The following is a 72,089-nucleotide window of genomic DNA, read 5'->3' as shown; positions in this document are numbered from 1 at the left end:
GGCAGGGTAAGTCAGGCACCCCAGAATGGCCTGGCAGGGTAGGTCGGGCACCCCAGAATTTCCCGACAATATGTTTGTTATATGGTATGAGGTATGATGGGGGAACTCACTAAGCTTTGTGCTTACGGTTTATAGTTTTTGTTTCAGGTCCTTCTTCTTCAAAGGGAAAGAAGTCGGCACGGTAGCAGCACATCACACCACTATCGTCCGCACTATGATGTTCTTGGGATTGTACTGTGACATTGTTATTTGATTATGAAATGCTTTTGAGAATTATGATCTATGGATTTGATGAAATGAAATAACCAGATGATGTTTTCTCTAAAATGTTTTATGAATCGTTATATTAAAAATGAAATTTTTGGTCATGATTTTTGGGATGTTACAAGTTGGTATCGGAGCCTTGGTTTGAGGGATTCGGAAACACCTTCGGGAGTGTCTGGACTCAAATAGAGAGTTTGAAAGATTTTTACAAGAAAATAGTTTTTCTAAAATTTAAAATAAGGAGTTTTGAGAAAGAACAAGGTGTGTGATGCGTGCAACCGGTCGAGCTCAAGTAAGTTTTCCCCAAGATACACATACATGTTATGTTATGATATGATATGATTATGAGAACTGCATGCTAGATTAGGGCTAAGGATCTAGGAAGGATGCCTTATATGCCTGTTGTATGTGTATGAGAACTGCATGCTAGATTAGGACTAAGGATCTAGGAAGATGCCTTATGTGCCTGCTATATGTGCTTATTGAGTTACATGCTAGAGCTGATAAGTCAGTAATATGATGGCCTGAATATGATATGCTTGGTTTGGCTACTTAAAGCCTGAATGCTGCTTGCGTTGTGCTTTTAGGAGTTCTAGTTATCTTTAATTAATTAGTAAACGAATACTTTAAGTTACATATTACAAGGACTAAATAATTTCAGAAGGTTAGGTTTAGCCCTATTTCGCAGCTCTCGTTTGAGTCTAACCGTTGTAAGGTAGGACCTCTCACTCAAAGAATTATCTGGTCTTAGCGATATGTAATGGTATTCGCAAGCGAGTTAAGTAAAGGTGGCAGGGATTCCTTATGCAGCTGATGGCGGAGAGTAGGTCGGAGAGTTACCCTAGGGTGAGCCTAGGATGAGATTAGTGCAGCGAGCAGTAGTAGTAGAAGGGACTTGATGAAGTCGAGGCAATCCTTGAGGAAAGTACGGATAGATGTGGAAGGTAGTTTGGGCCCGTACTACTGAAAGCAGAGGATCCGTACTCGATTCAGGGAGGGCCGAGATAGAACCAGGGAACTTGTGGAATGTGTGAGACCTCTCAAGGTTATGTATGACCCTGACGATTATGTGTTTTGTTTCAGAATGGTGGTGATTGCGCGTCACGGAGCAGGAGGTTCATTGTCTGGGTCAGGATCAGGTTCAAGTTCGAGTGCAGGTTCCGAGCCAGTTGATGGGGGACTACGTGAGTTCATTGCTTTTGAGATCACGAGAGGCATCCTTGAGTCGACCCCGGTGATTTTCGGTTCGATCAAGGAAGGGATTATCGAGCTGATGGAGGATCGCCTCAGGGCATTTCGGAGTGACATGGCATCCACTCACTCAGGGACATGCACACTCTCCTTCAAGGACTTCAGGGTATGTGGTGCGCCAGACTTCCACGGGGTGAAGGACCCCATTGTTTCCAGGAGGTGGATTACAGACATGGAGTCTGCTCAGTTGACGAGCTTCTGTCATGAGGGGTCGAAGGACCGGTATGTTGCAGGTTGTTTGAGAGACCGAGCTCGAGATTGGTGGGAGGCGGTCAGTGATTCTTTAGGAGCCCCAGCCATTGAGGCTATGACCTGGTCTGACTTTGTGACCAGGTTTAGGGATGAGTTTGCATCGGATGTGGAGCTTCAGCAGCTGGCCAGGGAGTTTATGGATATGAGGCAGACGACTGAGTCGGTGGCGGAGATTACCGCCAAGTTCAGGGAGAGGGCCTTATAGGTGCCTCAGTATGCACGGGATGAGGAGATGCGAAAGACGTGCTACCATCATGTTGAGATCTGACATTCGGAAACATGTCATTTACTCGGCATGTCCGACATTGGATGACATGATTGCGAGGGCGAGGGAGAGGGAGATTGACATAGAGCACATCAGGAAGAGGAAGGCGGAGACTGAGCAGGGTACTGGGGTTTCGGGGAAGAAACCCAAGGGAGTCGACTCGAAGTCGAAGGGCCAGCCGGACCGGAGCCGTTGTAGGAAATGCGGCAGACCTCATGAGGGAGTTTGTAGACTAGGGTCATCAGGCTGCTACAAGTGCGGCAAGACTGGGCACTTGGGCAGGGATTGTACTGCCCCTACCCCCACCTTCCAGACATCAGACCTGATTTACTTTCATTGCAATCAGAAGGGCCATAAAAAGGCCAACTACCCTAGATTGATAGCAGCGGCGCCAGCTCCAGCGACCTTGCGGATCACGGATGGCCGACAGGGCAAGACAGATGCTCCAGTGGTGAGAAGTCGAGCCTTCCAGTTGACCGCCGAGGAGGCGCGTGCCACACCAGATGTGGTGACGGGTATGTTTTCTTCTCCCTGACTCTTATTTCATGTCGGTTATTATATTTATGTACTGTGTTTATGTGTTATATTTAGGATCGTTCCATGTAAACGGAATCCCAGTTCAGGTGTTATTCGACTCGGGGACTACCCGATCGTTTGTCTCTCTTGCTCTCAGCAAGAGGTTTTCTGAGTCTTCAGGCATGTTAGAATATCCTTTAGAGGTTGAGATCGCTGACGACCGATCTGTCCGAGCATCAGAGGTTTTCAGAGACTGCGTGTTGAGGTTATATGACAAGCGTTACCTCGTGGATTTGGTTCCCATCCCATTACGTAGGAACAATGTTATCATAGGCATGGACTGGTTGAGCCCTAATGGGGCGGTGATCGACTGTGCGCAGCAGCTGGTGCGTATCAAGACCCCAAGTGGAGGAGAGTTGGTGATTCAGAGCGAGAGGCCACAGCAAGGACCAACTTTGTGCTCAGCAGCGAGGGCTAGGCGCTACCTTCAGCAGCCGGTTCCTGGTACGTATTTAAATAAGAATTATTCATATTTGCTAAGGGACTCGCCGAGTTGGAGGCCCCAAACTCGTCGAGTAGGAATTAGATATGTTAGACGCGGACTTGAAGTCTACTCGACGAGTCAAGGAGCCTCGACTCCACGAGTAGGTCTGCCAGAGTAAAACCCTATTTTTCAGGGTTTGTACCCTATTTAAACACCTTAACACCCTCATTGTGGCCTCCCTCATCGCCTCCTTTAATTCAGAAAACCCTAATTCGAAACCCTAACCCATTTTGTGTGTTCTTGAGCCATTTTGTGTGTTTTTGGTGGTTTTGAAGCTTGAAAGGAAGAGGAAGCTTGGGAGCTCAAGAGGAAGCAAGTAGATCCAGAGGTTGTGTTCCATTACCAGCCCATTTGAGGTATAAATTGTATACCTTGTCCATTCATCTATTAGATCTCTCCTTGGAGTAGTTTAGGGCTTTAAGGAGCCATTTTTGGAACCATTCATCGATGCAAACATGTTTTGGGGTATTGACTTTAGATCTTAAGCCTTTGAGGGACTCCATGGCATAAAGGTGCCAACTTTATGGCCATGGGAGTCCCATGCATCCTAGGAACCACTTTTAAGGGCTTTTTGAGCTAAATGGCCCATGCATGAACGTAAAGTTTGTAACTTTACGTGTTATATCGACCCTAGAAGGCCAGATCTATGTTTTGGATGCATTAAGCCCAACTAAAATCGACTGTATAGTTTTGGATCATGAGGGACTCGACGAGTCGTTCTTAGGACTCGGCGAGTCGGGTCGTGGTTCCCCCAACCTTATCTGTTACTTAGCAAACTTGTTGAGTCTAGTAGATGACTCAGCCAGTTAGACGTGTTTTGGACTTAAACGCCAAGAACTCGACGAGTCCAATGATGAACTCAACGAGTCAGTGAGCAAATGTCCCGACTGTATAAAGGAGAACTCGACGAGTCCAAGGAAGAACTCGACTAGTTCAAACGAAAAGTCTCGTTTACGTTATAAGGAGAAACTCGACGAGTTAGAAGGTAACCCGACGAGTCAGATCGCGAATTCGAGGTTCTCTGAATTATGGAACTCGACGAGTTGATGGACCAACTCGGCGAGTTGAGTCAACCAGGATGTTGATTTTGACCAGGGCGTTGACTTTGACTTTGGCTTTGACCGTTATCCAAGATTGACCCTTAAAGGGGATATGAATGTGAAGGAGTGACTAAAGGAGACTGTTATGTGTAGGAGTTTGAGAAGAGTTGATCGTAGCACCGATGACAGTTTAGTTACTGCACGACATTGAGGTGAGTTACCTTCCAGTAGAAGTGGGTCTACGGCTACAATGTGGGCCCACTAGTAGGAGTTGTTTGTTAGATGATTGTCTTTGTGATAATTATCTAGGTTTGCTACTACCTGATCAGTTTTATGTGCTCGCATGATATGATGTTATGTGATAGTGGTAGTAGGGGGAATAGTCAGCGTGTCTCGGTCGTAAGGACCGAAGGGTAGGTCGGGCACCCCAGAATTGCCTGGCAGTATGTTTATGCTATGTTATTATATGGTAGTAGTAGGGGGTGAAATAGTACCGTAGCAGGTTGAGATAAACCGGAGGGTAGTGTGACATCCCCATTTTCACGGCCAGAAAAGACCGATTTTGTTTATGCTTTATAAAAATCAGAGTACTTCTTTTGATAAAAATCTTGTGGAATTTGTTCCCAGAAAAACATGATAAATATGTTATCAAAGAATTTCCGAAGAAATGTATTTTTGTTCATTTTAAAACATTTGGGATGTCATCGTTAATACAGAAACATAAGCATAAACAGAACTTACATTCATTTACACTAGTGATCTACATCTCTTTTAAATCTCTCAGTGTAATGTAACTTCATATCGACACCTGTGATACAAATAAACTAAGTGGGTCAGGTTGGGAAACCTGGTGAGTACATAGGGTTTTCAACCATAATAATATAATTATTATGTTTAAACATCAAACAATCAACCCAATTACCCATCCCCATTATCTTCTTTACTCTTAAGGATCTACCCTAAGAATCAATTATTCCTCGTTCATTCATTCCTAAGGATCATCCTAAGGAATCGGCACGAAGTCCATCGTTGTCAATGACACAGCTGTCAAGCACAGCTACTAGTTCTATCACTTAGGCGCAGCTGCCAGAATTGTGACATTCTATGTGAGGCGCAACTACCAGTATTGTCCTTCGAGCACAGCTGCTAGGGTTATCTCGTTTATTGACAGTATCGTTTTTGAGAGTCCACTCGCAATACATGTCAATGGGTTTTTAGAGTACACCGGTGAACACATCGTTCACAACACCTACATGTTGCGAGCCTGCCAGTGTTCCACTGGATTGTCTAGAATAGTCCGTGGTTGTCATCCATACTCTTCTAGATGACGGGGCCATCATTTGGGAAAGGCTTCTCACATCGTCCACCTCTCACACTTACCTCGTGGTCTATGACACCTCTTAACTCATCATCCAACTCATATTCCATCTATTACATCTACCCATGTTTTACCCAACATATTCTCGTAGATATATATATATATATATATATACAGTTTAAATCATTTAAAACATGTATAAAATCGTTCATCCAGCATAGATAGCAAGTATAAAGATAATATGCACACATAGCACGTAATTTATTTAAAATACTTCATATCTATGTGTAAGATGAAAGTAACTATGCACTCACTTGAAAAGGTGGTGAATCCGAACTCAGACAGCGCTTCGCTTCTTAAAAATAATTTCCTTCGACGAAACCTAGTATTATTACCACTAGAGTTTAGTCTATTATTTGCCGAGACTAATTAATAGTCTAGCTATTATTACTATTATATAAGCGTTAAACAATACTTATATAACCCATAATAATAGCCCAAGTACTTATTATAAGTTCCTAATAACGCTACTATAATTAAATAAACGATATATTAAAAATAGCGTAGGCGTAACTCACTTACAGCGGGTTTTATAGAAAATCGGGATTTGCTTGTAGCAGCGTTCCCGAGCCGAAAAGCTCTTCTTCTCGGAGCCGTCGAGCACTCCGGGGCTTCCGCCTCGTGCTAGGGAGGTTCCCTAGGCTTTTTGGGGGGTTTTGGGGCTAGAGAGAGGTTCTAGAGAGAGAGTAAAGAGAAGAAAGAATGGGAAAGGTGTGAAGAAAATGAGGGTGGGAGAGGTTTTATTTATAAGGTGAAAAATGGCTGAACTTGGTGCCACATGTCACCATCTAGTGGCAAGACTTGGGGAGAAAACAATGGCCAAGATTGTGCCACATCACCCATTTTCGCACAACACACTTCCGACTTCTAAAATCTGTAACTTTCACATACGACCTCCGTTTTTGACGTTCTTTATATCCACGCGTAGGTAAAAATAAGATCTACAACTTTCATTTTGACTCCGTCAGCTAATTCTCGACCGATCTTAAATTTAACAGTACGAGGAGATTATATTGTTAAATGTCCGCGTAAAATTCATAACTTCTACATACGGACTCCGTTTTCGTCTGTCTTTTTACCGTTGAGTTCCTATTAATGATATCTTCAATTCTCCTTTAGGTCGCGTAGGCCAAAAACCGCTCGATCTAAAATTCGAGTTTCGGGTCGTGCACTGTTATGCCAAATCTTAGAAAATTCATAACTTCCTTATACGAAGTCAGATTTGGGCGTACTTTTTTTGTATGTTCTCGGTTTAACGTTTTCTACGACTTTCGTTTAGATCGCTAAGGCTAAAATTCTCTCTATCGTAAATTCACTATTTACGTCTCCCGGTGTCGTGCCGGTTCTGCCGTAAAACTTCGACGGGTCATAACTTCTTCGTTATAACTCGGATTTCGGCGTTCTTTATATGTACGGAAACCTTGAGACGTATTATACAATTTGGTTAAGATTATTTATTCTAAATAACCTTTTGTCGAAAAGTCGTTTTCGACCCCTATTATCTCTAAATTGACTATCCCGGATCTACGGACGTTACAATTATCTCCCCCTTAGGATGATTACGTCCCGGAATCATCAACGAAACAGGGCTCACATGATGACTCCATTCGTTATCTCTTCATCCTAAGTCATAACTTTGATGTTTCTTCGAACGAGTATCTAACTCTTAAACTCCTTGACTATAGGCGGTGCTCGATCTTGCATCCGCTCTCTATCTTATGTTAGACTTCCAATCATGATCTTCATGTCACGATCTCGATCTTTATTGGAGACTCCTTATTTAACAAACTTGAGATAAGTTTCTTCCTTCGATTATCATAATAGACCGATAGGTCATGTTCTAATGACCTCTCATCGTATGTTGCAATGCTTAGACTCAGGTCTTTTAGAGTCAAATTCCGTAACAGACTATACCTTCCTTCATGTTCTTATCACATCTTAAAAGGTAGCATTTCTAGCTACAAGCAACTGTTGTGATACCTGTACTGATCGCTTTGATTATCTTTCATTTCAATCTTCCGGCTTAAGTCAGATGCTACATCGAACTTGGTTCTCTGAACCTCGTAACATACTCATCATAGTCGGACTCGATTTGATATGAACACTAGGGTCGGAATAACAATCATCTTCTTAGTCATTACCGAAACAATGGTAATGACATACCTGAACAAAACGGAATCAACTACTAGCTTCTCGGTAACCTTGTGACTTTCTCTGATCCAAGCGTGAGTCCTGTGCTTCTGGTAGTATATGCATCTACTACCTTTCACACCTACTCATACTCGTCCCAAGTATTGTCTCGCAGTCCCCAAGTCACCATACAAGAAAATCGCATAACAGTTTAACACACCAGATAACAAAACGAAGGCTTTATTATTTCTTGAAACTATTACATAGGTGTTCGAGTTCACCCTATACTATGCCTCTAACAGGTTACATTATACGATACTATCCCTGGTTACTTCATAACTCGATCTTTGGATATTGAGCCTTCACTCCTGAATCCTTGCATTGCAATCTGCTTCGTCAAGGATCATTTGAAATGCTCTCGCCTTTGGCTTTGGCGGCACATTTGGCTTTGTAGCCCCTTCTCTCTTTGGGCAGTCTTGCTTGAAGTGACCTTGCTCGTTACATGCGTAACATACCCTTTTGTTGAATGTACACTCGTTGGCGTAATGCCCATGCTTTCCACACTTGAAACAAGTCACCTTTTCACCGCATGTTCCAGAGTGTTTCTTTTTGCACTTCTCGCACCATCTTGCTTCACTTCCTCTTCCTCCTCCAGACTTCAGGAATTTGGTCTCCTTGTTGGACCTTGAAGATCCTTCAAACTTCCTCTTCTCGCCAACTTCAGCTTTCTCCAGACCCTTTTCCCTAATCTGAGTCTCAACATTCCTGGCTGCCCAGATGGCGGCTTTCAAAGTGGTTGCTTGCTTGACCATTGGACCAAAGTCCGTTGGTAATCCATGGGCAAACTTGTTGACCTTGGAGAGCTCAGTTGGAACTAGGTAAGGAACAAGCTTCATCTTCTCCGTAAAACTTGCAGCATACTCAGTGACACTCATCCTTCCCTTCTTCAGATTTTGAAACTCATTGTTGATCTCTAGGAGATCCTGCTCAGAGCAGTACTGCATTTTTAGTTGCACCACGAAATCTTCCGAAGACATCTTGCTTCTCCTTTGGGCATCGTGTTAGCTAGTAGCTTCCACCAGCTCAGTACTCCAGACTTTAACAGAGGGATCGCGAGAGCGGTCTTCTGTTTGTTGCTACACTCGCAACTCTCAAACATTGTCTCCATCTCGGAGATCCAGTCCATAACTTCCACCGGTGTTGGGCTTCCAGAAAGACTTGGGGGTTTTGATGCCATGAAATCCTTGTACTTGCATCTACGTCCGTCATTTCCTCCATCCTGATTGTTTCGTCTAACTATCGGTGGGTCGGCTCGACCAACCGTCCCACTGTAGTTCCCTCCTTCTGACTGCCCATCACTGAGCTCGGGCTGTTCAATAGGCACCGTAAGTTCCTCTCGATTTTGTTGAAGTAAACGCCTTGTTTCCTCCATCTGACGATCCAATATCATTTGGATCATCGCTTGTACTCCGGCCATGGTTATTGGCTCAGCAGCGGCTACCACAACCGGTATTCGCTCAATCACTGGGGGTTGGTTTTTGTTCCCGTTAGCATTCCCGGCTCCACTGCGGGTTCTTGCTATTTTGATCTATACACCGAATAAGGTGAATCTAGATCTTTATTTAGGATAGTCGTTTAAATCGTCCTTATCACTCCGAAACGTTTACATGTTAGTTCTAATATCGTAGTCGTACGTTTAGAATCCTAAACACATAAGGTTTCCAGATCCGGTCGGCAACAGATCATAGATCCGAACAAATAACAACATATGAGGCATAAATCATTTAGCACATAAAGCATATTAGGCATACTTTCCTAAATAAGCTAGTGCTCACATCTCACAATCATCGCTTAACATTCTAAGTTTAAGTCTAGAAATAAATCCATATTTCTAGTTCACTTAAACTAATGCTCTGATACCAACTGTGACATCCCCATTTTCTCGGCCAGAAAAGACCGATTTTGTTTATGCTTTATAAAAATCAGAGTACTTCTTTTAATAAAAATCTTGCGGAATTTGTTCCCAGAAAAACATGATAAATATGTTATCAAAGAATTTCCGAAGAAATGTATTTTTATTCATTTTAAAACATTTGGGATGTCATCGTTAATACAGAAACATAAGCATAAACAGAACTTACATTCATTTACACTAGTGATCTACATCTCTTTTAAATCTCTCAGTGTAATGTAACTTCATATCGACACCTGTGATACAAATAAACTGAGTGGGTCAGGTTGGGAAACCTGGTGAGTACATAGGGTTTTCAACCCACAATAATATAATTATTATGTTTAAACATCAAACAATCAACCCAATTACCCATCCCCATTATCTTCTTTACTCTTAAGGATCTACCCTAAGAATCAATTAGTCCTCGTTCATTCATTCCTAAGGATCATCCAAAGGAATCGGCACGAAGTCCATCGTTGTCAATGACACAGCTGTCAAGCACAGCTGCTAGTTCAATCACTTAGGCGCAGCTGCCAGAATTGTGACATTCTATGTGAGGCGCAGCTACCAGTATTGTCCTTCGAGCACAGCTACTAGGGTTATCTCGTTTATTGACAGTATCATTTTCGAGAGTCCACTCGCAATACATGTCAATGGGTTTTTAGAGTACACCGGTGAACACATCGTTCACAACACCTACAGGTTGCGAGCCTGCCAGTGTTCCACTGGATTGTCTAGAATAGTCTGTGGTTGTCATCCATACTCTTCTAGATGACGGGGCCATCATTTGGGAAAGGCTTCTCACATCGTCCACCTCTCACACTTACCTCGTGGTCTATATGTAACGCCCGTAGATCAGGGCTAGTCAATTTAGAGACGTTAAGCGTCAAAAATGACTTTTTGATAAAAGATTATTTAGAATAAATAATCTTAACTAAGTTGTAGTATATGTTACAAGGATTCCGTACATATAAAGAACGTCGAAATCCGAGTTATAACGAAGAAGTTATGACCTGTCGAAGTTTCGCGACAGAACCGGCACGACACAGCGCGACGTAAATAGTGAATTTACGTTAGAACGACATTTGGCCTTAGCAATCTAAATGGAATTCGTAGAATACGTTAAACCGAGAGCGTACATAAAAAGAACGTCCGAATCTGACTTCGTATGAGGAAGTTATGATTTTTCTAAGTTTCGACTTAGCGGTATGCAGCCCGAATACTCGATTTGAGATCGAGCGGTTTTTAGCCGAAACAATCTAAACGAGAATCGAAGATCTCATTGATAGTAGTCCAACGGTAAAAAGACAGATGAAAACGAACGTCGGATGAAAAAGTTATGAATTTATAACGGAGTTTTCCTGTCCCGGCCTACTAAAATAATATAATAAAAATAAAGTATGGATCAAATCAAGAGGTTAGTTTTAGATCCGAGAGTATGGATCAAATCAAGAGGTTAAGTTTTAGATCCGGGAATATGGATTAGGTAAAGAGGTAAATTTTAGATCCGGGAGTACGGATTAAGTATTTTTGAATTGTGTGTTCATTCGATAAGGTATCATGTGTATAGTCCCTTTTAGGAACGTGATTTTAATAAGAGTATTGATTAAAGTATGAAATATACATATGTATGTGAAGTAATTGTTATTGTCCGAAATACGTGTTAGATATATTTGATGATATACAACGTGCAAATCGGTTATGGTTCAATATGTGTTAAGATGTTTATATATGATATTATTACTTGAAACCTTGTGTTAAGTATACACTAGTTGACATTGCCTAAACGGAGATAGTATCAAAAATTGATTATAAGCATTGTAGGTTTGCCTAGTGATGGGTTAAGACTTAAATGGGATGTTTAGTTCAATTAAGTTTGGACATTGGGTAGTCTCTTATTAAGAGTACGTGTGTGGTAAGATTGATGATCGGTGGAGTACGTCCTACGTACAGAAGTACATTTTATGTACGAAGTCCTTTTTAAAGCTCTGTGTCTTGGGTGCTGCTTGTGCCAGGGTACTATTATGTTATAGGGTACGAGTCTTTCGCATACCAGAGTACTATAATGTGCCAGAAGTACTATCATGTACAAAGTCTTTTTGACAATTTTGTGTGTCGGTTACGGGAGCGTACGGGAGTACTCTAGTAGTATTTCCCCATACTTTTATGTTGAGAGAGCTTTGGAGTCAGCGTTTCTTTTATGAAGTGATCGACCGAGATTCATATGTCAGCGTTTTCTTTCACGAAGTAATTAAGGGAACTTCGTAGACTGCCTAATAAAGTGTGTCCGTAATAGACCACTGCTAGGTATGTCTGGTGTTATATTGCTGGATAGGGTGCGTCTGGGGGTGAAGTACCTCATGTATTCAGGCCACTACTAGGCAAAGTTCGATGCTGGGATAGGTAGAGTCTGGAGGTATAATACCTCATGATAGTCGGACCACGCCTAGGCATTGTTATCTAGATAACTACCCCTGACTTAACTGTCTTGTGGTTCTTTCTTTTACGAACGAAGGTTCATGGTGAAACTTATTCCATTCCCATCATTTGATGTCTTTATTGATCCTCGTTTGCTGCCAGGGAATTTCCGAAGCAGCTTCGTCAGTTGTTGTTCATATCGATTCCTTAGGCTAGATCTCGTAAGATCATTGTATAGGGTCAGTATGTGGGGATCGACGGGAGGGGATATATTGTTTTAGAAATATGATTTATATGTGTTAATAATATTAGTGGTTTTGCAGGATTGAGATATACATTATTATTACGTGGTTTGAACTAAGAGCTTTCGTACTCTGTGTTCCTTAGGTGATTGAGTTCACCAGGGATATTTGAACCAAGTGTTCACTAGATGTTTGAACTAAGTGTTCATTGGGTGTTTATGAACTAAGTGTTCATTAGGTGTTTTTGAACTAGGTGTTCATTAGGTATTATTGAACGGAGTGTGTTCAATGGGTGTTCTTGAACTAGGTGTTCATTAATTATTTTGAACTGCGTGTTCACCTGAGGTAATCTAAGAACCATGGCAGCACTAGACTTGGTGCTAATTCCTTAGGGCAATTCTTAGGAATGAATGGGAGAAGGGTAATCGGTTCTTAGTGTAAATCTTTATGAAATAAAGGAAGATAATGGGGGTGGGTAATTAGATTGATTGTTTGATAATTAAGTATAATAATTATATTATTGTGGGTTGAAAACCCTATATGCTCACCAGGCTCCCAAGCCTGACCCACTCAGTTTTCTTTGCATTACAGGTAATGGCACAAGAGTATAAGTTGGTGGACTTGACAAGAGATTTTGGATTATAGGCCAGTAGTTATGAATAACTATTGTAAGGTCTATTATGTTCTGTTTATGCTTTTGGTCTGTATTGAACATGACACCCCAAGATTTTGTTATATAATGAAAATACATTTCTTTAAAGAAATGCTTTGATAATTTTTATCATATTTTGTTTTGGGAACAAATTCCGCAACTGTTTTCTTTAAAAGATTACTCTGATTTTAAAAACAAAGCATAAACAAATCGGTCTTTTCTGGCCGTGAAATTGGGGATGTCACAGTTGGTATCAAAGCATTAGTTTAAGCGAACTAGGAATTTGTAGGAAATTTCTAGACTTAAACTTAGAATGCTAAGTAATGATTGTGAGGAGTGTGTCTAAAAATATGTTAGGTAGTACACCTAAATTGACACAAGCACTAGTTTATTTTAGGAATGATGCCTAAAAAGCTTTTATGTGCTAAATGTTTTGTCTGATAGCTATTTTGATGCTATTATTTGTTCGGATCTATGGTCTGTTGCCGACCGGATCTGGAAACCTTATATGTGTAGGATTCTAAGCGTATGACTACGATATTAGAACTAGCATGTAAACGTTTCGGAGTGATAAGGAGATTTATACGTTTATCGTAATTAAAGCTTTCCTATCTTAAAATTCTCGCTTGGTACACCGAATGTCTGCTTGGGTGCACAAAGGGTCCTGGTGAAGACTCGTAGAGAAATTGAGTAAATAGAGGAAATGAAAAAGGCTTATGATAGTGAGTGACACCTATCGGAAGATATCGTAAGAGTGGTATCTTGCCTTTAGAATACGCCTTATAAAATAACAATACGTTTAGAGGAGTACGGTACGTCTGAAGTACACATTCGATTGGCAGGATGATGGAACGATTGGTGTAATTCTTGAAGTTGTCTCATCATCTGGTATTTCCATCACCAGCCGAGTTGAAGTAGAATTGATGATCGAAGATGCGCGATGAAGAAGTCCTAGTAGAGTCTAGGAAAAATTTTATGATTATTTGGACACATTCGTATGTGTTAAATTGTTTTGTGATTTTCTTGTATGGTGACTTGGTCGACTGCGGGACAATACTTGGGACGAGTATGAGTAGGTGTGAAAGGTAGTAGATGCATATACTACCGGAAGCACAGGACTCGCACTTGGATCAGGGAAAGTCACAAGGTTACCAAGAAGTTGGTGATTGATTTCGTTTTATTCGAGTATGTCATTACCCTTGTTTCGGTAATGACTAGTGAGATGGTTGTTATTCCGACCCTAGTGGTCATATAAATTTGAGTTCGACTGCGAGGAGTATGTTACGTGGTCTAGAGGACCAAGTTAGATGTAACATCTGACTTAAGTCAGAAAGTTGAAGTTAATGCGATTGATAGTGTCGCGCTCGTTGTTAAAAGAAGTTTGCAGGTAGAAATGCTACATGCTGAAATGTGATTATATCACATTAGAATATGAAGGAAGGTATATTCCATTCTGGAATTTAACTTTATTAAAGACCGAGTCTAAGCATCGCATCGTGCGATGAGAGGTCAATAGAGCACGACCCATCGGTTTGTTGCAATAGATAAAGGAAAGTATTTATCCTAAGAAGAGGAAGGAGTCCACAATAAGGATTTATTTTGTAACTTGTAGGTTAAGATTGAAAGTCCAATATAGTACGAAGAACAGGTGCAAGATTTAGCATCGCGGTTATTACTTAGGATGGATAGGTAACGTATGGAATCATTATACAAGCCCTATTTCGTTGATGATTCTGGGACGTAATCATCCTAAGGGGGAGATAATTGTAACGCCCGTAGATCAGGGCTAGTCAATTTAGAGACGTTAAGCGTCAAAAATGACTTTTTGATAGAATATTATTTAGAATGAATAATCTTAACTAAGTTGTAGTATATGTTACAAGGATTCCGTACATATAAAGAACGTCGAAATCCGAGTTATAACGAAGAAGTTATGACCTATCGAAGTTTCGCGACAGAACCGGCACGACACAGCGCGACGTAAATAGTGAATTTACGTTAGAACGACATTTGTCCTTAGCAATCTAAATGGAATTCGTAGAATACGTTAAACCGAGAGCGTACATAAAAAGAACGTCCGAATCTGACTTCGTATGAGGAAGTTATGATTTTTCTAAGTTTCGACTTAGCGGTATGCAGCCCGAATACTCGATTTGAGATCGAGCGGTTTTTAGCCGAAACAATCTAAACGAGAATCGAAGATCTCATTGATAGTAGTCCAACGGTAAAAAGACAGATGAAAACGGACGTCGGATGAAGAAGTTATGAATTTATAACGGAGTTTTCTTGTCCCGGCCTACTAAAATAATATAATAAAAATAAAGTCAAAATTAGCCGACGGAGTCTAAACGAAAGTTGTAGAGCGTAGTCTCACCTACACGGGGATATAAAGAACGTCGAAAACGGAGTTCTTATGAGGAAGATATGAATTTTTGAAGTTTATTAAATAATTTCGATATTTAATTTAATTATAAATTTCGATATTATCCGAAAGGGGGGGAGTCAGCGACCCTATCCACATTACGCCCAGCGTAATGTAATTTACGCCCAGCTTAATTTGGGTTTCCAGCCCCCTATAAAAGGAAGTCGAGTGCAGCCGAGTTCTTTGCTCATTTCTTCCCTTTCTCTCGCGTTTTTGCATCGTTTTTCGTGCAAGAAATATCCCGAAGCCCCGGTATCATTCCCGAGCCCCGAAGCAAGTCCTGAGGCCCCGAAGATCCCGAGAAGTGAAATTCCCGAGCCGAAGCTCTGCCCGCGAGGAGCCCGGTTTTTGTGAAGATCTTCCAGATCTACCGAAGAATACTACTTCTACAAGCCGTAGTGCTGTCCGATCATCTTCTGATCAAGTGAGTGTATAGTCACCTTCTTCTAACACATAAATATTAAGTATTTGCTATGAAATACATGCTATGTATATAATATATTGTTGTTTATTTGAGATGATTGTGGAACGGATGAATTATATAAGTTTTAATGAGTTAAACTGTATATGTATTTTGTATCTACAAATATGTTAGGTAGAACATAGGTAGATGAGGTCGTTGGTAGGTGATAAAAGATGGGTTGGACCATGAGATAAAAAGATAAAGAGATAAACTTGTTTTAGATCTAGGAGTATGGATCAGATCAAGAGGTTAGTTTTAGATCCGAGAGTATGGATCAAATCAAGAGGTTAGTTTTAGATCCGAGAGTATGGATCAAATCAAGAGGTTAAGTTTTAGATCCGGGAATATGGATTAGGTAAAGAGGTAAATTTTAGATCCGGGAGTACGGATTAAGTATTTTTGAATTGTGTGTTCATTCGATAAGGTATCATGTGTATAGTCCCTTTTAGGAACGTGATTTTAATAAGAGTATTGATTAAAGTATGAAATATACATATGTATGTGAAGTAATTGTTATTGTCCGAAATACGTGTTAGATATATTTGATGATATACAACGTGCAAATCGGTTATGGTTCAATATGTGTTAAGATGTTTATATATGATATTATTACTTGAAACCTTGTGTTAAGTATACACTAGTTGACATTGCCTAAACGGAGATAGTATCAAAAATTGATTATAAGCATTGTAGGTTTGCCTAGTGATGGGTTAAGACTTAAATGGGATGTTTAGTTCAATTAAGTTTGGACATTGGGTAGTCTCTTATTAAGAGTACGTGTGTGGTGAGATTGATGATCGGTGGAGTACGTCCTACGTACAGAAGTACATTTTATGTACGAAGTCCTTTTTAAAGCTCTGTGTCTTGGGTGCTGCTTGTGCCAGGGTACTATTATGTTATAGGGTACGAGTCTTTCGCATACCAGAGTACTATAATGTGCCAGAAGTACTATCATGTACAAAGTCTTTTTGACAATTTTGTGTGTCGGTTACGGGAGCGTACGGGAGTACTCTAGTAGTATTTCCCCATACTTTTATGTTGAGAGAGCTTTGGAGTCAGCGTTTCTTTTATGAAGTGATCGACCGAGATTCATATGTCAGCGTTTTCTTTCACGAAGTAATTAAGGGAACTTCGTAGACTGCCTAATAAAGTGTGTCCGTAATAGACCACTGCTAGGTATGTCTGGTGTTATATTGCTGGATAGGGTGCGTCTGGGGGTGAAGTACCTCATGTATTCAGGCCACTACTAGGCAAAGTTCGATGCTGGGATAGGTAGAGTCTGGAGGTATAATACCTCATGATAGTCGGACCACGCCTAGGCATTGTTATCTAGATAACTACCCCTGACTTAACTGTCTTGTGGTTCTTTCTTTTACGAACGAAGGTTCATGGTGAAACTTATTCCATTCCCATCATTTGATGTCTTTATTGATCCTCGTTTGCTGCCAGGGAATTTCCGAAGCAGCTTCGTCAGTTGTTGTTCATATCGATTCCTTAGGCTAGATCTCGTAAGATCATTGTATAGGGTCAGTATGTGGGGATCGACGGGAGGGGATATATTGTTTTAGAAATATGATTTATATGTGTTAATAATATTAGTGGTTTTGCAGGATTGAGATATACATTATTATTACGTGGTTTGAACTAAGAGCTTTCGTACTCTGTGTTCCTTAGGTGATTGAGTTCACCAGGGATATTTGAACCAAGTGTTCACTAGATGTTTGAACTAAGTGTTCATTAGGTGTTTATGAACTAAGTGTTCATTAGGTGTTTTTGAACTAGGTGTTCATTAGGTATTATTGAACGGAGTGTGTTCAATGGGTGTTCTTGAACTAGGTGTTCATTAATTATTTTGAACTGCGTGTTCACCTGAGGTAATCTAAGAACCATGGCAGCACTAGACTTGGTGCTAATTCCTTAGGGCAATTCTTAGGAATGAATGGGAGAAGGGTAATCGGTTCTTAGTGTAAATCTTTATGAAATAAAGGAAGATAATGGGGGTGGGTAATTAGATTGATTGTTTGATAATTAAGTATAATAATTATATTATTGTGGGTTGAAAACCCTATATGCTCACCAGGCTCCCAAGCCTGACCCACTCAGTTTTCTTTGCATTACAGGTAATGGCACAAGAGTATAAGTTGGTGGACTTGACAAGAGATTTTGGATTATAGGCCAGTAGTTATGAATAACTATTGTAAGGTCTATTATGTTCTGTTTATGCTTTTGGTCTGTATTGAACATGACACCCCAAGATTTTGTTATATAATGAAAATACATTTCTTTAAAGAAATGCTTTGATAATTTTTATCATATTTTGTTTTGGGAACAAATTCCGCAACTGTTTTCTTTAAAAGATTACTCTGATTTTAAAAACAAAGCATAAACAAATCGGTCTTTTCTGGCCGTGAAATTGGGGATGTCACAGTTGGTATCAAAGCATTAGTTTAAGCGAACTAGGAATTTGTAGGAAATTTCTAGACTTAAACTTAGAATGCTAAGTAATGATTGTGAGGAGTGTGTCTAAAAATATGTTAGGTAGTACACCTAAATTGACACAAGCACTAGTTTATTTTAGGAATGATGCCTAAAAAGCTTTTATGTGCTAAATGTTTTGTCTGATAGCTATTTTGATGCTATTATTTGTTCGGATCTATGGTCTGTTGCCGACCGGATCTGGAAACCTTATATGTGTAGGATTCTAAGCGTATGACTACGATATTAGAACTAGCATGTAAACGTTTCGGAGTGATAAGGAGATTTATACGTTTATCGTAATTAAAGCTTTCCTATCTTAAAATTCTCGCTTGGTACACCGAATGTCTGCTTGGGTGCACAAAGGGTCCTGGTGAAGACTCGTAGAGAAATTGAGTAAATAGAGGAAATGAAAAAGGCTTATGATAGTGAGTGACACCTATCGGAAGATATCGTAAGAGTGGTATCTTGCCTTTAGAATACGCCTTATAAAATAACAATACGTTTAGAGGAGTACGGTACGTCTGAAGTACACATTCGATTGGCAGGATGATGGAACGATTGGTGTAATTCTTGAAGTTGTCTCATCATCTGGTATTTCCATCACCAGCCGAGTTGAAGTAGAATTGATGATCGAAGATGCGCGATGAAGAAGTCCTAGTAGAGTCTAGGAAAAATTTTATGATTATTTGGACACATTCGTATGTGTTAAATTGTTTTGTGATTTTCTTGTATGGTGACTTGGTCGACTGCGGGACAATACTTGGGACGAGTATGAGTAGGTGTGAAAGGTAGTAGATGCATATACTACCGGAAGCACAGGACTCGCACTTGGATCAGGGAAAGTCACAAGGTTACCAAGAAGTTGGTGATTGATTTCGTTTTATTCGAGTATGTCATTACCCTTGTTTCGGTAATGACTAGTGAGATGGTTGTTATTCCGACCCTAGTGGTCATATAAATTTGAGTTCGACTGCGAGGAGTATGTTACGTGGTCTAGAGGACCAAGTTAGATGTAACATCTGACTTAAGTCAGAAAGTTGAAGTTAATGCGATTGATAGTGTCGCGCTCGTTGTTAAAAGAAGTTTGCAGGTAGAAATGCTACATGCTGAAATGTGATTATATCACATTAGAATATGAAGGAAGGTATATTCCATTCTGGAATTTAACTTTATTAAAGACCGAGTCTAAGCGTCGCATCGTGCGATGAGAGGTCAATAGAGCACGACCCATCGGTTTGTTGCAATAGATAAAGGAAAGTATTTATCCTAAGAAGAGGAAGGAGTCCACAATAAGGATTTATTTTGTAACTTGTAGGTTAAGATTGAAAGTCCAATATAGTACGAAGAACAGGTGCAAGATTTAGCATCGCGGTTATTACTTAGGATGGATAGGTAACGTATGGAATCATTATACAAGCCCTATTTCGTTGATGATTCTGGGACGTAATCATCCTAAGGGGGAGATAATTGTAACGCCCGTAGATCAGGGCTAGTCAATTTAGAGACGTTAAGCGTCAAAAATGACTTTTTGATAGAATATTATTTAGAATGAATAATCTTAACTAAGTTGTAGTATATGTTACAAGGATTCCGTACATATAAAGAACGTCGAAATCCGAGTTATAACGAAGAAGTTATGACCTATCGAAGTTTCGCGACAGAACCGGCACGACACAGCGCGACGTAAATAGTGAATTTACGTTAGAACGACATTTGGCCTTAGCAATCTAAATGGAATTCGTAGAATACGTTAAACCGAGAGCGTACATAAAAAGAACGTCCGAATCTGACTTCGTATGAGGAAGTTATGATTTTTCTAAGTTTCGACTTAGCGGTATGCAGCCCGAATACTCGATTTGAGATCGAGCGGTTTTTAGCCGAAACAATCTAAACGAGAATCGAAGATCTCATTGATAGTAGTCCAACGGTAAAAAGACAGATGAAAACGGACGTCGGATGAAGAAGTTATGAATTTATAACGGAGTTTTCTTGTCCCGGCCTACTAAAATAATATAATAAAAATAAAGTCAAAATTAGCCGACGGAGTCTAAACGAAAGTTGTAGAGCGTAGTCTCACCTACACGGGGATATAAAGAACGTCGAAAACGGAGTTCTTATGAGGAAGATATGAATTTTTGAAGTTTATTAAATAATTTCGATATTTAATTTAATTATAAATTTCGATATTATCCGAAAGGGGGGGAGTCAGCGACCCTATCCACATTACGCCCAGCGTAATGTAATTTACGCCCAGCTTAATTTGGGTTTCCAGCCCCCTATAAAAGGAAGTCGAGTGCAGCCGAGTTCTTTGCTCATTTCTTCCCTTTCTCTCGCGTTTTTGCATCGTTTTTCGTGCAAGAAATATCCCGAAGCCCCGGTATCATTCCCGAGCCCCGAAGCAAGTCCCGAGGCCCCGAAGATCCCGATAAGTGAAATTCCCGAGCCGAAGCTCTGCCCGCGAGGAGCCCGGTTTTTGTGAAGATCTTCCAGATCTACCGAAGAATACTACTTCTACAAGCCGTAGTGCTGTCCGATCATCTTCTGATCAAGTGAGTGTATAGTCACCTTCTTCTAACACATAAATATTAAGTATTTGCTATGAAATACATGCTATGTATATAATATATTGTTGTTTATTTGAGATGATTGTGGAACGGATGAATTATATAAGTTTTAATGAGTTAAACTGTATATGTATTTTGTATCTACAAATATGTTAGGTAGAACATAGGTAGATGAGGTCGTTGGTAGGTGATAAAAGATGGGTTGGACCATGAGATAAAAAGATAAAGAGATAAACTTGTTTTAGATCTAGGAGTATGGATCAGATCAAGAGGTTAGTTTTAGATCCGAGAGTATGGATCAAATCAAGAGGTTAGTTTTAGATCCGAGAGTATGGATCAAATCAAGAGGTTAAGTTTTAGATCCGGGAATATGGATTAGGTAAAGAGGTAAATTTTAGATCCGGGAGTACGGATTAAGTATTTTTGAATTGTGTGTTCATTCGATAAGGTATCATGTGTATAGTCCCTTTTAGGAACGTGATTTTAATAAGAGTATTGATTAAAGTATGAAATATACATATGTATGTGAAGTAATTGTTATTGTCCGAAATACGTGTTAGATATATTTGATGATATACAACGTGCAAATCGGTTATGGTTCAATATGTGTTAAGATGTTTATATATGATATTATTACTTGAAACCTTGTGTTAAGTATACACTAGTTGACATTGCCTAAACGGAGATAGTATCAAAAATTGATTATAAGCATTGTAGGTTTGCCTAGTGATGGGTTAAGACTTAAATGGGATGTTTAGTTCAATTAAGTTTGGACATTGGGTAGTCTCTTATTAAGAGTACGTGTGTGGTGAGATTGATGATCGGTGGAGTACGTCCTACGTACAGAAGTACATTTTATGTACGAAGTCCTTTTTAAAGCTCTGTGTCTTGGGTGCTGCTTGTGCCAGGGTACTATTATGTTATAGGGTACGAGTCTTTCGCATACCAGAGTACTATAATGTGCCAGAAGTACTATCATGTACAAAGTCTTTTTGACAATTTTGTGTGTCGGTTACGGGAGCGTACGGGAGTACTCTAGTAGTATTTCCCCATACTTTTATGTTGAGAGAGCTTTGGAGTCAGCGTTTCTTTTATGAAGTGATCGACCGAGATTCATATGTCAGCGTTTTCTTTCACGAAGTAATTAAGGGAACTTCGTAGACTGCCTAATAAAGTGTGTCCGTAATAGACCACTGCTAGGTATGTCTGGTGTTATATTGCTGGATAGGGTGCGTCTGGGGGTGAAGTACCTCATGTATTCAGGCCACTACTAGGCAAAGTTCGATGCTGGGATAGGTAGAGTCTGGAGGTATAATACCTCATGATAGTCGGACCACGCCTAGGCATTGTTATCTAGATAACTACCCCTGACTTAACTGTCTTGTGGTTCTTTCTTTTACGAACGAAGGTTCATGGTGAAACTTATTCCATTCCCATCATTTGATGTCTTTATTGATCCTCGTTTGCTGCCAGGGAATTTCCGAAGCAGCTTCGTCAGTTGTTGTTCATATCGATTCCTTAGGCTAGATCTCGTAAGATCATTGTATAGGGTCAGTATGTGGGGATCGACGGGAGGGGATATATTGTTTTAGAAATATGATTTATATGTGTTAATAAGATTAGTGGTTTTGCAGGATTGAGATATACATTATTATTACGTGGTTTGAACTAAGAGCTTTCGTACTCTGTGTTCCTTAGGTGATTGAGTTCACCAGGGATATTTGAACCAAGTGTTCACTAGATGTTTGAACTAAGTGTTCATTAGGTGTTTATGAACTAAGTGTTCATTAGGTGTTTTTGAACTAGGTGTTCATTAGGTATTATTGAACGGAGTGTGTTCAATGGGTGTTCTTGAACTAGGTGTTCATTAATTATTTTGAACTGCGTGTTCACCTGAGGTAATCTAAGAACCATGGCAGCACTAGACTTGGTGCTAATTCCTTAGGGCAATTCTTAGGAATGAATGGGAGAAGGGTAATCGGTTCTTAGTGTAAATCTTTATGAAATAAAGGAAGATAATGGGGGTGGGTAATTAGATTGATTGTTTGATAATTAAGTATAATAATTATATTATTGTGGGTTGAAAACCCTATATGCTCACCAGGCTCCCAAGCCTGACCCACTCAGTTTTCTTTGCATTACAGGTAATGGCACAAGAGTATAAGTTGGTGGACTTGACAAGAGATTTTGGATTATAGGCCAGTAGTTATGAATAACTATTGTAAGGTCTATTCTGTTCTGTTTATGCTTTTGGTCTGTATTGAACATGACACCCCAAGATTTTGTTATATAATGAAAATACATTTCTTTAAAGAAATGCTTTGATAATTTTTATCATATTTTGTTTTGGGAACAAATTCCGCAACTGTTTTCTTTAAAAGATTACTCTGATTTTAAAAACAAAGCATAAACAAATCGGTCTTTTCTGGCCGTGAAATTGGGGATGTCACACTATAACACCTCTCAACTCATCATCCAACTCATATTCCATCTATTACATCTACCCATGTTTTACCCAACATATTCTCGTAGATATATATATACAGTTTAAATCATTTAAAACATGTATAAAATCGTTCATCCAGCATAGATAACAAGTATAAAGATAATATGCACACATAGCACGTAATTTATTTAAAATACTTCATATCTATGTGTAAGATGAAAGTAACTATGCACGCACTTGAAAAGGTGGTGAATCCGAACTCAGACAGCGCTTCGCTTCTTAAAAATAATTTCCTTCGACGAAACCTAGTATTATTACCACTAGAGTTTAGTCTATTATTCGCCGAGACGTATTCTTCAACTTGGTTAAGATTATTTATTCTAAATAACCTTTTGTCGAAAAGTCGTTTTCGACCCCTATTATCTCTAAATTAACTTGCCAGGATCTACGGACGTTACAGGTAGGTCGGGCACCCTAGAATTTCCTGGTAGGGTAGGTCGGGCTCCCCAGAATTGCCTGGCAGGGTAAGTCAGGCACCCCAGAATGGCCTGGCAGGGTAGGTCGGGCACCCCCGAATTGTCCGACAGTATGTTTGTTATATGGTAAGAGGTATGATGGGGGAAATCACTAAGCTTTGTGCTTATGGTTTATAGTTTTTGTTTCAGGTCCTTCTTCTTTGAAGGGAAAGGAGCCGACACGGTAGCAGCGCATCACACCACTATCTTCCGCACTATGATGATCTTGGGATTGTACTCTGACATTGTTATTTGATTATGACATGCTTTTGAGAATTATGATCTATGGATTTGATGAAATGAAATAACTAGATGATGTTTTCTCTAAAATGTTTTATGAATCGTTATATTAAAAATGAAATTTTTGGTCATGATTTTTGGGATGTTACACATGATGCCAGCCATCCACCTCCTGAATATCGTCATATTCACTTAGTGGCTGACTCCTATCATTTAAGAGTTCTACAAAGCACAAAGCAAGCAGCATTCGTGCAGTAACACTCCGATCCCAAGGACTATCATAAGGTATTCAGCCCACATACCACAACTCATGCTATCCACATCCACCCTCGATGTCGGCTGCCTTATGCATGTGAATTATAAACAGAACAGGATCTAATAGACTGTCGAATAATAGACTCTACCCTAGGACCACAACCAGACAAGGAACATGAAATTAGGCCAAATCAGTTATTCTAAGACTATAAGATCCTAACCGTATACAATTTTCAAAGCATACACTTAGTAGTTACCAATACCAATAGTCATTCTCATTCCAGCATAGCATCCAGTATCTCCAAGGCTACAAGTATCACATATCAGACCAATCTATCGCTGACTAATCAGCACTAGCATGCAAGTCTACCAGCTCATACAACATACATACAAAGGCATCTCTCCTAGCCCTAACTAGCATGCGATTCACAGATTCATAAATCAAGTCATAACAAACAACATATATGAGTATTGTGGGGAAAACTTACTTGAGCTCGACCGATTGCATGCACCACACCCTTTCTTGTCTTAGAAAATTCTTTCCTTGAAAACACTTTTCTTTTGAAAACTTTACAGATCCTCAGTTTGAGTTCAGACACACCCAAAAGTATGTCTGAATCCCTCAAACCAAGGCTCTGATATCAACTTGTAACGACCCGAAAATCAATGGTAAAAATTTCATTTTTTTATTATAGTCAAACACAGATGTTACTTAATCCAAACATTCAAAAACATTGCTTAATTAAAACATTTATCAGAGTTACATCCCAAAATCAGACAATACGGAAAACACGGGTGTGTGCGCTGCGATCAAGTCGGGCCCTTCCTTTCCAAACCAATGATACCAGAAACCATAAACAAAATTGTAAGCACGAAGCTTAGTGAGTTCCCCGAGATCATACCCCACATAATCCACATAACCACATAAACCATATCAATCACATAAACCATATTAGCTATATCAGCTATACAAACCACATAAGCCATGCATACAAACATATAAGGATGTCGTGGACTCCCTCCAGGGTCTTACTCCATGATGTCGTGGGCTCCCCCCAGGGTCTTATACCTATGTGCCATGGGCTCCCCCCATGGTCTTTACCTGGAATGACATGGGCTCCCCCCATGGTCTAATACCCAACTACCATGGGCTCCCCCCATGGTCTTTACCTGGAATGCCATGGGCTCCCCCCATGGTCTAATACCCAACTACCATGGGCTCCCCCCGGAGTCTTCCATATCTAGTCAATAAAGTACTAGCACATTCACATATACATGCATATCAGACATATCAGTAGTGAATCCACAATATACACTACAACTAACTGAATGGGTCGGCCTTGTTGCCTTAGACTCATTGGTAAGGTGAGGAGACTCACCTCACACTGTTGAAGTCCCGCGAATAAATCCCTGACTGCTGGCTGACCGGTCCTCGTACTGTCAATCATCAAGACAAAACCCAATTAACCATTTGGGTTTCAATAAATAACCATAACTCTACACATGGGGTAAATGGACCATTTTACCCCTAACCTAGCTTGGTTCAAAACCAAGGACCAAGCTCACACTCTGAAGGCCCAAAAGCCAAATAATCAACCAAGGCCCAACATATGGCCCAATTTTCCAAATTGGGCCCAAACCTCTACATGGTCTTACCTTAAGGCCCAACCATTTATTCTAGTCTAAACACTTGGCCTTTCGATGGTCCAATATCTCATAATCATCAAGGCCAAGTTATGGCCCAGTTATGGCCCAATTTTCCAAATTGGGTCCAAGCCTTTCCAATGGGACTTATCCTAAATCCCAATAATTTCCTTAGTCCATAAACCTGTTTTCATTTGGTCCATCAATAATCCAATCACCAAAGCCCAAAAGAAGGCCCAACTTGAAGCCCAAACATAATTAGGGTTTTCACATAAAATGACGATTAGGGTTAAGTGTTCCTACTTAACCCATTAAGGACTTGATCCATTAAAAACTTAATCCATTAATTCCATTACTCCACTAGACCAAACATACAATGTGGTCGGGCGTAATTCAAAATTCCAAATCCAACGGTCCAACGCGGGTCCCGACAAATCCAAAACTCACATTCCCAAAATTAGGGTTTTCTAAACCATAATTAGGGTTTCCAACCAAATCACAAACAAATTAATCCAATAGTTAAGTTTTTACATTAATTAAAGTCTAACAAGTCGCGTACCACCCACTACCACCTCGGGCAGTGGTGGTTGGCGGTGGTTCACGGCGGCGGCCACCACCTCACGGTGGTGGTGGTTATGATCTTAGGCCAAAGCAACACCAAAATCACTCCAAACATCAATCCAAACGCACACGAAAGCCCACAGCCACCGGAGATGGTGGCTAACAATGATGAAACGGCGGCAGCAGGTGGCAGACACTACCTCACGGTGGTAGTGATGAGTTTTCTTCGGTTTCCTGGCCAAGAGAATCCATATAACATTAAACTCATGAATTATGATCACACACACACACACCAAATCACGCACACAGCCACCCCCCCCCCCACGGTGGCTGGTGGCGGCAAAAGAGATGGCAGCCTCCACCTTACGGTGGTGGTGGTTTCTTTTCCGGCCAAACATTGCTCATACAACCCCCTAAATACATAAAACTACATGTATACTCGAATACACACCCACACATGCACACACAACCACCTCCCACAGTGGCTGGTGGCAGCAAGAGACAGCAGAAGGCGGAAGAAAGAAATAGAAGTGGCGGCAGCCACCATGGTTGGCTGTCATGGTGGTCCGCTAGCGTTCCGGCCAATAGCACCCACCAATCTACACTGAAACGTACACACGTACCTCCACGAATCCACTGAAACACGCATCGAACATAGCCACCCTCGAGGCAGCAGGCGGCGGTCGGAGAACATTGGCAGAATGAACCAACCGCATGGCGGCGACGGCAACAGCGAGCCACTACGGCAGCAACAAAGAGGATGAACTGGGGAGGGGTTGCGCCATTGACGATGAGGGACATGGCGGCTACAGAACATGTTCATCCGATCTCCCACGACCTCATTCGGCTCGTAACACTCGCATTTGCCGGCCATGCGAGCAGCGGCGGTGAAACTCGGCGGTCCTTGCGTTACTGAAGGCGGCGACGGCTGGAGCAGTGGCTGAAAGGTTTAGGGTTAAGGTGTTGCAACGGGAGGGAAAGGATGCACCGGGTTTAAGTCCCGCTCCATTCAAACTTATACACATTTTACACATTTAGTCCCTCCATATAAGATCTTTTTCAAATTAAGGCTACAATTTACAAACCAGCCCCCAGTATCCAAAATTCATAACATATCAAGTCCAATGTTTCAATATAGATCCCCAAAACTCCAAAAATTATACCGTTTAACTTTTCGTGGCTAACGATGACGAATTATCATGGATTTAGGGCTATTATTCAATTATTAATTTTATCTATTCGTTTATTTTAAACGGAATGTTACAATATGCCTCTCCCAGTCACACCCTCATTGCTTATTCTGATGTTGACTGGGTTGGGTGCCCTGTTACTCGTCGATCTACCTCTTGTTATTGTGTCTTTTTAGGACACAATCTTCTCTCCTAGTCATCTAAACGCTAGAATACGATTTCAAGGTCCAATGTTGAAGCCGAATACAGGGGTGTTGCAAATGTTGTGGCAGAAACCTGTTGGATTCGTAATCTTCTTATTGAGCTTCATTATATGCCTGTCAAGGCTACTCTTGTTTACTTCGATAATGTTAGTGCAGTCTATATGTCTTCCAACCCGATTCATCATCAATGTACAAAGCATAATGATATTGATTTGCACTTTGTTCGAGACAAAGTTGCAACGGGTCATGTTCGTATCCTTCATGTCCCATCTTCGTCTCAATATGCAAATATTTTTACGAAGAGTCTTCCTTCACCATTATTCTTAGATTTTCGGTCCAGTTTGAACGTTATATTATTATTATGTGTATGTATCTGTTGTATATAGTCGGGCCATTTATGTTTGGCCCTTTTCCAGTTTTTTCATACGTTGTATATATATTGATATTATTGAATGAAAGATCTTTTATGGGAAATATTGGCAATTTCATTCTTCATCTTTTTTTTTACTTCAGTATGAGGATCATAATCAAAAGGGGAGGGTTAGTAATCGATTGAACGAATTCTAACCATGTAGTTGACTACACACACAATAACCAGATCGTGAACACACACACATACATACCTTTCTCTCTCTTTCTTTCTCTCTCTCTCTCTCTCTCTCTCATTCTTATTGATTTAACAAACACACACACACACACACACATACATTGATAAACCAGATCGAGAATACTATGAGATGAATAATGAGATAAATCGTGACATGAACTAGATGACGATTTGACACATACAAACACACATACTATAGATCTATCTAAGGCATAAATCTGTTAGATGAACCACAACACTTGATACTATATTAATGGTCGGATGCTATTAGAGTTTCAGCAAAGTAGCACCGGATTTTACTAAGCTTTCGTTGACCAGATACTTCTACGTCGGTTTCTAGGTTCATTAGTGTGTGTATATGTAGTCTATATGTTGGTCTTATCTATTTGCATCGATTTAGGGTTCTTAAATTGGAAACTAGGGTCTTGTAGTTGTTCAAATTCGAGACTGAGTTTTTAGATGGTCTGATGTCGGTTTTTGGGTTCATTAGTGTTTGTTTATATGATAAAGGTTCAATTTTCAGACACTTATGTGATAAAGGTTCAATTTTCAGACACTTTGTATGATAGTCATTTCATTTATATTTAATAGAAAAATAATAGTGTTCGTCGTAAAGTCATAAGGACCGATGGTATGCAAGGTTTGTTCCAAAAGAACCATTTACACGAAAAAAAATTATAGGGACTGTTTTGGGAAAAAAAATTAAAACCATAGTGACCATTCTTAAAATTTTGTCTTGCCTAAAAGAAACCATATTATTCTATTAATTTGGCACATGGAGGTTGAGTAGGTAGGTTTGTAGGAGAGAAGTACTTGGTCATCACGTATCTCACACGACATGTACGACTTCTAGAACACATGACTTTTGAGAAACACAAAGGTTGGTGTCCTTTCGATCTATAATATAATCAAAACTTAGAAACTACCAAAACCATAACACTTTCAAAAATAAATCATTTTCAGATATCATCATCAAGATTCACCAACACATAAAAAGAAAACTGATTACGCCATGAACACATGGCAGGAGACGTATACAATTCTCACCTTGTTGTAATTATTACATAACATTTTTCCCCGATGCGCAAATAAAATCAAAAAAAAAACATCCCCGCACATCACTCCACAACAAGACAAAAACCCTGCAAAAAAATAAACAACTCATTAAAGTTAATTCAAATAGTAATCATAACTAGACTAAAACAAGTTCCTGGTGACAAGACAATACATTAGTCTGGGTCCCAATGACCAACAGTACAACCTGTTTTGTTTTGTTCTGTCTGTGTGAGAAATGGGACCCAACAGTCGAACCTGTGTGTGTGAGAAATGAGAATTATACCGGGAATTAGGGTTTTAGCATAGGGTGGGGTTGGTAGTGATAGGTTCAGATTGGAGGGCGTTTTGGACGAGTTCCGACTGTTCTCTTCCATGAACAGTGTAGAAACCGGTGGCGGTGGCGGCAGAGGGAGCACGGCCGACGTATTTGACATCGTCAATGGTGCCTCTGTTGAGTGTTTTCATGGCGGTAGCAAGGCGGGGGGCAATGTAACTGTAGGCTCCCATGTTCATTGGCTCCTCCTGACACCACACAATCTCTGCATCTGAAATATCCAATCCAACCAAAGTTTTATTTATTCCATCAGTTTTTCTTATTAACACATTTATTTCATATCAATTAGGGTTTGAAGTTACTTGGATAGCGCTTGAGTTCACGCTGGATGAGGTCATATGGGAAGGGGCAAAGCTGTTCGACTCTGCAAATTGCAATGTCTTTGCCATCAATTGACTTCCTCTTTTCATCAAGTTCATAATAAACCTTTCCAGAGCAAAGAACCAAACGTCTAATTCCCTCTTCAAGATCTGAGTGGTCATTTTGGTCTTTTATCAGACGCTTGAATCTTGTTCCTTGTTTGTCAAAACCTGGGTGACCTTGGACATCATCAAACTCTGATAGATTTGATTTGCATTCTTTGTGACGAAGTAGATTCTTTGGGGACATTACAATAAGTGGCTTGCGGAACTCCCTATGCAGCTGGAATATAACAACAAAATGTTAAAAATATATTTATATGAATTATAAAATTTAGAAATGTATAATTATCATCACCTGTCGACGTAACACATGGAAGTAATTTGCGGGAGTTGTGACATTGACAACTTGCCAGTTACATGTTTGGATTTGATTGCGGAGTGTTGGTTCCATTTCAGGTACGACAAAAGGATTATCATCGCTCATCTGTAATAAGATTTGAGATTGAATTAATAAAGGGGGAGAATATAGGAATCTGAAGGAATTGGAATTTGATTCCATTCCTTCGTATAATATAAGTGGAAAGAGTAATACCTGAAGAAAACGCTCAAGTCTTGCACTAGAGTGTTCAGGGCCTTGACCATCATAACCATGAGGTAGCAACACAACTAACCCAGTCTGTCTCAGCCACTTGGCCTCCCCACTGCTTAAAAACTGATCAAATATCACCTGAGCTCCATTTGAAAAATCCCCAAATTGAGCTTCCCATAACACCAATGAATTAGGGTTTTCCATTGAATATCCCAATTCAAATCCCAAAACAGCAAACTCCGAAAGAGAACTGTATCAAGAAATGTTTAATGCTTAACAAACTAAAATCATTCAAAAAAACTTTGAGAAATTGTAGGAAATCATCACCTGTTGCTAACAGTAAACATTTCCTCATTTTGATTCATCATGACATGATCCAACGGACAGTATCTGTCCCCTGTTTCCTGATCATGGATAACAGAATGCCTGTGACTAAAAGTACCTCTTTCAACATCTTGACCACTCAATCTCACATGATTTCCTTCCACAAGTAATGTTGCAAAAGCAAGAGCTTCTGCAACTGCCCAATCAACACCCTCTCCAGTTTCAATCATCTTAAATCGGTCTGCAAATATCTTCTTAACAGCTCTATGAGGCTTAAAAGTTTCCGGAAGAGTCGTAATCGCCTTTCCAACATTCTTCAAAATCTCAGGTTTCACCCTACAAATCAAAAGTCAAAACTATCTGTGTAAAACAATGTTTAAAATAAAAAAAAATAAAAAAAAAATGAAAAAGGTTTACATAATACATAGTTACATACCCAGTGTTACGAATACGTGAAAGTTGTTCAGGGGATTTAAATCCAAGCCAATAAGCCGAAAGCCAATCTCTTCTTTGAGGGACATAATCCTTACTAGCAAGAAACTCTTCATTAAGAATCGAGGTAACCTTGCTTTGTATTCTATCAATATCTTCTTTTGTAGCTTGCCCAGTTTCTAGAAGCTTCTTCTGGTAGATTTCTAGTGAAGAAGGATGATTCCTGATAATCTTATACATCTTAGGTTGTGTAAAAGAAGGTTCATCAATCTCGTTATGCCCAAACCTCCGATAACAAACAATGTCAACAACAACATCGGAATGGAATGTCTGACGCCATTCCGCTGCAAGCTCACAAGCATGAACAACCGCTTCCACATCATCACCATTGACATGAAAAATAGGAGCATTCAAAGCTTTAGCAACATCTGTACAATACTGTGATGACCTTCCAGCTTGTGGATCAGTAGTGAAAGCAACCTGATTGTTGACTACAATATGAATTGTTCCACCTGTAGTGTAATTTGGAAGACCACTTAAATGTAAAGTCTCATACACCACACCTTGCCCTGCAAAACTTCCATCTCCATGAATCAAGATTCCCATGTTCTTTGTTCTATCAGCATCATTTGAGTAATACTGTTTTGCTCTTGTTTTTCCAACTACAACAGGGTCAACAGCTTCTAAATGACTAGGGTTTGCAACTAAAGACAAATGTATCCTCTTTCCACCTCTTGTTGGGCGATCATATGAAGTACCCAAGTGGTATTTCACATCACCTGTTCCAGTGTAGAGCCCGACTTCATCAACAGGTTTTGTTCCTCCACTAAATTCACTGAAGATTTGTCTTAATGGCTTTCTCACAACGTTTCCTAACACATTTAATCTTCCTCTGTGGGACATTCCAATTACAATGCTTTCAACACCAAGATCTGCTGACCTGTCAAACATTTCTTTCATACCTGGGATTAAAGTCTCACCTCCTTCAAGACCGAATCTTTTAGCAGCTGTCCATTTTGTAGCTAAAAAGTTTTCGAATTGTGTGCTCCAAATGAGTCTATCAAGAATGACTTCGCGTCTTTCACTGTTGTATTGAGTAGGAGTTGGGGTTTCAATTCTGTCTCTTAACCAGTTGCATCTTTCACGATCAGCAATATGCATGTATTCATAACCAATGCTTCCAGAATAAGCTTGTTCGAGTCTTGTTAAGATTGATCTAAGGGTTTGAACAGGGCGATTTTCGGATAAAAAACCAGACATTCTCCATACACCAAGGAAGAACTCACGATCTAAATCGGCTTCAGTGAAACCATAGAAAGCAGGGTCTAAATCGTCTGGGATTTCACGTTTTTCAAGACCCAATGGATCGATTTTGGCTTTCATGTGGCCATATACTTGGTAAGCTCTAACAAGAAGCAACAAACGCATGCTTTCTTGGATTGTTTGGCCAGATATTCCAGGGGATGTGGAAGCTTGGCCTACAAAGTTTCTGAAGAAATTGTCCCATGATTCATCGACACTTTGTGGGTCGTTTTCCCAAGTTCTTTGAAGCTCTTCAAGGTAGACACTGCTAGTTCCATCTAAGAAACTGTCTGTTAAGCGAGAAAGGGGGACAGGTCTTGGGACAGGTGCAGATTGTGCTTTTGATTTGAAAAGTGTTGTGTGAAAATGTCGAGTTTGTGAAGGAAGAAGATGCTTCCTTGCTGCATATGTTCCGGTTTGTGATAAGGTTCTTTTGATTGCAAGCTTAGCTACACCAGATCCAGCCCTAAACCACGTCATCTTTTTCAACTTTCGAGTTTGCCTGTCTTTTAGTTTATCTCAAATGCTGCATAACAAAATTTAAAGTTAATCTCCCATGAAAAAATCTCAAACACCCAATGAACCAATACACAGTTCAAACTTCAAAATGAAAGTTATCAAACTCATAAGATTTTGTCATAGTTGTCAAAAAAGTGTTTGTGATACGAACAGTACAAATCAGATTATAAAGCATACAATGTGAGTCCAACTGGAGAATGGAATACAGTCCAATTCAAAAACATATTAGTGAATAACTGTTGCATTGGAAGATTGAAGAGTACTTTCGTAATATATGAGTTGTATCCTAGAATTATGACATTAGGGTTTAGTGATACAAAACTTAATTAGTAGCCGTGTTCAATAGAAATGTCTTCTTTGTTTGTGTTTGGTATAGATGCAGTTAATTACTTTGGGACAAGAAAACCTTTTCATGATCGCTGATGATTACTTTAGGTACAGAAATACATGTTCTTGATGTAACGTTTTACATTTCTATGTACTATGAAAAATAGAGCTAAAAGAATCCAACCTAAATTAAATTCAAGAACTAACAACAAACAACTATGCGCATGTTACTTTGTTAGAGCATCCATAAGATTTCAACAACAACAGACCCGTACACGCTATATTATTGAGCAGAATAAATTTCGCGGAAGCACCTTAGACGGATTCAAGCAAAAGGAACGCTAACTTCTCATATCAGGAACTAGATCTATAAGTGAAGTCATTACAAGTACCAAAAATTATAGCTTACAAACTTGTTTTCGACTTCAGATTCACGCAATAGAAATCGGTAAAGGAAAAAGGATGAAATCGAGAAACAATAAATGTAAATTAACATAAAATAGAATCGAAAGGATGAAAGAGTAACAAACCCTAATTTTGTGGAAGACGAAGAGGCGATGTTTTCTCCTTGAATCTAGAAATGGAGATCGATGGATTGTTTCATTGCGTTGAAAAAAGATGGTTCCATTTGAACCGACTCAAAGTATACGGACACTGGCGACCGCGATTCCCTTCTTCCAGAAATGGTGGCTGACAGATATTATATTAATGCCCCTGTGGTTTAATAACATGTCACTTTAGTCCTTTGTATTCGTAAATAAACAAAGTTTTGTGTTAATTAAAAAAGTATATAATATTAAATAGAGAAAATTATATAAATGATCACTTTATAACCTTTGGGGAAAATAATAAAATAAACAAATGTCTTTAAAAAATGACTATACAGTCCGCAGACGATCTTTTGTGGACTCAGAATGCCTTCTGCGAAGCCACGTATCATTAGTCTATTGGTTTATTGTTTTTTTTTATCCCAATTTATTTTTGGCCAAAACTTTTATCTTTCTAAAAAACTAAATTTCTTAAAATTAATTATCTACAAAAATAAGCATAATTCTGAAATGTTTGAAGAGAGCTTGTTTAATCTACTAAAAAAATATTTTTTGTTATATACCAAAATGCCACTAAAATTTGATTCAAAGTTGAGTTGGTATAGTACATGCCTAATGCATGGAAGGCCATTTGCAAAAAAAAAAATTCTAGTTAGTTTTTGGCACTAGAAATTATAAAATAGTCATTTTTATAAAATTTTATATTAAATAATGCTTTTCAATAAAATGAGTTGTCAATGGTAATGTTTAGATCTATTTATATTGTTTGAATTTGTATAGTAAGATAAACATTGATTAGGGTTAAGTAGTTTTTTTTGTTATTGTAATAACATAATATATTGCTTGACAAATAAATGCATTTTGAGAAGAAGAAAAAAAAAAGTTAAGGGGCATTTTGTGTGAGATGAGAGTGAAAGACACAAATTGGGTCAAAAAGGGATAAATAAATTATTTTATTTAATTTTTGATGACTAGTTCCATTGCAATCGGTGTGTAAAATTGATTACGTAACTCGTTAATAATACGACATTTAGAAGCATTTTATTTATTATCTAATATTAAAAATGAATTATCATAACTTTAGAATTTAATAAATCGTAATAAACGTATAATCAATTCAAGAATAACCACCAAAACACCCTTTAAATATCATATGGTTGACTTGTAAAAGTCATATTATCATAACACCTAAATGTCAAAATTGTAACATCATCACAGGTGTTATATTTTAAGTGTAACATCCATAGTTTTTGAGTAGAAGTTTTAATCTTTATATTGAAGTTAGTTTGATAACATCTTTGATCAAACAGAAGTAATATAATAAGATTATAATGAGATAATATCATCGATTAGACAGAAAGAATATATTATGATTATAATAAAAATTATCGGTTGTGCGTTTCTTCTATACCAAATTGAAAATGTCATTGCTTTTGCATACTGACTTCAAACCAAATTCAATTATCGCCTATGTTCTTTTCAGAAGCCAAGGATAAATAAAATTTCATATGTGGAAATGAGAACTAAATAAAGGACTTAATTGACCATTATTAGGTATTTTGACCCGCTTTTGTTATCAAATAGGTGAATACTAAGCCTCCCAACAACTCTATAATGGAAATGAAATGTGTAAGGATATTCTTGAAGGCTTGAATTGATTATATGCTTATTACGATTTACTAGATATCATTTGGGACCAAAAACTGAAGAAAGTATCATCCAACTTTCATGCAAGGTTCTAAAACCCAACCATTCACTAGATCTGAACTCCATGACACTCTAAAGATCCGTATAACTCATAAAGTTGTCTAACTTCATGGTTTTCATTCATTCAAACGGGCTCAACCAAGGAGAAAAGTGGGACAAAACTTAGATATAGCCACAAACAACAATAAATGTGGAAGCTTTGACACTTATAAGGGTCTAGAAACAATGTGAGATGATGATGATGATGATTCCTTGCAAGCAGTGACGGAGCTATGCTTTGGTTAGTGGGGTGTATGGCCCCACTTGGAAGTGGGCCCACATGAAATGTATATAATTTTTTTTTAAAGATGGTCCCCCCTTGACAAATTGATCGGCCCTCCTTGACTTTTGATTAAACATTTCAGCAACTTTTGTTTTACTCTCAATAGTCAATACTCTTTCTCTCTCTTCTAAACTCCCCCATCTTCCCCAAGAAGCTCCATTTTTCTTATGATTTTAACCTAGCTATCGGTTGTTTAAGGAGGAGCTGTCGGAGAGTCGGAGACAACCGGCCAACCACGAAAAACTGCTCCGGGAGTCCGTCAAACCTCAGAACCGGGTATGTTTTTTTTCAGTACCTTGTATGTTTTTTTTTTGAAGTTTCTTTGGTTAAATATGTTGAATCTTCAAGATTGTTTATGTTAGATTGCTTTTAAATATGCTTATTCTTTGGGAATTTTAGAAATGTTGAAGTTTTTTTAGTTTTTATTTGTGGGTGTTTATATAGAAAGAAGAAAAAATCATAACAGGTTCTTTTGGATGGTATAAAATTGTAATAAGAGGTTCTTTGGGATTGTTAAGAATGTTAATTATTTGACTATTTTACGAGAATATTTTAGTTTTAAACATATTAGTTGTTTATAAACAGATTTAAACATATTCGTTATAAAAAGTTAACTCATATATGAAAAGGAAATAATAGGTGAAGCAAATACATATTTTTTATGCAGTATATACACGATTGTCAAATGTGGTTATCTACATTTTGTTTAATAATATTAACTCATATGTAGCAAAAAAAATGGTTAATTACATTCTGTTTTTTTTTTTAACAGAATTCTAATAAATTATGTTTTAAATTTGCTATTTACAAGTTCAGTTACTATTTAACAAGGCTAATGGAAATATTTCTAAAAAGAAAACCATCAACAAGTGAAGCATCTTCATCCGGAAATGTCTCTAATGAAATCCCCCAACCTAGCTCTATTCCATCGGTCCCAATTGAAAATGATATGATTGACATTCCTTGGGATCCAGCTGATAGAAAAAAAATTCACATTATCATCCTAATCAAAGAGATGAAATAAGGAGAAAATATTTGATTAGAGGACCTTCTCAACCGCGTGTTCATAAGTTTCCACCAAGAGTTATAGGAAAAAGAACAAGATACTTTAACCCGGCTTGGTTTAATGACTACAAAAATTGGTTGGAGTATAGTGTGAAAAAAGACGAAGCATTTTGTTTGTGTTGTTATTTATTTAAAGATGGATCAAGTAAAAAGGGTGGGGGTGATGCTTTTGTGACGGAAGGCTTTACTAGTTGGAATAAACCAGAAAGATTTAAAAACTCACGAGGGAGATAATGTTAACAGTTCACATTGCATTGCCCTTAAAAAATGTGAAGATTTAATAAGACAAAATTAATCAATTGCTACTGCTCTTCATAAGCAAAATGAGATTGTTAAGAGAGAACATCGAATCCGTTTAACTGCTTCCATTGATGCTTGTAGATATTTGTTGAAATGTGCATTACCTTTTCGTGGTCACGATGAGTCTGAAATGTCTCTTTTTAGAGGAAATTTCTTGGAAACATTGAATTTGATTCGTCAAAAAAATGAGAGTGTATATAAAGTTACATTACAAAATGCTCCGGGGAACAATCAAATAGTGGCTCCATGCATTCAAAATGATATCTCATTGTTTCGCACAAGAAGTACTTAAATCAATTTTTGAAGAAATTGGTGATGATATTTTTGCTTTATTAGTTGACGAATCCAGCGATATATCCAAAAAGGAACAAATGGCGGTAGTTTTGTGATATGTTACATGTGGGATTGTTAAAGAAAGGTTTATTGGCCTTGTTCATGTGAAGGACACATTCGCGTTGTCGCTAAAATCTGTTATCGACTCTTTATTTTCTGAATATGGATTGAGTTTGACGAAGATTAGGGGTCAAGGTTATGATAGAGCAAGCAATATGAGTAGGCAGTTTAATGGTTTAAAATCTTTAATCATGTGAGAAAATACATCTGCATATTATATTCTTGCTTTGCTCACCAACTTTAGCTAGTTGTTGTGGCGGTTGCAAAAAAACATCACGACGTTGGAGACTTTTTTGATATGGTAGCTGTTCTAATGAATGTTGTGTGTGCTTCTTGTAAACGAACAAATATGATGAGCGAAATTCAAAAAGATAAACTAGAAGAATTCATTGGCCGTGGTGAAATTGAAACCGAAAGTGGATTAAACCAAGAGCTTTCTCTTACTAGAGCTGGAGATACACGTTGGAATTCTCATTACAAAACTCTATCGCATTTGGTTGGTTTGTTTTCATCTGTTATTGATGTGCTTGAATATGTTGAAGATGAAGGCCTTAATAGTTTTAGTCAACGTCAAGCAAGTGGTCTTCGAATATATTTTCGATCGTTCGATTTTGTGTTCCATTTGCAGTTAATGTTGAAAATTTTGGGGATCACAAACATATTGTCACAAGCTCTACAAAGAAAGGATCAAGATATCGTGAATGCTATAAGTTTGGTGAAATCAACCGCTGCAACATTAAAAAAGATGAGAAATGATGGGCAGGCCCGGTTTAGGGCAGGTGCCAAATGGGCAATGAAACAGGGCCCAAAATTTAAGGGGCCCAATTTTTTTTTTGTGTAATCCGTCAGCCCCAAGCAATCCAACACCATTCGAATCTCAAATTGGGAAATCGGCATCAAACAGAAAGCGAACAGTAGCGAATCAACGATCGATCGATTGGTCTTGCTCGTTATCCTTCAAAAAAAAAGTCGATTGCAGCAATCGACAATCGTGGAAGACTGGAATCAGGGCAGGGAAACGATCAAACGAAGGGCAGTGGCGCAGTGCATCAGCGGACAACGATCCATCATGTTAGCGACATCGACAGCAATCAACAAGACAACAATTATCATTCATCATCCTCCATCAGTCCAAATCGATACAGCATACAACACTACAACAGTTTCTAACTTTCTATTTTCTAGGTGAGGGTATTAGAGTCTTAGACAATTAGAATATTAGAATTTATCTATCCTGTATTCCTATTCCTGTTATCAATTTATCAATGACCCAATTATCCATTCATGATTTATCCTCTATATTCCTGCTAATGTAATAGATTATGAGAAATTAAGGAATTAGAAATAAGGAATTAAGGATTATGAGTTTGTAAATTATAATTCTCAATTCAATTGCATACTTGAATGAGTTGAATGTATTATCAAATTTTCAGATTCTTGTGTAATTGTTTAGATAAACAACTGTTTAATTTTCAGATTCTTGAATGTGATTCATGAATTTTTAATTGTTTATCACTATGTCGTATTGTCATTATGTCATATTATCATATTGAAATCTGATTGAATGATTCACAATGTTGAATGAAATCAATGAATGATTTTGAAATAGATTATTAGATACATAAATTAAATTATGAGATTATGTTTATTGTATAATTGTTTATCAGAAACTTGGAATTCAGAAACCATAGTGTTTAAAGAATCAAATTATGTTTATTGTTTGAAAAATTGTAGAGATGAAGTCTAAACAACCATCCGGTAGTCAAAAACGTAAAAAAAGAAAACTAGATGAAGAAAAGAGAAAGGCTGACGCCGGTGCTCTAGATAAGTTTATCCATAGACAACCTATTGAAGAGCATGTTGAAGAGCACATTGAAGAGCACATTGAAGAGCATGTTGAAGAGCATGTTGAAGAGCACATTGAAGAGCACATTGAAGAGCATGTTGAAGAGCATGTTGAAGATAAAGAGCATATAGAAGTAGAAGAGTCAAAAGAGCAAGAGCCCGTTAAAGAGCTTGTTGATATATATGATCCAAGAAGGTGGGAAAAACTTAATTCTGAGGAGATTAAACTTTTGGTCCAGAAAGGCCCTAAAAGAGATAATAGTATTATGTATGGTCCCTACGGTAAATTTGGTAGACGGTTTTCTGCAGCTTTATATACAAGAACTTTACCAAATTTGGAAAAGTGTGATAGAGAATGGCTAGTATATTCAAAAGAGCTAGACAAAGTATTTTGTTTCTGTTGTAAAGTGTTTAGAAAAGGGATTTCAAAAGGTAAATTGGATGGTGAAGGTTATGCAGATTGGCACCATGTTACCACTAGGGTTAAAGAACACGAAATTTCATTGGATCATCTTACAAATAGGAATAAGTGGTTTGATATGCGTAAAAGATTGAACTTGAATGAAACAATTGATAAAGTTCAATACGAGCAATTCAAGAAAGAAAGAGATTACTGGAAACAAGTCCTTTTGAGAATCATTGCAGTAGTGAAGTTTCTTGCTAAACATAATTTAGCATTTCGTGGATCCAATGAAAAGTTGTATCAAAAAGGTAACTATAAATTGTACTTTTTTTGTTCTAATTCCACCAAATACCTTTTTGTTAATTATTATGATTGATTTCACTTCTTATTTGTTAATTGTATGTAATAGGTAACGGAAATTTTTTGGGTGTCATTGAAATGTTGGAAGAGTTTGACCCGGTTATCAAAGAGCATGTGCGGCGGATCACAAGTGATGGGCTTCATGTGCATTATCTTGGCCATTTAATCCAAAACGAACTAATATCTTTGCTAGCTCAAGAAATTAAAAAAGAACTTATCAAGAAGATAAAGAAAGCAAAGTACTACTCAATCATACTTGATTGTACTCCCGATTCAAGTCACCAGGAACAAATGACTATAATAGTGAGGTATTTAACATTATCATATAATTTTGTTACTATCGAGGAGTCCTTTTTAGGTTTTTTGAATGTTGATGATACCTCTGGAAAAGGACTATTTGATATTGCACTTGAGGAGTTAAAGTCTCTTGGTCTTGAAATTGATGATATGCGTGGTCAAGGCTATGATAATGGATCAAACATGAAAGGAAAACACCAAGGAGTGCAAAAGAGATTTTTAGATATAAATCCTAGAGCATTTTACACTCCTTGTGGTTGCCATTCTCTTAATCTAACATTATGTGATATGGCTAACAAGTGTGTTAAAGGAAAGAACTTTTTTGGATTCATTCAACGCATTTATACTATCTTTGCAAATTCTACTAAGAGGTGGGAAATTTTGAAAGATAATGTTAAAGCTTGGAGTCTTAAGTCATTGTGTCAAACTCGTTGGGAAAGTCGGGTTGAGAGTGTAAAGACTATTAAACTTCAACTTGTGGATGTACGGGAAGCTTTACTTCAAGTTGGAGAAAAAGATAATGATGCTGCAATTGCAAGTGAAGCAACTTCACTAGCAGAAAAAGAACTTGGTGACTTTGAATTTTTGGTATCAACTGTTATTTGGTATGAAGTACTAAACCATGTGAATATTGTGAGTAAGAAGTTACAATCAAAGGATATGCATCTTGATAATGCTATTACAGAAATAAACAAATTGATTGGGTACTTCAAGAATTATAGAGAAACTGGTTTTTCAAAAGCGATTGTTGAAGCTAAGGAGATTGCTATTGAAATGGGTATTGATCCAATATTTCCACAAAAGCGTTTAATTGAAAGGAAAAGAAGGTTTGATGAGAGTTCAACTAGCGAAGAAGTTTCATTTACACCTGAAGAGAATTTTAGAGTCAATTATTTCTTATTCATTGTTGATCAAGCTATTTCTTCTCTTGAGACAAGATTTGAACAATTCAAAGAGTATGACAAAGTATTTGGTTTTTTATTTCCACATAATTTAAGGGGAATTGAAGATAAAGATCTTAAGTCGTATTGTCATCGTCTTGAAAAAGCACTCAAGTTTGAAGAAAGATCGGATATTGATGCCGAGGAACTTTATACGGAGTTGAAATTATTTGAGACATTGGAAACCAATGAATTTAGCAACCCTATAGATGTTTTGAAGTTTTTGAAAGAACTTGATTATTTCCCAAATGCAAGAATTGCATATAGAATATTGTTGACTATTCCAGTAACGGTTGCATCTGCAGAAATGAGTTTTTCTAAATTGAAGTTTGTGTAATCTTACTTACGCTCCACAATGACACAAGAAAGACTTAGCGGTTTGGCAATGATATCTATCGAGAACGAAATCTTAGAGAGTGTAGACTATGAAGAGTTGATCAACCAATTTGCAATCAAGAATGCTAGGAGAGTGTGACAACCCGAAATTTCCATTTGTTTTAATTCCGCAATCAAGCACTTCAACAATTAGCCAAATTTATCTCAAAACATTTTTAGCCGGATTTAAGCCCGTTTGAATATTTTATTTTATGTTCGTCAAGCGAACCAAAAATAAAGAAGTATAAATTAGAGTTGTCGTGTTTAACGTAAGTCGCGAAACTCCAAAACGTTGGAGTTTACGGGAGTAAACTCGGAAATTTACGCCCGTAAAACCCGAAGAGTATAAATATGACACTTAGTCATTTTTGCTTATTTTTCACTTCCTAATCTAAGAACACTCAAGAAATCCTCTCAAGTATCATATTTCATTTCCGTCAAATCTGCCAAAAACGTAAGTGTTTCTTGCCTAGATTTGTTCATTTAACACTTAATCTAGTGTTTATACAGCACTTCATCCATAAATTTTCGATTTTTGCTTAGATCTTCAAGTGTTCACCAAGAACACCAAGAACACACACTAGTGTTCTTGGCCAAAAACGATCATCCAAGCTTCTAGAACGTAAGTACACTTGCCCTAGCTTCTTGTGTGCTTAGTATGATCATGTTTACACTCGAAAATCATCAAATCCCCATGATCTCATGAGTTTACGGTTCAAGAAGAAGACCTTCAAGAACCGTAAACACCTCCAAAAGGTGTTTAGATGCCCCTAATGCCTTCTAATGTTTGTATAAAGGAGTAGAACCTTACATGCATGAACTAGAAACCCCTAAGACATAAAAAGAAGGGGAAAACATGAGTTTACGGTTTGGGAAGGTCTCCCAAAACCGTAAACACCTTCTAAGGGTGTTTAAGTGCCCTTAACACCTTCCAATGCTTGTATAAGTGACTAGAAACTTGCATGCATGAGATAGAACCACCAAAACACAAAGGAAATGGACAAACATTGGTTTACGGCCGTAAACCCATGTGTTTACGACCGTAAACTCCCAAGGGAGTGGTCCAAGGACCGTAAACTCCATAAAGTGTCCATTTTAAGCCCTAGTCACTTCCTTAGCCCTTGATTCGAGTCTAGCTTAATCCCTTGAGTGGTTTAAGACCTTTGAACACCCAATGACACCACATCCATGAGTTTACGGCCGTAAACTCATGGGGGAAGTGGTCATAAAACCGTAAACACCCCTAAGGGCCACCATTCGAAGTGTAAACTCCATAGTGAGACCATACACCCCTTAGAAGCAACCCTTAACACTCCTAAGCACTTGTGGTAAAGTGTTTCCATGTACTAGGGTGTATAAACTTACTTAATGAGTTATTAAATAACTAATTAGATACATAAATGTATCATTACATGTTCATTAGGACCGGAGTGTGCATTCAAGTCCTCACTTGACACTTAACAACCTATACCATCCATTCATCCGAATCACCCTCGGCAGGTGAGTTCATACCCCTACATTCTTCTGTATTTTAATGTTTTCAGGGGGGGAATACAAGCAAAAGTACAAGGAAACTTGTGCTCAACTTTATTATTTTGTTTAAAATAATTTCATGTTCAATATGCTTTCAAACACAGAAAAACCAGTTTACCACCCGATTTAGAAACCAACTTGTAGAAACTGTTTCCAAACTAAAGTATGAACTTATGAATCTTGTCTTAAATTGTGATATTTTACAAAGGATTCCTATCAACCATAAACAAGATTTTCTGTATTATTAGTTGTAAATTTGTTAGTCTAAGGATTGGAGACACGTCCTTGGTAACACTCCACCGGATTCGTGAGTGTAGGACCATTCTTGTAACCAGAATCTCTTAGGGAGAGCGTGACTCTTGTGTATAGATCTATACGGGACTGACTATCCCGCACCTCGCTGCTAGCTACAGTGGGACCATCAGGTCTACGGGTGACAAAAGTCATAAAAAGATACTGACCACCGTACGTGTCATATCTAGTTTAATGTATGGTTATGAAACTCGCAACCTAGATAACAGAGATTTACTTTTGGTAATAATGAACCTAGTGAACTAACCTCAAAGTAATAACCGTTTTGATTACTAAAGGGTATTAGTAGTACCCTTAGGAATTAGTTCACTACTTACTGATTAGTTTTTACGTACATAATAAAGCTAATACACATCACTGGAGTAACAGAGTTTTTCAAAAAAATACACCTAACGATGCAAGTATGGTAGATACTTGTACACTTCTTTTCGGAACCGATAACCAACCATCAACTTTCATAAGAAAACATAGGGTTTTCTGGGACAACATAACTTTTCATAAACAGTGGTTTATCGTATAACTTTCATAAGAAAACATAGGGTTTTCTGGGACAACATAACCTTTCATAAATAGTGGTTTATCGTATAACTAATGAGAAATCAAACATCTTTCATAAGAAAATATAGGATTTTCTTGGTAATCAACTTTTCAAAGAATCAGAGAAACATATCTTTCACCAGAATTAACAACTTATGAACTCACCAGCTTTATGCTAATATTTTAAAACTGCTTGTATTCTCAGGACATCAATAGACAGGTACTCCTACCAACCTTTTTGAGAAGACGGAGCGTATCGGATCTACGCCTTTTACTTTTGTCATATAATGATATGTATAAACTTTGTATTAAGACAATGTAAATCTTTTTCATGTATGTATTCAATGTCTGGATTGTGTTTACTATGCTTACTATGATACAACTGTTATGATACTACACATGACGTCGCTCCGCCCCGGAATGTTTCCGCCATCGGTTTCGGGGTGTGACAGATTGGTATCAGAGCTTTTGTTTATAGTGAACTAAGTATACCGAACCTTACATGGTATACAACTATAAACACAAAGGGGCCTAAGTGCTCTAAACTAAAAGTATACTTTCAAAATATAAGTATTTTTACAAAAAGTATACAAGTATATCCGTATTCCAGGAACCGTGCCATAAGTAGAACAGAACAAAAGTATTTTGGATGTTGAACACTGCGGTTAAACCTGGGCAGTTATGTAATCATGTCTAGGGTCAATATAGTCTGATCAACTATATTTATTCGAGACATGACCAACATGTGCTTGGGAGTGACTCTGGTGTTGCAGCAGGCCAAAAACTTACCCCGTATCCATATAACTTAAAATACTATAGGAGTATTTTAGTCAAAGCCGAAATACCTCGTAGGGATTCATTCTAAGTGTTGCTACTCGTTCCTTTTAGCGATAATTCCTTCGCATTGGTAGCTTTCCTTGTTTATCGCTTAGTAGAACACTCTAACAATCATTATGAGCTATATCCTTGCTTCATATCTCTTGATTCGGTTCCAGAGGACTTACTATCCTCTTTGACCTGATTGTTTCTAGAACAAGATGCCTCCCCGTAAAAGACCCATCAGAAGGAATGAAGACACTCCACCACCACCACCGCCCCCTCAGTTCGATCCCATTATGTTCCAAGCAGCTGTTACTGCTGTTGTGGCAGCCGCGATGTCACAAATGAATTCTGGTGGATCTGGTGGACAGGGAAGTGGTACACATCCCCAAAATCATGAAGGTGGTCAGGGACACCAGAAGGAGTGTTCCTATAAAGACTTCATGAACGCAAAACCCACACCTTTCGACGGCACTGGAGGTGTCATAGTCCTGACTCATTGGATCGAGAAAATCGAGTCCATTTTCGAAATTTGTTCCTGTTCGGAGGTCAAAAAGGTAAAGTTCGCCGCTTGCACTTTCTCCAACAGGGCACTGACCTGGTGGAATGGTCGGGTCAAATCTCTAACCCTACCAGTAGCCAACGCTATGGGTTGGGAGAACTTGAAGGAACTCATGATAGCTGAATACTGCCCACGGGGCGAAATGCAGAAGCTGGAACACGAACTCTGGAACCTAAAGATGAAGGGTTCCAACATTTCCGCCTACACCTCAAGGTTTGAAGACCTAGCGCTTCTCTGCCCGGGAATGGTCGCCCCGGAAAGCAAAAAGATCGAAAGATACATCTGGGGACTGACCCAGCCGACCAAAGGAAATGTTATGGCGGCTAGGCCACACACCTTCGACAACGCAAAATGTCTGGCGCAGACTCTGATCGATCATGGAGTCGATCTCGACGAAGTGACAGCCACTCCTGAACCGGATAAAGGGAGTGGTGAGAAAAGAAAATTCTGGAAACAGAAAAAGGACCAGTCTTCGCAGGAGCCCCCAAAGAAACAGCAAACAGTAGCAGTCCACGCTGCTACCACTCCTGCTACTTCTACCACTCAAGCACCTACCAGTAAATATGCTGGCACCCTCCCTCGATGTGACAAATGTAATTACCACCATAACCCCGGCCTATGTCGTGAAATGACATGTTCTAACTGTGACAAAAAGGGACACACGGTTCGTTTTTGCAAAGCACCAGCCCGACCAACCGACCAAACATCTGGAGCAGGCATAGGTCAAGCCTGCTATAATTGTGGAGAAGTCGGGCACTACAAGAGAAACTGCCCCAAGGCAACAACGACTGGAAACACAGGGAGAGTACTGGCAATGGGCCAGGAAGGAGCAGTTGCGGATCCTACAGTTATTCCAGGTACATTCCTCCTCGACAATTCTTATGCCTACACTCTTTTCAATTCTAGTGCGAAAGAAATTTTGTTAGCCATGCATTCAAACACCTTATTAAGCATAAACCTCAACCCTTAACTGAAATTTTTACCATCGAAAAGGCTAACGGTGAGAAAGAGAGCACTAATGATAGATATATATATAGGTTGTACTCTCACCTTAAACGATCATTCCATTCCCATCAACCTTATGCTGTTTCCATAAAAAGCTTTGACATCATTATCGACATGGATTGGGCGAACCCCAATCATGCTGATATCCTTTGCTTCGAAAAAGATATCCGTCTCGACCTTTCTTTGAGTAAAACCCTTGTAATCTACGGCGATAAACTCAGTTCAAACTTTCGCATCATTTCATGCATCAAAGCCCAGGAACTCCTGCGAGAGGAGTGTTATACATTTCTAGCTCACGTCATTAACAAGGATCAGGAAGTTAAAGACCTCGAGGGCATCTCCGAAGTCTGCAAATTTCCCGATGTTTTTCCAGAAGATCTCCCGGGAATCCCTCCCGAACGCCAAATCGAGTTTCGCATCGACTTGATCCCCGGAGCTACCCCTGTAGCTAAATCCCCATATCGCCTAGCTCCAGCAGAAATGCAGGAGTTATCTAGTCAGCTCAATGAGCTGCTCAACAAAAGATTCATAAGACCGAGTTCCTCACCCTGGGGAACCCCGATCTTACTCGCGAAAGGAAAAGAATAGATCCTTTCGGATATATATCGATTTCCAAGAACTGATCAAACTCACAGTCAAAAACCGTTACCCCTTTTTCCTCAAATCGATGACCCCTTCGATCAACTTCAAGGAGCCATTTACCTTTCCAAATTAGATCTAAGATCGGAAATTCTTGTTAAGAATTGATTCAACCCCCGTCAGACCCCAGTTACTTTCGAAATTCCATAGATTCCACCCTAGTCGATTCACGTATCCAACATGGACGAGGTGTTTGTCCGACGTGACTTGTATAATCCCACTAGTCGTGATAGAAATCATTGGGAACCCTAACTTCGTAGAAGAACCTGTAAGAATCACGAACCGAGAGGTCAAACGAACGAAACAAATCCGCATCCCGTTAGTGAAGGTTCGCTGGAACGCCAAGCGAAGACCGGAGTTCACTTGGGAGTGCGAAGAGAAATTGAAACTTAAACGTCCTCACCTCTTTGCTTAGTTATTTTGTGATGACTAGGTGGCTCGAACTCTAATTTCGGGACGAAATTCCCTCTAACGGGGGGATAATGTGACAACCCGAAATTTCCATTTGTTTTAATTTCGCAATCAAGCACTTCAAAAATTAGCCAAATTTATCTCAAAACATTTTTAGCTGGATTTCAGCCCGTTTGAATATTTTATTTTATGTTCGTCAAGAGAACCAAAAATAAAGAAGTATAAATTAGAGTTGCCGTGTTTAACGTAAGTCGCGAAACTCCAAAAAGTTGGAGTTTACGGGAGTAAACTCGGAAATTTACGCCCGTAAAACCCGAAGAGTATAAATATGACACTTAGTCATTTTTGCTCATTTTTCACTTCCTAGTCCAAGAACACTCAAGAAATCCTCTCAAGTATCATATTTCATTTCCGTCAAATCCGCCAAAAACGTAAGTGTTTCTTGCCTAGATTTGTTCATTTAACACTTAATCTAGTGTTTATACAACACTTCATCCATAAATTTTCGATTTTTGCTTAGATCTTCAAGTGTTCACCAAGAACACCAAGAACACACACTAGTGTTCTTGGCCAAAAACGATCATCCAAGCTTCTAAAACGTAAGTACACTTGCCCTAGCTTCTTGTGTGCTTAGTATGATCATGTTTACACTCGAAAATCATCAAATCCCCATGATCTCATGAGTTTACGGTTCAAGAAGAAGACCTTCAAGAACCGTAAACACCTCCAAAAGGTGTTTAGATGCCCCTAATGCCTTCTAATGTTTGTATAAAGGAGTAGAACCTTACATGCATGAACTAGAAACCCCTAAGACATAAAAAGAAGGGGAAAACATGAGTTTACGGTTTGGGAAGGTCTCCCAAAACCGTAAACACCTTCTAAGGGTGTTTAAGTGCCCTTAACACCTTCCAATGCTTGTATAAGTGACTAGAAACTTGCATGCATGAGATAGAACCACCAAAACACAAAGGAAATGGACAAACATGGGTTTACGGCCGTAAACCCATGTGTTTACGACCGTAAACTCCCAAGGGAGTGGTCCAAGGACCGTAAACTCCATAAAGTGTCCATTTTAAGCCCTAGTCACTTCCTTAGCCCTTGATTCGAGTCTAGCTTAATCCCTTGAGTGGTTTAAGACCTTTGAACACCCAATGACACCACATCCATGAGTTTACGGCCGTAAACTCATGGGGGAAGTGGTCATAAAACCGTAAACACCCCTAAGGGCCACCATTCGAAGTGTAAACTCCATAGTGAGACCATACACCCCTTAGAAGCAACCCTTAACACTCCTAAGCACTTGTGGTAAAGTGTTTCCATGTACTAGGGTGTATAAACTTACTTAATTAGTTATTAAATAACTAATTAGATACATAAATGTATCATTACATGTTCATTAGGACCGGAGTGTGCATTCAAGTCCTCACTTGACACTTAACAACCTATACCATCCATTCATCCGAATCACCCTCGGCAGGTGAGTTCATACCCCTACATTCTTCCGTATTTTAATGTTTTCAGGGGGGGAATACAAGCAAAAGTACAAGGAAACTTGTGCTCAACTTTATTATTTTGTTTAAAATAATTTCATGTTCAATATGCTTTCAAACACAGAAAAACCATTTTACCACCCGATTTAGAAACCAACTTGTAGAAACTGTTTCCAAACTAAAGTATGAACTTATGAATCTTGTCTTAAATTGTGATATTTTACAAAGGATTCCTATAAACCATAAACAAGATTTTATGTATTATTAGTTGTAAATTTGTTAGTCTAAGGATTGGAGACACGTCCTTGGTAACACTCCACCGGATTCGTGAGTGTAGGACCATTCTTGTAACCAGAATCTCTTAGGGAGAGCGTGACTCTTGTGTATAGATCTATACGGGACTGACTATCCCGCACCTCGCTGCTAGCTACAGTGGGACCATCAGGTCTACGGGTGACAAAAGTCATAAAAAGATACTGACCACCGTACGTGTCATATCTAGTTTAATGTATGGTTATGAAACTCGCAACCTAGATAACAGAGATTTACTTTTGGTAATAATGAACCTAGTGAACTAACCTCAAAGTAATAACCGTTTTGATTACTAAAGGGTATTAGTAGTACCCTTAGGAATTAGTTCACTACTTACTGATTAGTTTTTACGTACATAATAAAGCTAATACACATCACTGGAGTAACAGAGTTTTTCAGAAAAATACACCTAACGATGCAAGTATGGTAGATACTTGTACACTTCTTTTTGGAACCGATAACCAACCATCAACTTTCATAAGAAAACATAGGGTTTTCTGGGACAACATAACTTTTCATAAACAGTGGTTTATCGTATAACTTTCATAAGAAAACATAGGGTTTTCTGGGACAACATAACCTTTCATAAACAGTGGTTTATCGTATAACTAATGAGAAATCAAACATCTTTCATAAGAAAATATAGGATTTTCTTGGTAATCAACTTTTCAAAGAATCAGAGAAACATATCTTTCACCAGAATTAACAACTTATGAACTCACCAGCTTTATGCTAATATTTTAAAACTGCTTGTATTCTCAGGACATCAATAGACAGGTACTCCTGCCAACCTTTTTGAGAAGACGGAGCGTATCGGATCTACGCCTTTTACTTTTGTCATATAATGATATGTATAAACTTTGTATTAAGACAATGTAAATCTTTTTCATGTATGTATTCAATGTCTGGATTGTGTTTACTATGCTTACTATGATACAACTGTTGTGATACTACGCATGACGTCGCTCCGCCCCGAAATGTTTCCGCCATCGGTTTCGGGGTGTGACAGAGAGCTTCACGGATCGTCGGTTAGCTGTTAGGATATGTAATTACTCTTTAAAATACTATGATTTTGCTTTGTTTATTGCTATAAAGTTTATCGTCATTTTAATAAAAATATTAGTTTATGTAAGTTAATTTGTTACATGTTAAGGCCTAAGGGCCTTTTTTATCCATCTCGTCCTGGGCATTTGAATCCTCAGAACCGACCCTGATGATGGGTTTGATTCACTAATGTTGGACATCACCTCTTTTTGTGAGAATAATGAAATTCAAATATTGAACATGGAGGAAGTTTATGTTAATCCAAGAAATCGAAGACAACATACCAATATCTCCAATCGCCATTATTACGAGTTTTTTTTGTTTTAACATGGTTTTGGATATGCAAATTCAAGAGTTCGGTGATCGTTTTAGTGAAGTAGCTTCCAAATTGCTTATTTGTATGACGGGTTTGAATCCACGTGATTCATTTTGTGATTTTGACCCATCAAAGTTATGGAAGTTGATCGATTTCTATCCACATGATTTTAGCTACAAAGATAGGATGAATATTCTACATGAACTTTCGGTTTACCCCTCTCATATGCAACAAGATGCAAGATTTGCTACTTTGAAGAGTATATCCGACCTTGCTAAAGTGATGGTGGAAACCGATGTGCATCTTTCTTTTCCTTTGATTTATCGGTTAGTGAAGTTGTCATTGGTCTTGCCGGTTGCAACCGCAACCGTGGAGCAATGTTTTTCCGTGATAAAACTTGTGAAGTCGGATTTGCGGAATCGAGTTTCGGATGAATTTTTAAATGATTGTGTAATTTGTGCGGTTGAAAGAGAAGGATTTTCGAAGGTTACAACTGAAAATATTATCAACCGTTTCTTAGCTATGTGTCCTCGTAGATTTCAATTGTAAAATGACATTTAGTTGAAAGTTTTAATGTTATTCTACTTATTATTATTATTATTATTATTATTATTATTATTTTTATTATTATTTTCCAAGTTCAACGGTCAACTGTGCACCCACTTGACTTCCAGGCTGGATCCGCCAATGCTTGCAAGCCTCTTCAAAAGTTCACATTCTTCTACTTTTTCTATTCTTCTTCAAACCAAGAAATGCTAAAAAAAATGACCAATAATCAAGCAAGGGATGGAGGCTAGGGTTTTATGAGGTGAAAGAGGTTTTGGAGGCTGATAATGAACCCTAAAATGGGTTTAGAGAGACTTAAATACGAAGGAAACACTAAAAGATCACGGGCTTGGGTTGCATCAGTTCTCACGTCGTGAGTCTCTATGCCTCACGTCGTGAGACCAGTCCCGAACAAAACTTTTCATATTAGCCCATCTCACGTCGTGACCATTCAAAGGTCACGTCGTGAGGCTCCATTTCTTCCAAAATTCGACATTTTGACTCCTTGAAACCCTAAATCGACACATCCCGGAAAGCGGGTGTTTCACCTCTGGTTCTAAATAGTTTCAGAAAATAGAAAATGGCAGTGGATCTTTTTGAAGACCTGCCAAATCAGAGCTTTTTGAAAATGGTTACAGAAAAAAAAACCTTGTAAATCAGAAATCAATCATATCTCTCCAGCTCTTTTGCCCTTCTCTATTGGTATTGCACCACGATTTCAATTTCTAAATCAGGCCTTTTTCAAAACATGCAAAATAGTTTGGCAATGGAGTAAACACCAAAGAAGCTAATTGTGGAGGAAACACCAACAAACCTGAACCCGTCTGATTTCCCGTCAATATATAACTACCGCTCGTCGATTTTCTTCATCTCGTTGTTCAAGATATTGTATCGGGTCGATTTCAAGATTTAGGGTTCTTATCATAAATTTAGGGAAAGAGGTTGAGGTAAAGCATGAGCATCAACACCACATATTGGACCACCACCCAATCCTCTTAAGCAAATGTATCTTCTTCATCTCCGACTACCAACTCTATTTCTCATTCCTTTTTTCAGCATTGATTTTGATTTGTGGTCTTATTTTGGTTTACCTATTAGTAACATCCGGTTTGAGAAATTGTTTAAAAATGGGTTATGGCGGTCGATGCTCAAGAACAGAATTACCATCAGGACGAGTGGGATTGGGCTGATAGGGTGTGGTGGTCTATGTTTTTTTATATTAAAAATAATAAGCAAACTAAAAAGAAATGGGGAAAGGATAGTATAGTCATTCCAGGTAGATAGGAACGAAACGTGCAAGTTTTAAACATATGAGAGACAGTTTGAATTAATTTTTGAAAATAAAGACAAATGCATTTTGGCACCCATGAGGGACAATTCGTATAATTTTTTTTTTCTCTTCATTATTTTTGATTTTTTAATTTCTCTCCTTATAAAGGACTTGAGAATAGTGAATAACTCTACACCATATTCTCGAGTTCAACTTAACAAAGGAAAATAATGAAAATAAAAAAAAATTGGTGTTTCCAAATATAATTAATAGAAAGAAAATGGAAGAAAATTTTTCCTCGTAACTTTCGTTACAATTTGAAATGATTTGAACGTGAAGAAGCAAAACGTTGAATTTTCTTTTATTTCTTTTAATTCAAATGTAAAATACAATTTTTTTTCTTCTCTTTGTCATTTTTTTGGGTTAATGTCATAAAAGAGTAACCAACTATTCAAAATGTCATAAAATATCATTCAACTAAAAAAATACCATCAAAATGTAATGAACTATTCTTCATGTTTATAAAATATCATTCAAACTATTGTTTTGTTTTTTTGAAACACCATTCTAATTAATAAGGCTAGAGGGAGTGACTTGCTAGCCAAGCTCGCATCCAACTTGCCATGCTCGTGTTCCCTACTCCCATCAAAATTGATATAGGCCACACTAAGGCTAAGGGGAGTGAGAACACTCTTAACACCTTGTCACGTCACATTTTTGAATGTCATCTTATTTTTGACAATTTAACATCTTATCTTAGTATTTGGTAGGGAGTGGTAACATTCCTAACACTCCATTTTATTTTATTTTTTTATTTTTTTCTTATTTAATTAAATTACTTTATTTTAATATACAAACATTTTTTGTGCACAAATATTAAACATATTTTATTTTTTTAAACCACAAACAATTAATATGATATAAATTATATTGGTGTTAAAATCATATCTATTAATAAAAAAAGGTTGGTAAAAAGTTTAATTTTTAATTAAATTGAAGTAAAAATTGGATTTATTAATAAAAAGAGAGGGAGGGAGGATTGAATTTTGTTTGAATTGTAAATCCAGTGAAAGAGTTTCTATCAATCACAAATAAGCACTCTCTTTCTATAATTCTATCCTCTCTCTCTCCTCTTGTTAAATTTTTGACAAACTGAACTTAGCTTCCCCCTAGCGAGTGCTAGGGGGTGGTGTGCGTTTGGACTTAGCGAGTTTAGCAAAGATTCTTAACAACCCCACTCCCATTAGCCTAAGGAAGGCAACAAGAGGAAAATGAAACAGTATGAGAAGAGAAAGGATGTGATTGGCTGCTTTCATTTTCATTTTTTAAAATAAAAATAAAATAATTACTATTTTCTACCTTTTACAACATGGATGTTACAACTCTCTGTATCCTATGTAGCTTCAAAAAATCATATGTGATAGCATGCTAAGGGTGTTATCACTCCCTAACCCAATGATACCTTTGAAAACAAGTCGATACATTATTACCTTCTAATGATGTTTTTTTAATTGAATGACATTTTAAAACATTTTATATAGTTACTTACTCTTTTATGACATTAAACCTACTTATTATTATTTTTTTTTTTGCTAAAACTAGGGAAGTGGAGGTCGACGTAAAGTTTTGAATCTTTATTTATTTGTTTTTTTTGCTAAAACTAAAACTAGGGAAGTCGACGTCAAGCTTTGAATCGTTGACTTACCTTCGTCTAACACAATAGTTTATACTCCTATTAAAAAAATGTTTACAGACGCAACAAAGTTTTGCTACAAGTTAAAACTTCATGGTAGGTCGGTCAGATCAGGTAGGGGCGAAACCAAAACCAGCTGCGGCTGCCATTCCGCCATCTCGTTTCCTCCAATAATTCGATAAACAAATCAATCCCCAATTCCCTCCAGATAACACTATCCCACCATCCATTATCACCACCCTTGTTCCTATAACTGATAACTGATTCACCTCTCATTCTGCTCCTTCCTCTTTTCAGGGAATGGAGCTCGATTAATTTTTGCAGAAATGGGTGATTTAATTTTGTGATCCGGGTTAGAATTCCTTTCTGTATTTGAAGTATGATACTGCAGAGTTCTTTCACGTCCTGGATCGATCACTTCCTTGATTACATGGGGTAAGTACTCGATTCCTATTGTCGCATAGGGAATTCTGTCCCCCTTTTCATTTCACTGAGTAGGATTCTTCAATTTGTAATTTTTTCGAATAAGATACACTCCTGTAGTTCTTAGGGTCAAATTCAAGGGTAATAGTCAAATCGAAGTTGATTACTGTATTGAACAATTGAGCTTCTGTAACTTACTGCAACGAGATGCTTCTTTATCGAATTCTTAACATATTCCTTATTACGTTTGATTGTGTCACCCATTTAATCAAAAAGTAACAAAGCCAGAAAAATCTACTAGGGTTTGTTACCATGTGATGCACATGTCTTGATTTCGGTCCTAATTTTGTGATCGGTTTCTTACCATGTGATGAACACTTTAAGTTACATGATGTTAGGCATTATAGGAAGCTTATATCTAACTAAATCTTTAGAGTCTATAATACGTTTCCTGTATCAAAAGCTAAAGAAAAAAGTGAGATTATCATGAAGCTCATATCAAACTTATTTTCTCATATGACAAAAGGTTCTTCCATCTTAACCTCATTAAGTACAAAAGACCCACTTAGGATTTTGGGTCCCAATTACTCAACTCCAAGTAAAAAAGCAAAAAAGCAACAATCTTTATTGAATTTTGTTTATTTATTTTAATGAATCTGTTTGTAACAGAGCAGTGGTTGCTTTGGTTGCTGTTCCAATTCACCACCAATTACTGCTGTTGATGAGCCATCAAAGGGTCTTAAAATACAAGGCCAAACTGTGAAGAAATCCATTTTTTCAGATGATTTTTGGAGCACAAGCACTTGTGATATTGATTTTGGCGCGTTTCAATCTCAAAGAAGCTTATCATCTATTAGTGTCTCAAATACAAGTCTCAGCCAATCAAGTGGCGCCACCTGTACTGGGATCCAGCCAGAATTCATTAACCATGGTAAGTTTCTATCTTGTCAAACGCATTCTTGAGGAACTTTGGGTACACTTTGACTTTCTTAGTCAAATGTACTTTGACCTAAAAAGTCAAAGTCTTTTTTTTTTTTTTGAGTTATTTATCGGTTTCTTGAAAACAGGTTTGCTTCAGTGGAATCAAACAAGGCTACAATGGGTTGAAAGTGGAAAGCCCAACAAAAGAAAAGCTCAAGAACCCGTTTTAAGGTTACAAAAAAAAAAGAAAAAGAAAAAAAAAGAGAACTCTTTTGAATTTTCTTTTCCTTTGAATTTTGCCTTAATTCATGATATGCTTTTGTAGCTGGAACGCCACTTATGAAAACTTACTCGGTACAAGCAGACGCTTTCCTCAGCCAATTCCTCTCTGTGTAAGTGGTGTTTCCCTGTCACTATCACTTGCACTGTCAGTCTATCACTATCAGTGTCACTGATAATGGTTTTATGTAATTAACAATGGAACATTGGTTTTTGATCAACAGGAAATGGTTGAGTTTCTAGTGGACATATGGGAGCATGAAGGATTGTATGATTAAAGATCAAATCATCGCCAAAAGCTCATCAAATTCTGTGATTTTCATCTCAAGTTCTTGGTAAATTTAAAATATATATTTGTTCTTAATTCGAATCTTGATGTGTACAGCTGTTTTTAAGTATGGGGATTATACTAAACTACTACATTAATGTTTTATCTTTGAAAGTAAAAAAGGAAGGATATAACTTGTAGACTTTTGATACCTCAAAAGGGTGTAAAGTGGATAGATATATATCGAATATGATTGTATTTGTGTTGTATATTGTAACATACACGTTTTGAAATCGTGTTATGTAAATTAAAAAGTTAATAATATTATGAAATATTATGAGAAATTGAGTGTTAAGTTCTAACAGATATTTTTTACTAGAGAAGTAAAACTATGTTTAGAATCACTCATAAATTATTGGAAGTCTTATGAGATTCCAATTAAAAGCCAAATAGTGAAATTTAGCGAAAATATAAACTTTGAAATAAGTAAAATTTTATTAATGAAAGTTGTAGATAATCTCGTTAGAAACACGTAGGCGAAAACCTCGTCGAAATCCGAGTTATAACGAAGAAGTTATGACCAATCGAAGATCTGCGATAAAACCGGCACGGTGCCGAATGACGTAAAAAGTGAGTTTTTGATAAACTACTTTTTAGCCTTAGTGATCTAAATGAAAGTCGTAGTATTCGTTAAACCGAGAAGTTCGATAAAAAGAACGCCAAAATCTGACTTCGTATGAGGAAGTTATGATTTTTACAAGTTTCAGCGTAGCAGTAGACAGCTAAAAACTCGAATTTTAGATCGAGTGATTTTTAGCCGACACAACCTAAACGAGAATCGAAGGTCTCGTCATTAGCAGTACAATGGTAAAAAGTCTGACGAAAACGGACGTCGGATGAAGAAGTTATGAATTTTTAACGGAGTTACCAGTCCCGGTCTGTTAAAAATAATAATATAAAAATAAAGTCAAAATTTTACGACGAAGTCTAAACGAAAGTTGTAGAGCATAATTTTCTCTACGCGTGCATATAAAGAACGTAAAAAACGGAGCCCGTATGAGAAAGTTATGGATTTTACAAGATTGGGCACATTTTCATTTAATTTTCGCATGAATAGTGTTGATCCACGTGGCAATTTCTGATTGGACCGTAGCCTCGCTGGCACCTTCTGATTGGTTTGATGCCGTGTCCGCCTCGTTTCCGACGTCGTGACTCACCCTCGCCCGGATCCGACGCGTGTCGCGATGAGTCGTCTGAAGCTGCTTAGTCACCCGGTGACTCCTCGCATCCGAAGACGCCTGTTGCGTCCGAAGCGAGCCACCTGGAGCCCTCGCATGCGCGCCATCTGGTCCTCTCGCGAGCCGCCAGCTGCCCCTCCTCCCTTCGGCAGAAGACCTTCGCCTCCTATAAATAGGAGGGTGCGAACCCTCTCGGCTAACTTTGGAAATTTCACACTTTTTCACCATTTTTCAATACTTTTACTATCCCGACATCCCCCGAAGCCCCGATACTTATTCCAAAGCCTGAAACGCGCCCCGAGATTCCCGAGAAGCCTGAAAAATTTATCTTTTCGGTTTCGAAGCTCTACCTTCGCAAGGCCCGGTTTTCAACGACGAAAGTCATATTTAGAGCCGAAATGCTGCCCAAATTATTATTTTGACCCCCGATTAATTCAAGGTGAGTTTAATATGTAGAAACAATTGTATGTTATGTGTTATATGTGCTATGTGCGTTTCCATGTTATCATCTCGAGTTGTTGTATCCGCTATTTTTATAGCAAGACTGTACCTCTGACTTGAAGTGTATGACATAGGCATCACTTGGGTATTGGTATGAACCGTTGACCATGAAGTGTATGACATAGGCATCACTTTGGCTTCGGTAGAATGTTATTCCTGAGTATTTTCCCGTGTTATTTTTATTTCTGCTATTTATGATAGCAAAGCTATACCTTTGACCATGTGATCAGTTTACGAACTCAGATTCACAGTGGCACTGGTATGTAGCCTCTGGCCAGGTAGAGCATGTCCCCTAGTAAGTGAATGACTCTATTCTATGGCATTGGCATATGGTTAGACAGGGCGTGAAAACCTGAAATCTACATTAATGTTAATCAGAAATTGTTTGTCTTCAGTGCCATTTGGGCCGAAGCGTTATTGATGTTTATCAAGTATGGAAATTGTTATGTCTAAATGATGGTATATATTTAAATCAAATCAATGATTGTTAGGGAAAGCTTATCACATTATGTCTTTGTTGTTCCTTGCTTCTAATTGCTTCTGCCATATTGGTATATATATGGCATAACGTTATATTGTATCTATTATTGAACTCACTAAGCGTTATCGCTTACCCCTCCCAATGTTTTAACATAATGCAGGCAATAAGCACCCAGTATAGTTGGAAGACTTAGAATAGTTGTAATATTATTTTTGTATTTTGGTTTAGGTTTGTATAGATTTACAATATCCTGGGTAGTCATGTAAAATCTTAAAACATAGTCGGTTTGTATCCAATCTTTTGTAATGACTTTATCAATGTAAAAATATTGTTTTATGAATATGCATGTAGCATGTTTTGGAGTAACTATATTGTCAAGTATGAAAGTTTGGGTCTTTCAGAAATATGAAAGTATAGAAAGAGGTTCTTTCAATCATGGTATCAGAGCAGTGGTTTAAGTGAACTAAATCCCATGGATTGGTATTTAGACTTAAACTATTGGAAGTTCAATATATGAACTAAATCATTGTAAATATATGGATACAAACCATAGGAAACACTTAAGTGGGGTATTGGGTAGTGATAAACCCTAGTATTCTAAGACATTAAGTTACTTCAAAACTTTTAGAGAATTAGTATATATGAACTAGGAATTTTGAGAATTTCTAGATTTAAACATGAATTGTTAAGTGAAGATGATACAATATGTATCTGATATATTTTAGGTTGAATACCTAATGGGGTAAGCACTAGAATATTAAGAGGAGATATGTCTTATATTCTAATATGTGCTAAATGATAAGTAAATATAGCATGCTTTAGGTTTCATACCTATATTGCTATTATTTGAGAAAGTTTAAGGTCTGTTGCCGACCTTGGTTTAGAAAATTTTATGTTCAGAATTTTAAGAATTTTCGTAATAGAATTTACATGAAACTTTTCGAAGTAATAAAGATACTTATGATAGTTGATATCGATAAGTTTATAAATAAACGATTGCGGAAAATCGTAAAATAATAAATATGAAGTGAAATCGTAAATAGTGTATTAATACCAATAGAGTGGTATTATACATTTAAAATATGTAAGATAATATAATAACATATTTGGAAGAAAGATGTGCGTTTAAAATACATTTAGATGAGATAAATGTTTTGGCATAACCGATGAAGTTGTTCCACCGCTGTCCAGATTAAAGCAGTGATAGTTTATAGAGTCGGAAGAACCGAGGATGGTGATAAATACTTCAACAGTATTGAAATTAATGTAGTCCAAGATTTAGAAGAATTAAATGAAGATCAAAGGAAAGGCTAATGAAGTTTTTAGACTTATTAGGCCAAGACTTTGTGATGAAGTATGTAGTTCGAGTAGAAACCCTATACAAGATGCTCAGACTTAGTATTTAATAATACTGAGTGATGATTGACTTCTATCACATCCTTATGGAAGTTCCATTATATGTTAAGCCGACTTTAACATACAAGATTGGGATAGTGAAATAGGTTATTTGGTTGTGAAAAGGCTGAGTGACTTACTTGTTAGAGTAAGATAGAGTATTTAGTTGAAGAAGATATACACTCATATTATTGTATGAGAAGAAATGTTGTAGTTAGAAATAACAGAGAATCAACTTGAAGCTAGTAGAGCTTGCTGAGATGCAGCTATAATGCAGACTTCTTAGGATAGATTCCTATGAAGTAGACTTAAAAGATACAACCATGAGAAGAAGACTTACTCAGATACAGGAATGACGATGTCATGAAATGATAATGAAACCAACAAAAATGCATGATGGTTTGCATGAGTTAGAAGATGATGTAAGTAGTTGGAGACTATTTGTCTTTACACTGCTAGAGGAAATTTTGGGTGTAGTATGTCTTACAGAGTAGACACTACCCGAGAAAGAATTTATATGAAGAAATGGAAGTAAAATTTCTATCGACCTATGGAAAAGTATTAGGATATATTAGATCTAGTTTATGCATGAGAAGAATCCTAGAAGGCGAGTATAGGTAATCCAATATATGTTTGATAGAAACGCGAAAACCCTAGTTGAGTCTAGGAGAAATTGTTGTATGTACTTGTTTGAACGCACTTAAGTGTGAAAAGTTGCTTTGTGAAAACTTTTGAATGGTGACTTGGGAACTGCGAGACAATACTTGGGACGAGTATGAGTAGGTGTGAATAGTAGTAGAGGCCTATACTACTGGAAGCACAGGACTCACACTTGGATCAAGCAAAGTCACAAGGTTACCAAGAAGCTAGTAAATGATTCCGTTTTATTCATGTGTGTCGTTACCTTCGTTTCAGTAATGACTAAGAAGATAATTATTGTTCAAATCTTAATGTCATAAAGAATCGAGTCCGATTAGTATAAATCCGCGAAAGGAGTTGATTGGTTCAGAGAACCATGTCTTATATAGTGACGAAACTTCAGTAGGAATACTGAAGAAGTAAATGGTTGAGGTAGTCGATAGAAATATAACAATCTTCGTTAAAGGATTAAGCAATCATTAGTCAGAGATATGACTTGCTATGTGGTGTTACTGGCCACAAGAAATGTTTCCGCCCTACTCTTACTAGTCAAATGACGGGGAGTCAAGTTTCCGTTCAACAATCAAAGAGTACTCCAACTAAAAAGGAGGAGGTGCCAAAAGCTAAAAGATGTATATGTCCGAAAGCACGAATTAGAGATACGTGGTGCTATTCTTTCTATTCCGAAGCATCCACGTGTTGTTCAAACCCTTTTTGTTTTCTTTATTCCATCAGCTTGATTTATTCGATCTAATTCTAATACAAGAGGTTGGTTCGTTATGTGTCTTGTGTGTTATAAAATCAAAGGTCATTAGAATAAGACCATTCGAGTTGTTGTTATAGCAAAAGTAAAGACCTTATCTTGGGTTTAGTCTATAAACCAAGAAGGAGCAGGAGTCTACAATAAGAATTGAGTTTTAACTCAAAGATTTGGATCGAAAGCCCAATAGAGAATGATGAGCGGGTGCAGGTTTGAGCACCGCTAGTAATTGAAAAGTTTGAAGAGTTTGACAATCGTTTGCCAACCAAAAGTTAAAAATAGTACATTTTAGATTACCACAGAGGAAGTAAGTTAGGACTCGAATGTTGTGACTAGTAATTTATTGTAAATTTTAGATCTGCTCACATCTTATTTGATTGTGATGCCTCAGATTCTTTCGTGCCTTATAAATTCGCACATTATTTTCAAATTGCTTATTATGCAAATTGTCCAATCATTTCATATAGATAACATAGGAAATATATTATTACTTGCTGATAAAGTCTATAGAGATAGTGTTATAGGAATTGAAAGTTATAATCTTCCTGCTAACCTAATTCCTATCTTTGATATTATTCTCGACATGGATTGGTTGTTAAAGAACTACGCAGATCTCTTGTGCTACGAAGAGATGATATGCATCCCTATCGAAAGGGAAGATTCTATTTATGTCTACGGCGAAAATAATAAATTTCTTTCTTAAAAACTCGTAAATTTATGTCGAAGGGATATTCTACTTATCCGGCTTATACAGTTAATACCTTGAAAGAGGAGAAGAAAACTGTGAATGATAGCCTTTGGATAATTATCGACCGGCTGATTAAGAGTGCATATTTTCTCGCCATACGTATAACGGTTCTAATGAAGAAATATGCACAAGTTTACTTAGACGAAATTGTGGCGAGACATGGTGTGCCACTAAAGATTATTTCCGATCGTGATACTCGCTTCACTTCTCACTTTTGGGCGAATATGAAACGTGAATTGGGATCTCGAGTTGCTCTCAGCACAACTTATCATCCCCAGACGGATGATTAGAGGGAGAGAACAATACAAACAGTAGAAGATATGCTTCGTGCATGTGTCTTAGGGTTCGGTAGTAACTGTGAACACCATTATGTTGGCATAATGTAGGACAGAAAATCCTTGGTGGTCCTGAATTGATTCAAGACACCACTGATAAGATTCAAATCATACGAGAATAAATGAAAGTAGCCCAGGATCGACAAAAGACCTGTGTAGAAATGGAGGAGACGATCCATAGAATTCCAAGTGGGTGATACTGAAGGTAACCCCGTGGAAAGGTATTATGAAATTTGAGAAGAAAAGGAGATTGAGTCCTAGATTTGTTAGACTTTTCAAAATTATCTAACAAGCATACCGCTTGGAATTGCCTGAAGATTTGGCAGGTATTCATGATGTATTTCATGTAAGATATCTACGTAAATGCTTGAGCATATATGATGAAACGGTACCATTATCCAAGGTGGAACGGAATAATAAACTTATACTTAGGGAAAATAAGAATGAGATAAGAGCGAAATATCCTCATTTGTCCAAATTGTTGTGATTTCGGGGACGAAATCCTCAAAAGGAGGAGGTATTTGTAACATACACGTTTTGAAATCGTGTTATGTAAATTAAAAAGTTAATAATATTATGAAATATTATGAGAAATTGAGTGTTAAGTTCTAACAGATAGTTTTTACTAGAAATGAAGTAAAACTATGTTTAGAATCACTCATAAATTATTGGAAGTCTTATGAGATTCCAATTAAAAGCCAAATAGTGAAATTTAGCGAAAATATAAACTTTGAAATAAGTAAAATTTTATTAATGAAAGTTGTAGATAATCTCGTTAGAAACACGTAGGCGAAAACCTCGTCGAAATCCGAGTTATAACGAAGAAGTTATGACCAATCGAAGATCTGCGATAAAACCGGCACGGTGCCGAATGACGTAAAAAGTGAGTTTTTGATAAACTACTTTTTAGCCTTAGTGATCTAAATGAAAGTCGTAGTATTCGTTAAACCGAGAAGTTCGATAAAAAGAACGCCAAAATCTGACTTCGTATGAGGAAGTTATGATTTTTACAAGTTTCAGCGTAGCAGTAGACAGCTAAAAACTCGAATTTTAGATCGATTGAATTTTAGCTGACACAACCTAAACGAGAATCGAAGGTATCGTCATTAGCAGTACAATGGTAAAAAGTCTGACGAAAACGGACGTCGGATGAAGAAGTTATGAATTTTTAACGGAGTTACCAGTCCCGGTCTGTTAAAAATAATAATATAAAAATAAAGTCAAAATTTTCCGACGAAGTCTAAACGAAAGTTGTAGAGCATAATTTTCTCTACGCGTGCATATAAAGAACGTAAAAAACGGAGCCCGTATGAGAAAGTTATGGATTTTACAAGATTGAGCACATTTTCATTTAATTTTCGCATGAATAGTGTTGATCCACATGGCAATTTCTTATTGGACCGCAGCCTCGCTGGCACCTTCTGATTGGTCCGATGCCGTGTCCGCCTCGTTTCCGACGTCGTGACTCACCCTCGCCCGGATCCGACGCGTGTCGCGATGAGTCGTCCGAAGCTGCTTAGTCACCCGGTGACTCCTCGCATCCGAAGACGCCTGTTGCGTCCGAAGCGAGCCACCTGGAGCCCTCGCATGCGCGCCATCTGGTCCTCTCGCGAGCCGCCAGCTGCCCCTCCTCCCTTCGGCCGAAGACCTTCGCCTCCTATAAATAGGAGGGTGCGAACCCTCTCGGCTAACTTTGGAAATTTCACACTTTTTCACCATTTTTCAATACTTTTACTATCCCGACATCCCCCGAAGCCCCGGTACTTATTCCAAAGCCTGAAACGCACCCCGAGATTCCCGAGAAGCCCAAAAAATATATCTTTTCGGTTTCGAAGCTCTACCTTCGCAAGACCCGGTTTTCAAGAAAACTCTCGGTTTTCAACGACGAAAGTCATATTTAGAGCCGAAATGCTGCCCAAATTATTATTTTGACCCCCGGTTAATTCAAGGTGAGTTTAATATGTAGAAACAATTGTATGTTATGTGTTATATGTGCTATGTGCGTTTCCATGTTATCATCTCGAGTTGTTGTATCCGCTATTTTTATAGCAAGGCTGTACCTCTGACTTGAAGTGTATGACATAGGCATCACTTGGGTATTGGTATGAACCGTTGACCATGAAGTGTATGACATATGCATCACTTTGGCTTCGGTAGAATGTTATTCCTGAGTATTTTCCCGTGTTATTTTTATTTCTGCTATTTATGATAGCAAAGCTATACCTTTGACCATGTGATCAGTTTACGAACTCAGATTCACAGTGGCACTGGTATGTAGCCTCTGGCCAGGTAGAGCATGTCCCCTAGTAAGTGAATGACTCTATTCTATGGCATTGGCATATGGTTAGACAGGGCGTGAAAACCTGAAATCTACATTAATGTTAATCAGAAATTGTTTGTCTTCAGTGCCATTTGGGCCGAAGCGTTATTGATGTTTATCAAGTATGGAAATTGTTATGTCTAAATGATGGTATATATTTAAATCAAATCAATGATTGTTAGGGAAAGCTTATCACATTATGTCTTTGTTGTTCCTTGCTTCTAATTGCTTCTGCCATATTGGTATATATATGGCATAACGTTATATTGTATCTATTATTGAACTCACTAAGCGTTATCGCTTACCCCTCCCAATGTTTTAACATAATGCAGGCAATAAGCACCCAGTATAGTTGGAAGACTTAGAATAGTTGTAATATTATTTTTGTATTTTGGTTTAGGTTTGTATAGATTTACAATATCCTGGGTAGTCATGTAAAATCTTAAAACATAGTCGGTTTGTATCCAATCTTTTGTAATGACTTTATCAATGTAAAAATATTGTTTTATGAATATGCATGTAGCATGTTTTGGAGTAACTATATTGTCAAGTATGAAAGTTTGGGTCTTTCAGAAATATGAAAGTATAGAAAGGGGTTCTTTCATATATGTTTGTATCAAATTGGATTTATGTATTAATTATATATGTATATCTTGAATTGTGGTTGATGATAACTAGATGAATAATGTATTCATCATAAGAAAAGCGAGCAACGTATAAGAATTCTGTTAAATTATTAAAGTATTTACGAGTAATTAATATATATTTGAGCAATGAATAAGAATTGTGTTCAATTATTAAAAAAGTTAACGAGTAATTAGTATTAGTTTTTTTTTTTTTTCTTTAGTTTGGAGGAAAATGAAACTGAGCGGTTGTCGTTGTGTTAAATTTATAGTTTTTCAATGTAAAAGGCTAGTTGTGTAATACATAGTGATTGCTCAAACTTACAGCCTGGGACAAAGTTGTGTATATTTTGATAGAAATATTTTCAAGTGCCAAATAAAAAATTAACAAATAAATGGTTGTTTGATTGTTGTTGATTTAGTTAGATTTCAATAGTCTGGTTGAATTAGATTCAAATCTCATATCTGACACGGTAAGAGGCATATCAGACTATCTGACCGACTCGTATACTTTTAATTGTGTTATCAAACGGTACCAAGTTAGACTCAATCTTTTACGGAATACATCATTTATATCAAACCTAAGTTATAACCCAACCTACCATCCCATGCAAACCAAAAATTCTATCTCTCTTAACTCATATCAACATTATCCTATATTTCTGCACGAAAGCATGCACGTATGGCTTTAAATCTTACACAATCCCACATGGAATAAACAATACTAAAGCTTCCTATCACCCTCACATAATTAGTGTCCCATGAAATTGTTGTCCCAATCATACATAATTGCTATATTCTCCATGGAAATTGGCCTACATTTCATGCTTATCTATTTTCTTGATAACCTCCATTGAACTACTAGGGGTGAGCATGAGACATAACTGGTATCCGAGATTTCAGAAGACCAAATTGGGTGGAAAGTTGATACCGAACACCAATTCAAACAAACATTACAATACCGGTTTTTGGTACTTGCATTGGTATCGAATCCCAAATTTCATGATTTTAGAGTGCCAAATACCGTCACATATTAACATAAACGGTGCTAGTGCTGGTAACTGGTACTGGTTAGAGTCATGAATTTCGGTACTCTTGCTCAACTCTGTGAACCACGATCGAAATCCTTTGCCTAAACCATACACACACTATTTACCTTATTCACGAAAGTGTCTCTCCCTTAAAAACCAACTCACACCTGTGGAAGGACCCGAAGGAGGTAGTCATGCACTGATGCACATTTAAAAACTAACACACATCTCAACTCGGCCGAACCCTTTCCATATTTCCTAATCATATTGAAGAATCTTTTATTACCTCACCATAATACACCCACATGAAGCAAACGAACCACATGCAAATTCTAAACCCCTCGCCAATTAGCTAATCAAACGCTTTTATTTTTTCCTAATTCCATGCAATTTCCACCTTCAACCCACAACGCAACTATCATTGCCATTTTTCTATCAAACCCCTCTAATTAATGGCTTACACCCTATGTAACCCCCCAAATCATTCCACAATATAGAAACTATATAACATACAAAACCCATTCCCATGCACGACTATCTAACATAATCGACACCCACCTTCCTAAGCCCATTACACCTTAATTTACCATGTCAAATACTACTTAAAAACTAAACCCAATCCCCAAAATCCATCTATAAATACCTCATTAACTCACCAGTTTTCAATCATCTCTGATCACATAACCACTTAACAATTAATTCCCTCTTGGGAATAAAACCCTAATCCCCCCTCCCCCTCTCTAAACCCTAATTTTTATATCTTCCCATCAAATTTTGCATCTCAAAGTGTTTCCAACTATGAGAGCTTTCAAGATAAACCATGCATTAATTCAAAAGCATCATGCCCAACTAAGCTTCTTGCGTCATACATCAAACAATCAACCACCATTCTTACCAAGATCTTCTCGCTTTGGCCTCAAAAACCATGAGCATAAACCCTTTTTTTTGTCTCTGTAAAAAAAGAATAAGGTTCAAACTTTCTTTCACGTGCAAACACTGAAATTTTTTTCCATTTAATTGTAGATTTTAATTGATGTTTCCACACAATCACGTAACCACACCAACCCATGTAATTCACAGATTCCTCCTTCTTTGTTAACAAACTCTCTCATACACACAAAGCCTATAGAACCCCTGCAGACCTCACAAAAAACCAGTGACAAAGCGCCGATAAACGACCCCAAGAGTCATGTCACCCATCTTCCTTGTTCTTATTCATGTTTCTCCTTCTGAAAACTATGGATCTCCTCTTTTTTTCTTTCTTTTATTTTCTACATACACCTTTCTACAGAAAACCGACATAAAAGTCGAAGCCTGGAAATGCAACAATCACACACCTGAAAGAAAGCATACTTGACTAAGTTACCCTTGTGTCTATGTTTAACATTCTAAATTTCTAAATTCAATTTTTAGTATTGTTTGTAGTTTATTAAGTGATGAATGAACTTCACAAAAAACAATTAAATCTGTTTGTTTTCATTTTATTACTTCAAACACAATTTAAACACCTATGTTCCTTGTGCATTTGGCCCAGCTCACCCTATCTACTTAGGATTTGTGGGTTTATATTTGATTGTCTGACAACAGTCGATCAAGTTTTGGCGTTGTTGCCCTAGGACATTAGTGCATTTAGATTGTGTTTTTAGTTATGGATATTTATGTAATTTATATTTAACATTCATATGGATAAGGAAGGTGAATTTTAGCTTTCCTTATACTCTCGTGGTATTGGTTGATGTTGGCCGACAAAGGCAAAGAAGAACCGGAAGAATAAGAGATAACGTACCGGTAGTACGCGGGCATGCCTAAATGCAAGATTTGATACACGGATATCGTACACAATGTTACCATATGATGCGTCTTTCATAAGATGCATTTGTACTATTATGCAATCATTTTACACAAAGAAGTTGGTTGTAACGTAGTAGGACAATAATCTTTGAAGAGAAGAAGATTATATTTTTACTTGTTATAGGACATAATGAACATTTTAGTGAGGTTAAAGGAAGATTTCAACACTCCACACAAACGATTCATCAATATTTTCACGAAGTCCTAAGTGTAACAATGTGTTTTGCAAATAGTACCAACATCATCTAATCCAACAAGAAATATCCCGGAACGACATAGACGGCTAAAAGACATATTTCCCGGAGCAATAGGTGCAGTAGATGGAACTCTTGTACATGTGATGTTGTTGTGCACATTGATGAACAAACTCACTATATGGGAAGAGGAAAGGTGAATGTTATAAAAATGTAATAGGAATTTGTGATTTTGTATGACAATTTGTCTTACAAAATTGCAAAAATGGTCCCTGTGGTTTCTCATTTTATGTGGTTACGGACCAAACCTTTAAAAAGTTGTAGATTTGGTCATTTTCAACATGTTTTGTTGTGATTTTGGTCCCTCGTCTGTTAACTTTAACAGCATGACTGTTAACTTTTTTAGAATGACTATTTTACCCACATGGAACATTTCTACAACCAAACTACAAGAACTATTTCTACATATCTTCTTTTTATTTTTATTAAATTATTATATATTAATAAATATTATTTTTAATATATACTATTTATATATTGATAAATATTGTTTTATTAGATTATTAATTTCTTTTAATTAAATTTTTTTAATTTCTTTTTTATCGGATATTTTAGTTGGACTATTATATATGAATAAATATTATTTTTAATATATAATATTTATATATTAATAAATATTATTATATTGAATTATTAATTTATTTTAGTTAATTTTGTTCATTGGAGTAATTCTTTTTTATTGGATTATTATATATTAATAATATTATTTTTAATTTATAATATTTATATCCTAATAAATAATACATTGTCAGATTATTAATTTCTTTTAGTTAATTTTTTAGTTCCTTTTTTTTGGATTAATTCTTTTTTATTAGAATATTACTTTTAATTTATTATTTTCTTTATATAATAAATATTATTTACTGTATTATTAATTTATTTTTATTGTATGATATTAATTCTTCTTTTTAGTTCCACGATAAAGTTGTCAGAATACGCAAAAGCGCCGTCTCTCATCAACGAAATCGTCGGGATCACCGCCAAACACCTTTATCCGAGGTTCGACGTAAACCCTACTAACTTTTTCCACCCACATCACCGGTAGCCACCTACGACAACCTCTTCACAATCCGTTGGAATCCTCCATATCCCACACAATGTGCAACAAACTCCTATAAACATTAAAAGTGGTGGTGGTGATCAGGTGATGCTAATGGTGTTATCACAGGTGACTACCGTCATCTTTGGTTGGAAAATGTTAGTGAGTTTCTGTCCGACCTCCGATGAAGATGTTTTGTTGTGATCTCGACGAGTTTCGATGATGAGAGGCAACACTTTTGCATATTCTGGCGACTTTTGTTATAGAACTAATAAAATTAAAAAGAATTAATAGTATATATTAAAAATAAACTAATAATCTAATAATCCAACAAAATAGTATTTATTATATAAAGAAAATAATAAATTAAAAGTAATAATCGAATAAAAAATAATTATTCAAAAAAAGAAATTAAAAAAAAAAAACTTTACAAAAGAAATTAATAATTCAATAATGTAATATTTATTAGGATATAAATATTAAATATTAAATATTAAAAATAATATATTTTAATATATAATAATATAATAAAAATAATTACTCCAACAACTATCAAACGTGTAAAGAAACTTAAGATTAGATTGATTGATATGTGGGCTTGTCATAAATTGTTATGTGGAGTCCCCATAAATTGTTAATAGTGTTGCTGGTATGTAAAGGGTTAAAGATGTAAAAATCAATTACCGTGTAAAGGAACCTAAGAGTAGATTGCACTAATGAAAATTTTGAAAAATAATTTATGCTGAAATTGAAAAAAAATATATATATACACAAAGTGATGGTAAATATGTTACAATAGTATTGTCACTTTTTAACATAGTAACTTTATTCAGGGACACAAGTGGGGAGGTCTATTGACACTCAGGATCTTTTTTTACTTGATCAGAACAAGAGAAACTACTTGAAACTTAAAGGTAAAATGATTTCCCAGTGTCATGTACAAATACTTATAAAAATAATAGTATAAACTTTCATATAACTTGCGTTCATGTCTTTTTAACGGATGAGAGATAGAGCAAAACCATGTTTCCATCTTGCAACTTTGTGCCCAATCTCAGTTCAATACATACCAAAAGTCGTGCAAGGTTTGTATGTTTCTATCCTGTTCTATTCTACTACTTAACAAATGAGGCTACATAAAAGTAAAATAAGACAGAAAATTCCAACGGATTAGGGTTTTTATATCCAATGGTTTATATATCAGATCATGATTGATCTTGATCTTCTCGCCCTCAAACAGTAGACCAACACTGTGATTTCACAGAAAGCAAAAAACACAACCATTACAAGTCATGATTGAGTATCCACAAACGTCAACATATATTGTTACTTACAAAGACACAAAAGTAAAATAAGCACCTAATAAGTAGTTGATTAAAAAAAAAAACTTTAAAAATTTCCAATTTGAGATGCTCTAAGTAACAAGTTGAAAGAAGTACATGAGGAAATATCCCATGTATGCCATCATTTCTCAAATATATTTTGAACATAATTTTATCCATAGAGCATTTTATCCAGACAACATATAATAGTAAAAAACAGAAACAGGCCCTAGGTATTGTTTTGTTGATACATATATATTTGTACATGTATGTATGTATATATGGTGGCACAAATAGTGAAGGTATTACAACGATAATAGTAAATAAAACATGATTTATAGGAATTAGGAAGTGCAACAAATGTGGGATAATACTTACTGGTCTTGTAGTTGAAGCAGCATATAAATGACCAAATTTAGCAGAATCACAACCAATCCATGCATATATCTACAATAAATATACCACATGAGCAAACAATATGTAGCAATAATATCAAAAAAAATTATTTGAGACACAATAATTTCCCAGATAATTCAAAAAATGTTTAGATACTTCATTTCCCATTAAAACTAATTGAAAAATAACAAACTGTTGTACAAATATATACATCAATACATGAATCCTCTTGATGATTTTTATTGTTTCCCGTAACTGTAGATATTTTAAAAAAATTCTATCTAGTTCGAATTCTGAGTAATCAATTGTTTAAATATCAAGGAGATAGCAGGTGAACCTATAAATAAATCCATATAATTTAAATAATATTATAGTAAAGTACAAACTTCATGGTCAAGGTAGTTATAGCGAAGAAGCTGAGACGACAAGTTTTGCAGCTTGTAATCAAGTAAAAGTTCCCGGATTTTGTGTATGATATAAA

General features: G+C 37.3%; 2 protein-coding genes and 1 pseudogene across 2 annotated transcripts; 2 read left to right on the top strand and 1 right to left on the bottom strand.

Moving 5' to 3' along the window:
• Positions 1 to 29,434: 29,434 nt before the first annotated feature.
• Positions 29,435 to 34,418, bottom strand: LOC145114703 (uncharacterized). The gene is made up of 8 exons (XM_079050781.1): positions 34,270 to 34,418; positions 31,596 to 33,419; positions 31,163 to 31,495; positions 30,839 to 31,085; positions 30,602 to 30,730; positions 30,187 to 30,526; positions 29,834 to 30,095; positions 29,435 to 29,636 (listed from the first exon to the last, which is right to left on the bottom strand). Exons 2-7 carry the CDS (start codon positions 33,371 to 33,373, stop codon positions 29,848 to 29,850), a joined length of 3,075 nt encoding a protein of 1,024 aa, XP_078906907.1. The 5' UTR covers positions 33,374 to 33,419; positions 34,270 to 34,418; the 3' UTR covers positions 29,435 to 29,636; positions 29,834 to 29,847.
• A 1,290-nt stretch (positions 34,419 to 35,708) lies between these two features.
• Positions 35,709 to 51,824, top strand: LOC145112914 (uncharacterized; annotated as a pseudogene).
• Positions 51,825 to 55,014: 3,190 nt separating this feature from the next.
• LOC145111585 (uncharacterized) lies at positions 55,015 to 56,933 on the top strand. Its single transcript, XM_079047854.1, has 5 exons — positions 55,015 to 55,219; positions 55,882 to 56,138; positions 56,275 to 56,359; positions 56,454 to 56,520; positions 56,632 to 56,933. The coding sequence occupies exons 1-5, from the start codon at positions 55,164 to 55,166 to the stop codon at positions 56,683 to 56,685; spliced, it is 519 nt and encodes a 172-aa protein (XP_078903980.1). The 5' UTR covers positions 55,015 to 55,163; the 3' UTR covers positions 56,686 to 56,933.
• The last annotated feature ends 15,156 nt before the right edge of the window (positions 56,934 to 72,089 follow it).

The sequence above is a fragment of the Lactuca virosa genome, chromosome 5, assembly GCF_052849685.1.
Source record: "Lactuca virosa cultivar CGN04683 chromosome 5, Lactuca_virosa_CGN04683_v6, whole genome shotgun sequence".
NCBI classification, from domain to species: Eukaryota; Viridiplantae; Streptophyta; class Magnoliopsida; order Asterales; family Asteraceae; genus Lactuca; species Lactuca virosa.
Note: the sequence above shows the minus strand (reverse complement) of the source record. Positions and strands in the feature narration are given on the sequence as shown.

Excerpts from the sequence above, each read along its gene's own strand:
- LOC145114703 (XM_079050781.1), bottom strand. The coding sequence starts at position 33,373 with ATGACGTGGTTTAGGGCTGGATCTGGTGTAGCTAAGCTTGCAATCAAA. Across the intron at positions 31,496-31,595 it reads TCACGTATTCGTAACACTGG|GGTGAAACCTGAGATTTTGA; the intron begins GTATGTAACTAT and ends TTTGATTTGTAG. Across the intron at positions 30,527-30,601 it reads TCCATGTGTTACGTCGACAG|CTGCATAGGGAGTTCCGCAA; the intron begins GTGATGATAATT and ends GTTATATTCCAG.
- LOC145111585 (XM_079047854.1), top strand. The coding sequence starts at position 55,164 with ATGATACTGCAGAGTTCTTTCACGTCCTGGATCGATCACTTCCTTGAT. Across the intron at positions 56,360-56,453 it reads GCTCAAGAACCCGTTTTAAG|CTGGAACGCCACTTATGAAA; the intron begins GTTACAAAAAAA and ends ATGCTTTTGTAG. Across the intron at positions 56,521-56,631 it reads CTCAGCCAATTCCTCTCTGT|GAAATGGTTGAGTTTCTAGT; the intron begins GTAAGTGGTGTT and ends TTTGATCAACAG.